We start from the raw sequence: 71,591 nt of genomic DNA on the forward strand, positions 1-71,591 counted from the left end.
CCCAAATATAATAAGAACTTTGTCATTACTATTGTCATTCTTTTGTAATAGCATCTATAGCATTTTCTGTGTTTCCGATTATTAGTGCCTGAATTGCTGCTTTCTCCTGTTTCTCTTTGCTCTAGATATTAACTTGCTTTGTGCAGATTTGTCCTACGAAACGTGCACCTGGTGCAGCCATGCCAGCTAAACCTCCTTGCACTGAGGACATACTCTTTCTTCCCTTCTTTCCTGATAGTTTAGGTCAGTGGTGTCAGCTCCTTTTCCAATGGTCTGAGATACATGTAAAACAGGCTACTTGCATTTATTCAAGTAGCCTGAAATAACACATTATCAGGAAAATAACTGGATTTAATATAATAAAACATGTCCTATTCTTCATTGCCCTTCTTCGAGGGTTGGACTTTATGGCCACAAGTAATAATTTGGGTTTAATAATGAGTGTCATTAGGAATCAGATAGGAATAAGATCTCCACCTGCCTTATCCATCCCTGCCAATGGTCTCAATAGTTGGTTAATTTTTCCATCTCTAAAATGTCTTTCTTTTACATTTCTTCACTGTGCTTATAACTTGTTTTTCTACCCTCTACTGTCATCTGAATTTTCTTTACAACTAAGGCATTTTCTGATTTATCACCTATAAACTCTACTCATTTTGCATGTCCTTTAATGACCTAGATTATGTGTACAGTGTGTCTTTCATAAGCCCTTATTTAGAGGATATGTTGTGTTTGTACAAAATTCTTCTACTCTACTCCTGTACACAAAGGCAAGGGGCCAAATTCAAAGATGTTTGGATAGGATTAGGGATGCCACTCTGAGCTGGCTTGGGGTATAAGTCAGAAGAGTATCTGAGAAGCACCTGTATGATTTTGCTTGTAACAACTCTTTACTATGTATCATAAAGTTACTATCATCAAATATTTATTCAGTTCCAGCTAAGTTCTGGGCATTGCCCAGAAGTTTCTGAGAAAATGGATTATAAGAGGAAATTTACTTCCTGATACCATCAGACTATTGTTATAAGATGAAGCCATTTATATGAGCAAACTGATGAGACCAACAAAAATAACACCCAGCATCATACATCACATAGATGGGGAAATTATCCATGTTGTGTTTGGGACACATCTTTCAGGCTTCTTACATGTATCTTTGGGGCCAGTTGTGTGTCTCAGACATTGCTTTCCATTCTATTTTCTTTATTCATAGTCACTGGGATGACTCCCTGTGGATCTTTGGTTTCAAAATTGACCTTTATGAAGTTACCTCAGTCAACACACAGATTCTTTTGCCCCCTGTCTTTATCAAAGTTCATTATGGCAGTCCACATTTGGGATTATGAAGATAAGATAAATGTTTCTGTTCAGTTGTGTCTGACTCTTTGCGACCACATGGAATGCAGCACACCAGGCTTCTCTGTCCTTCACTATCTCCCAGAGTTTGTTCAAACTCATGTCCATTGAGTACATGGTGTCATCCAACCATCTCATCCTCTGTCTTCCCCTTCTCCTCCTGCTCTCAATCCAGTGAGTCAGCTCTTCACATAAGGTGGCTAAAGCATTGGAGGTTTAGCTTCAGCATCAGTCCTTCCAATGAATAATCAGAGTTGATTTCCTTTAGAATTTACTGATTTGATCACCTTGGTGTCCAAGGGACTCTCAAGAGTCTTCTCTAGCACCACAGTTCAAAAGCATCAATTCTTCAGTGCTCAGCATGCTTTGTGGTCGAGCTCTCCATCTATACATGACTATTGGAAAAACCATGATTTTGACTATATGGACCTTTGTTGGCAAAATGATGTCTCTGCTTTTTAATATGGCATCTAGGTTTTTCATAGCTCTCCTTCCAAGGAACACCTTTTATTTTCATAGCTACAGTCATAAGATAAATTATAAATAGTTTTTGCTCTTCAAGAATGGAATTTCTCAAGACAAGTCTGATGTTCACCCTTTTTATTAAATAGATACCAAAAGAATCAGAAAAATGACAGGCAAAATGTTGTTCTAAAGGACACTGGTAGAATGAATGGATTAAGTTGTCTTAACTCTTTGAAAAATGTTTTCCTTAGTGTGATTATTGTCCTAGCACCTTTTTTTTTTGTCCTAGCACCTTTTAAAATACTTTTCAGTATGCAAAGATATCAGAGAGAGTTATATGTAGCTGTATACAAGGACTTGACTGGAAAAAGCCAAGTAAAGAACATGTTGGCTTGAACCACACAAAATTTTCATTTTTGTCAGTCAAAAATAATTGATAATCTGCAGTTGAATATCTCAGGAGTGACAAGTGTGACCCCTACAGAAGAACATGCCATCACATTCAAATCCCATCAAATTTCCTGGTGGGGGCTAACTTAAAGCATAGCAATTTAATTCAACAAGAGGTTCATGAACTAGGCATTAAATAGGGATGGCACACACCGATAGGGCTTCCCTGGAGAAGAAGCGACCTACCAAGCAGGAGACACAGGTTTGATCCTTGGAAATCCAGTGGACAGCGGAGCCTATCGGGCTACGGTCCATAGGTTGCAAGAGTCAGACATGACTTAGCAACTAAACACACACACACACACACACACACACACACACAAGAAAAATGAAGGAAGCTTCAGATGCTCACAAAGGGAAAAAATAGAAAACACATCGAAATATGTTTTTTATTAAGTGAATATAAACACATTAAGGATGCCCTTAAGCAAGACCAGAGTCTGTTGCTTTGTGTAGTAATCTGGTGTTTGTGCTTGAGATATAGAAATCAACGCTCCTTTTTTACTCTTCTTCCATCTTTCAAATAGAGAAAATAACCAGCCATCTGTAAAATATTAGGGCATAATAAGAATCCCGCGGTCTGAGGAGCTTGGTGGGCTGCAGTCCATGGAGTCGCAAAGTCAGACACGACTGAAGTGACCAAGCATGCAAAATGGAAACCAATAGTCTGTCCCAGGAGAGCAGGATTTTCAGCGAGTTTTGGTGAGCCAAGGCTTTCCGTTTTCTGTTCATACATTTTTTTCTACCTCAAGCACGAGTCTATTTGTTTGTTCGCTTGCCTTTGCCATGCCATGCCCCTTGTGGAATCTCAGTTCTCTGACCAGGGATTGAATCCAGTGCAGAGCAGTGGGTTCAGTCCTAACCACTGAGTCCTAACCACTAGGCAACCAGGGAACTCCTGAGCTATTTTTATAGTAAAATAAAAAATGAAGATTGTAAAATATCCTTCTGAACTAAATGGGGAAATTTGTAACAGTGAGAGGGAGAAAGAAGAGAAAAAAAGAGTTTAACCTTTTTTGATTTAAATAAGGGAATCAAATCTTATTTCAAAATACATTAAGACTCTTAATATGAAGTAAACTTCTCAGTGTGATCCTGAAAAAAATGTTTTACATGCTGCATCTACTCTCACCCCTCACTCGACTCATGATCCATGAGCTGTCAAACATGTCAGCATCTGGCAGTGAAAATCCAGGCTTGTAAAAGGTGTCTGTTCTCCTTAGCTCATGTTGCAATGAGATAAGATCTGAGATCTCCCTGTGGAATGTAGCCAAAGAACATGAAACTTCTGCTAGACAGGCTCTTATTTAGTGTCAGTCTCTTTAGACAGTGGGGGATAATCAAATTGGAAAAATAACTAAACATTTACAAAGGCAAATAAATTTTACAAATGCCAGGATTCTCAAAATAAATCCATGTCATTGTATGTCCTAGAGCACCCAGAGATTTGAAGTAAACCACACACTGATTCTTTTTTTTAAGCAGGAGACGGAAGAATGTATTATTTGCAACAAATAAGGAAAATACTGGGACTCTTTCCCCAAATAATCTTCACAAACATTGATTTTGAGGAATCTCAGAGAGCAAGAGACACTAAAGCTGTTGAGATAAGCAAATGCCACTCCATTTTCAAGTCTCTACAAATCACAGCATGGGTTGTTAAAAAGACCCTTTGTGGACCTCTAGAAAAAAGAACATGGGACCACTTAGACCAAATCTCATCAAATAATTTAACTTATTTTTGCCTTATTAGTTAATCAATGAAATTCAGTAGAAAATGAACCTGAATTTCATCAGGACAATTAAAAAGGACTGTCATAATAGCTTATGAAGAGAATGCAGAAATATAGACAGAATTCAGTAACTGCCAAGACATGTCTCATTTCCAATGATAGCATCTCACATCATTCAATAATAATAAACACTTGACCCCCATCTCAAGCTGAGACTCTGGATAAGCAATACACTGGAAAGGCAGTTAGACAGCGTGGCGCAGACTCACTGGGGTAGTCTTTTCTGCTGATACTCAAAGCACCTGGAGTTTGCTGAGGATGCACTATGGCTAGCTTGGACTCAAATTAAAGAATGGTATGTCTGAAGCTGATGTTAAATCTGAACCTGAAGAAACTCCCTCTTCCAAATGATGACAATAAGGATATTAGCATGACTGGAGTGGGATTATGAACTTCGTATTAGGCATGCAAAGACACGAACAGAGAATATCAACACAAGGACCAGGAAACCATTTGAGAAGTGATGGAAATGACCCCTCAGGAAGTCACATGCCAGTTCACTAAACAGGGATTTAGTCATTCAGATCCCAGCATATTTCCTAATGGGGTTGAGATGACTAACTTAAAGAATAGTACCCAATTATATCACCAGGCAGACATGACCTGGGGGAAATATGGGCTATACTCAAAAAAGGAGGATAATTGTTTTACATCCTGGGCTGTTAAAGAGCAGCTAGATCTTGAATTAGGCTCTAATGATGTACCTTCTAAAAGAATACTGAGTAATTGGAAAGTGCTTTGAGGAGAGCAGATATCCTAGGGATGGTAGCAAAATTCAAATCACATGATGAAAAATGTCAATTCTGAGTGGTGAGTTCAGTTCCAGACCAGCACAATAAAGCAAATATTGCAATAAAGTGAGCCACACAAACTTTTTGGTTTCCCAGTGCACATAAAAGTTATGCTAATGCTATACTGTAGTCTATTAAGTATACAATAGCATTATGTATAAAAATGTAAATATCTTAATTTAAAAATATTTTATTACAAGAAATGTTAACCATCATCTAAGCCTTCAGCTCAGAGTTGTAATCTTTTAGCTGGTGTAGGATTTTTCCTTGGTACTGATGGCTGCTGACTTATCAGTGTAGTGATTGTTCAAAGCTTGGGGTAGCTGCAGTAATTTCTCAAAATAAGGCAACAATGATGTTTGCCATGGGCTTCCCAGGTGGTGCTAATGGTAAAGAACCCTCCTGCCAATATAGGAGACACAGGAGACATGGGTTCGATCCTTTGGTCGGGAAGATCCCCTGGAGGAGGGCCTGGCAACCCACTCCAGTATTCTTGCATGGAGAATCCCATGGACAGAGGAGCCTGGTTGGCTACAGTCCATGGGGTCATGAAGAGTCAGACACAACTGAAGTGACTTAGCAGGCATGCACACACAGTGTTTGCCATATCAATTGACTCTTCCTTTCCTGAACAATTTCTCTACAGCATCCAATGCTATTTACAGCATTTTACCCACCATAGAACTTCTTTCAAAATTGGAGTCAATCTTCTCAAACCTGCTGCTGCTTTATCAACTAAGTTTATGTAATATTTTAAATCCTTTGTTGTCTTGTCAACAATCTTCACAGCATCTTCATTAGGAATAGTTTCCATCTCAAGAAACCACTTTCCTCCCTCATCAATAAGAAGCAACTCTACATCTATTGACGTTTTATCATGAGATTGCACCAATTCAGTCCAATCTTTAGGCTCCACTTCTAATTTTAGTACTCTTGCTATTTCCAACACATCTGCAGTTATTTCCTATAATGAAATTTTGAACCCCTCAGTCATCCATGAACATTGGAATCAATTTCTTCCAAAGTCCTGCTCATGTTGATAATTTGACCTCATCCAATGAATTACAAATGTTCTTTTTTTTTTTTTGCTGTTGATTTTACTTCTTTATTTTTTTTAATTTTTTAAAATATAAATTTATTTATTTTAATTGGAGGCTAATTACCTTACAATATTGTATTGGTTTTGCCATACAATGGCATCCAGAATAAGGAATCCTTTCCAGATGGTTTTCCGTTTACTTTGCCCAGGTCCCTCAGAGGAATCACTATCCATGACAACTATAGCCTTACAAAATATATTTCTTAAATTATCAGACTTGAAAGTCAAAATTAGTCCTTGATTCATGGGCTGCAGAATGAATGTTATGTTAGCGGGCATGAAAACATCATTAATCTTGTATACCTCCATCAGAGCTTTGGGGTGACCAGGTGCATTGCCAATGAGCAATAACATTTTGAAAGGAATCTTTTTTATTCTGAGCAGTAAGTCTCAACAGTGGGCTTGAAATCTTCAGTTAAACCATGTTGTACACAGAGATGCTGTACTCCAGACTTTGTTGTTCCATTTATACATAGCAAACAGAGTAGATTTAGCATAGTTCTTAAGGGCTCTAGGATTCTCAGAATAGTCAATGAGCACTGACTCCAGTTTAAAGTCACCAGCTGAAGTGAAGTCGCTCAGTCGTGTCCAACTGTTTGCGACCCCATGGACTGTAGCCTACCAGGCTCCTCTGTCCATGGCATTTTCCAGGCAAGAACACTGGAGTGGGTTGCCATTTCCTTCTCCAGGGGATCTTCCCAACCCAGGAATCAAACCCAGGTCTCCTGCATTGTAGGCAAACACTTTTACCATCTGAGCCACCAGGGAAGCACTGACTCCAATTTAAAGTCACCAGCTGAAGTAGCCCCTAAAAAGAGTCACCCGGTCTTCTGAAGCTTTAAAGTCAGCATTGATTTTTCCCTAGTCATGAAAGTCCCAGGTGGAATCTTCTTCCAATAGAAGGCTGCTTCATCGACATTTAAAAGCTGATGTTTAGTGCGCCTACCTTTGTTAATTGTCTTAGCTAGATCTTCTGGATAACTTGCTGTAGGTCCTACATCAGCACTTGCTGCTTTACCTCATTCTCTCGTGTTACAGAAATTGCTTCTTTCCTAAACTTCATAAACAAACTTCTGCTGGCTTCAAACTTTTCTCTGTAGTTTCCTCACCTCTCTCAGCCTTCACAGAACTGAAGAGATTTAGGGCCTTGCTCTCGATTAGGCTTTGGCATCAGGGATTATTGTCGCTGGTTTAATCTTCTTTCCAGACCAGTAAAACTCTCTCCGTATCACCAACAAGTCTGTTTCACCTTCTTGTCATTCATGTGTTCACTAGAGTGGCATTTTTCATTTTTTCAAGAAGTTTCCTTCAGATTCACCAGTTAGCTAACTTTTTGGTGCAAGAGGCCTAGTATTTGACCTCTCAGCTTTTGACATGCCTTCCTCATTAAGCTTAATCATTTCTAGCTTTTGATTTAAAGTGAGAAACTTAGAGAATCTCCATTTCACTTGAACACTTATACTAGAGAGGTGGGTTTGATCTCTGGGTCAGGGAGATCCCCTAGAGGAGGGTGTGGCAACCCACTTCAGGATTCTTTTTGCCTGGAGAATCCCATGGACAGAGGAGCCTTGCAGGCTGCAGTCCATGGGGTCTCAAAGAGTTAGACACAACTGAAGCAACTTGTCATGGGTCAGGGAATAGGGAAGTCTATGAAGAAGGAGAGAGATGGGGAAATGACTGGTTGGTGGCAGTCAAAACAACCACATTTTTTAAATTGAAATATAGCTGATTTAACAATATTGTGTTAGTTATTGGCATACAACAAACTGACATATATATTTTTTCATATTCTTTTTCATTATAATTTATTATAGGATATTGAATAGTTCCCTGTGCTTTACAGTACGACCTTGTTTTTTATGTTTCTTTTTAACTTTCATTTCTTTTATTTATTTATTTACTTTACAATATTGTATTGGTTTTGCCATACATTAACATGAATCCGCCATGGGTGTACATGTGTTCACCATCCTGAACCCCCCTCCCACGTCCCTCCCCATCCCACCACTCTGGGTCATCCCAGTGCACCAGCCCCGAGTACCCTGTATCATGCATTGAACCTCGACTAGCGATTCGTTTCACACGTGATAATTTACATGTTTCACTGCCATTCTCCCATATCATCCCGCCCTCGCCCTCTCCCTCTGAGTCCAAAAGGCTGTTCTATACATCTGTGTCTCTTTTGCTGTCTCACATACAAGGTTATCGTTACCATCTTTTTAAATTCCATATATATGTGTTAGTATACTGTATTGGTGTTTTTCTTTCTGGATTATTTCACTCTGTATAATAGGCTCCAGTTTCATCCACCTCATTAGAACTGATTCAAATGTATTCTTTTTAATGGCTGAGTAACACTCCATGGTGTATATGTACCACAGATTTCTTATCCATTCGTCTGCTGATGGACATCTAGGTTGCTTCCATGTCTTGGCTATTATAAACAGTGCTGTGATGAACATTGGGGTACACATGTCTCTTTCAATTCTGGTTTCCTCGGTGTATATGCCCAGTACTGGGATTGCTGGGTCATAAGGCAGTTCTATTTCCAGTTTTTTAAGGAATCTCCACACTGTTCTCCATAGTGGCTGTACTAGTTTGCATTCCCACCAACAGTGTAAGAGGGTTCCCTTTTCTCCATGCCCTCTCCAGCATTTATTGCTTGTAGACTTTTGGATCGCAGCCGTTCTGACTGGCGTGAAATGGTACCTCATTGTGGTTTTGATTTGCATTTCTCTGATAATGAGTGATGTTGAGCATCTTTTCATGTGTTTGTTAGCCATCTGTATGTCTTCTTTGGAGAAATGTCTGTTTAGTTCTTTGGCCCACTTTTTGATTGGGTCATTTATTTTTCTGGAATTGAGCTGCAGGAGTTGCTTGTATATTTTTGAGATTAATTCTTTGTCTGTTGCTTCATTTGCTATTATTTTCTCCCATTCTGAAGGCTGTCTTTTCACCTTGTTTACAGTTTCCTTTGTTGTGCAGAAGCTTTTAATTTTAATTAGGTCCCCTTTGTTTATTTTCCCTTTTATTTCCATTACTCTAGGAGGTGGGTCACCGAGGATCCTGCTATGATTTATGTCAGAGAGTGTTTTGCCTATGTTTTCCTCTAGGAGTTTTGCAGTTTCTGGTCTTATGTTTAGATCTTTAATCCATTTTGAGTTCATTTTTGTGTGCGGTGTTAGAAAGTGTTCTAGTTTCACTCTTTTACAAGCGGTTGATCAGTTTTCCCAGCACCACTTGTTAAAGAGATAGTCTTTTCTCCGTTATATATTCTTGCCTCCTTTGTCAAAGATAAGGTGTCCATAGATGAGTGGATTTATCTCTGGGCTTTCTGTTTTGTTCCGTTGATCTATATTTCTGTCTTTGTGCCAGTACCATACTGTCTTGATGACTGTGGCTTTGTAGCAGAGACGGAAGTCAGGCAGGTTGATTCCTCCAGTTCCATTCTTCTTTCTCAAGATTGCTTTGGCCATTTGAGGTTTTTGTGAAATTATTTGTTCTAGTTCTCTGAAAAATACCATTGGCAGCTTGATAGGTATGTATTTTATAATTAGTAGTTTTTGTCTGCTAATCCGACACTCCTAATGATCCCTCCCCTCTCTCTCTCCCTTGGTAAGCATATATTTGTTTTCTATGCCCCTGAGTCTGTTTCTGTTTTGTAAGTTCATTTGTGTCATATTCTAGGTTCCATATACAAGAGATATCACAAGATATCTAGCTTTCTTTTCCTGACTTACTTCACTTAGTATGACAATCTCTAGCTCTATCTATGTTGCTACAAAAGTCATTGCTTCATTTCTTTTTATCATTGAGTGGTATTCTATTGCCTATGTATACATATCACATCTTCTTTATCCATTCATTAGAACACACACGTCTTAAGTTCACCATCTTATATGGGAGAGGTTGATGGTGCACTGAAACAATTACAATAGTATCAAAAATCACTGATCACAGATCACCACAACAAATACAATATTAATGAAAAAGTTTGAAATAGTGCAAGAATTACAGAATATGACACAGAGACACAAAGTGAGCAAATGCCGTTGGCAAAATGGCACCTTTTTGACTTGCTCGACACAGGGTTGCCACAAAACTTCAGCTTTTACAAACAATATATTTGCAAAGCACAATAAAAAAACAAGGTATGCCTGTCTTTCTCAAAATGTCCCTGTGTTTTTAAAATTGCTCCCCTACCCAGGACATAAATGTAAATAAAGATTTAGTTGTAAGCATGGCTCAACAGGCTCAGTAAGACAATATTTATAATTGGAGGTTTGTATGTTTCAGGAACAAGTTCCAGCAAACCTAAAAGGAGCTAATAAATGCTTGGATATTTAAACTGTTGCCAACCACAGGAGATATAAGGCTTCCCAACACACCTTTTACCCTTGACATGTTTAAAACATGCAGTTTTGTATGTTGGCAAGTGGCCAGCGAAAAACACTTACTAGTACAACAGAAATTCATAACAGGAAAGTCTTAGAATAAGATAGACTTAGATGGGTCAAAAAACCATTGCAAGATAAAATCTGAAATTTCTGATATGTCAAGGATTCTGGTATTAATGCCCAAATTATTTAAGGAGATGGGATTCCTTAAATTTACAATGTAAGAAGCATTGTTGAAAATTCTGTTCAGGACTGAGCTAAGATGCATTCCACTTACCTCATCCCTCCTCCAGCATGACCGAGGAATTTACATGGACGATGTGGGAGAGAGGCTTTAGATAGAGCATCCATCAATATTTCATTTCTAGAAGACATTCCATCCATGGTAATTCTTTTGCTCTATCAAGGTTCCTCTCACCTGTTTTTTCTTCTTTTTTAATTTTCTGTTTGAACTTCAGTTGCAAATAATTGAATTAGTTATATTCCTTATGAGGCATGTTCTCACTTTTGTCCTTGCAAGTTCCTTCTTAATTTTTTCTTTATATACTTATATATCAGTTAATTTAATTCCTGCTTTCCTTAGGCCTCATTCTCTTCCAATAGACAGCTATTTTATTCTGTTTAGGTGGCTCAGACGGTAAAGCATCTGTCTACAATGCGGGAGACCCGGGTTCGATCCCTGGGTTGGGAAGATCCCCTGGAGAAGGAAATGGCAATCCACTCCAGGACTATTGCCTGGAAAATCCCATGGACAGAGGAGCCTGGCAGGCTACAGTCCATGGGGTCGCAAAGAGTCGGACATGACTGAGCGACTTCACTTCACTAATGCATATTCCCCAGCAGACAGCCTTTAGACTTCATCTTCACCATGAGCTCTCCTTGATCTCTGCCTGTCAGTCCACATTTCAGGCTCACGCTTCAGATTTGGGCTTGCCAGCCTCCTTAATTGTATGAGTTAATTCCTTTTAATAAGTGTATGTATGTGTGTGTGTATATAGATAAAGATAGAGATAGAGATAGAGATATCTTCTATTGGGTCTGTTTTTCTGGAGAACGAGCCTAACACAATACCGCATGGAAGGAGTCACCACATGTTGCCTACCCACTCTTTGTTCTCCTTTAAAATTTATGTCATCACGGAAATGCCATAGTGAACATCTTCCTATATGTCCCTATGTCCCTTTATGATCCTGTGTAAGAGTTTTGGGGGGTTGGTTCTTAATATGCTTTGCACACCCAGAGCCCCTTGTTTAAAGGGGAGGTCAGATCCCCTTCAAGAAAGACTCTGTGCCATTGCTACAAGTACACACTATGAATCTTCCTTTAAACTTACCCCAAAGAAAACCAATCCAAAGAACGAGTGTTTGAATTCAATAATTACATGCTAGAAATAACAAAACTCAGTCAAAATTTCCCTTATACTAATTGTCTTTAAAACTGTCTCTTAAAATGTCAAAAACATAACAAATACCTGCTAAAATTTTCTAAACACTTTAAAATTTCATTTAAATTTGCCAGTAGGTGCACTGATCACTAAAACCAGTTTTAAGTGACTTAACCCTTAATTATTTTCCATGGCCGAAACCTCAAATTTATTTTAATCTATGGCTTCCTTAGACCATTTCTGTCTTTGCCTTCCCCAATCTATTCACCGTGGGGAAACTGAGGTGACCCAACTCCAAAGAGCTCTTGGTGGTGTCAAGGTTGTTTATCCTTGCTCTTTTCCAGTTTGAGCATCTAAAATCCTAGACACAAACAACCCTTGCAGACCGAGGCAGACACAGTGATTTGGAGGCCCCAAAGTCACTGTGTTCAAATGGGACCTGAAGAAAAATCTACATGTAATATATTGAAAGGAATAAAAGCATATGAGAGTCTTACTCATTATGCTTAACCAGACACATTTTTATTAGCAGTTGTCAGCAAAAGAGTCTCCTTAAAGACTTGGCAGCATCCAAAGGAGTGGGTGGGGGGGGACGGGAGGAAAGGCTTTGCTGAAGTGAAATGAAATGATAACATCAGGAAAGGCAAGCTACAGCATGAGCTGTGCTTGCTGAAAGGTTATCCTCGATGAGAAAGGACCTCAGGATAAATTTCCTCACCAGGACCAGCACCTGCACGGAATGTGGGACTGGACTCAGAGAAAAGGCAGCAAGCAGGCAGCATTTGTGCTCACCCGGAGTCAGGCACCACGGCTATGCACTTGTAGAAAGCAGCAGACGTCAGAGGAGGTGCTCCCTCAATGAAATGTTGCCTTGCAGAAGCTGGACTCATAACTGGGTTGGCAGGAAGTCGGCAAGTAGATGCCAGATTTACAGAGACTTGGGGTAGTTGGTCAGAAGCAACTGGAGCCACCACTGGCTGGCTTGCCGAAACCCGTCACACAGCAAGCTGGCTGGCAGGAAGGGGATTTGCAGCCACTTTGATTGCAGAAAGTGGGTTCACCACTAGTTGGTTGGCCAGAAATCACGGTGCCACAGGAAGCTGGTTTGCAAGAGTTGTTTACAGAACAAGGGGGCTGTCTGTTAGCCGCTGGCTGGCAGATGAAGGATGTGCATGGTGCTGGTTGGTAGTGAAGTGTCTGGCAAGGGAAGGTCACACAGCATGCAGGACTGCAAGACCTGAACACACAAGCAGACAGCTGGCAGGGAACTGGTATACAGGGAATCGTTTGGCAAGGCTTCAAAATGTAGCAGATCGGTTGGTAATAAAATGATTTGCAGGGCTGATCTTCACCACGAATGGGCTGACATGAACCCGCATGGCAGCAAGTTGGCTGGCACAGACTAGCCGCACAGACATTTGGTAGGCAAGAAGTTTCAGGACAGGAAGTGACTTCAGGGCAGGCTGGCTGACAGGACCCAGCACCACAGCAGACTGATTGGTCACAAGCTGCCTGGCACGACTCAGATGTGTAGACACATTCCTGGCAGGAGCTTTGTTGGCAGGGTCCGGGTTCACAGCACTTTACTGAACTGCCAGTAGATTCCAAACAGGAGGGCTGGCATGAGCTAACTGGACCAGGAGACCAACTGGTGCCAGTTTCACAGCAGGCCGTGTAGGAGCAAATGGGTTGGCAAACAAAACCCACATGAGAAGTTGCTGGAAGGCAGGTTGGTTGGCAAGAAGCAGGTTCACAGCCATTTGGGGCACTGCCACATGGCTGACAGTTTTCTTGGCATGTAACCAGTTGCCATGTTCTGCTCCGACAGGAACTAGGCAAACAGATACCATGTTGGAAACTGCCACCACTGGAGCATATGGAGGTGGTGGGCACAGCTGGGATGGCAGTGGCATTTCCAAGGCAACAGCTGTCCCCCATGGTGCCAGTGCTAACCTTCTCAGGAGGCTGCAACCTCAGTATACCTGAGTTTGAAAAACATCTAATACATAAGGGCTTTTATAGTCCTTTGCTAGGGGTGTTGGCACAATAGAGCATCTTTCCTTGTTATTGTTTCTACCCATTTGCATATAGATATCTGATTAGCAGGCTTCAGGAGCCTGGGAGACATCATTCCCCGTTTAAGAATTCGTCTGTTCAGAGAAAAACCTCATAATCCAGAAAGAAACATGGACCCCAGTGTTCACTGCAGCACCATTTACAATAGCCAGGTCATGGAAGCAGCCTAAATGTTCATCAATAGAGGAATGGATAGAGAAGATGTACATATATGCAGTGGAATATTGCTCAGCCATGAAAGGAATGAAATTGTGCCACTTGCAGAGACGTAGATGAATTTAGAGACTGTCATTATACAGTGAAGTAAGTCACAAAGAGAAAAACAAATATTGTGTATTAACACATATATGTTGAATCTAGAAAATGGTATGTACTTAGTCGTTCAGTCGTGTCCGACACTGTGACTCCATGGACTGTAGCCTGCCAGGCTCCTCTGTCCATAGAGATTCTCCAGGCAAGAATACTGGAGTGGGTTGCCATGCCCTCCTCCAGGGAATCTTCCCAACCCAGGGATCAAACCCAAGTCTCCCGCATTGCAGGCAGATTCTTTACCACCTGAGCCACCAGGGAAGGCCAGAAAATGGTATAGGTGAACTTATTTGCAAAGCAGAAATAGAGACACAGACATAGAGAATAACTATATGGATACCAGAGGAGAAAGGAATAGGTGGGATGCATTGAGAGATTGGGATGGATATATACACACTGCTACATATAAAATAGATAACTAATGAGAACCTAACTATATAGCACTGGGAACTGTACTCAATGCTCTGTGGTGACCAAATGGGAAAGAAATCCAAGGAAGAGGGGATATATATATATATAGGTATATATATATATATATATATACACCTATGGCTGATTTACTTTGCTGTATAGCAGAAACTAACACACCATTGTAAAGCAACTATACTATAATTAAAAAACAAAACAAAACTCATCTGTTGACTTGGGGAGTTTTCATAGCCGAGTTTGGGTTCCTTGCTGCTGTGTCTGCTCTGAGCTAAGCCTGTCTCTTTTATAGCTTGTTCTCCAGCCTCCTTGAAGCAGGACTCTCCCCAGGTTAACCTCTCATCAAGAGGCCACAGCCCACTCTTCCACCAGGAATGCAGTTCCACACCATTTAGATGATCAGGAAGTGAAGCCCTGACCCAGTTGAGGGATGATAGTGGAGACGGCAAACAGAAAATCAAGGAGTGCCTCCCAAGCGATACTTCAGTGTCTCCACCTCTTTCTAGAATCTTCCTGTTTGGTTTCCTGAAACTTGACTTTACTAGTACCACTAATAATAAGAACACTAGTAATGGCTTCCATTCATAGTGTTGACTGAAAAAAATAAATGCACAACCTAAAAGTTAAGAGTTATGTTTTATTTGGTGAGCATTCTGAAGACTTCAAACCTGGGACACAGCATCTCAGATAATGCTGAGCAACTATTCCAAAGAGGTGAGGGAGGAGTCGGGATATATAGCAGCTTTTGCAACGAAAGGCCAGATAGTCGGAATGTGAAATCATTATTGTTAATTTAAAAAAAATCAGACATATCAAATTAATGAAATTAGAGCTTTTCTGTATATGGGAAGATGCAAAGTCTGGGCTCGTTGAAATCATTCCTCTGAAATGCACCCCAGCTGTCTGGGGCCAGTATCCTGTGTTTTCCTTATCCCGTATCTCCTCAGGATGCACTGTTAGGGCTGGCCGCAGCGTATCAGGGCAGCTGTAATATGGTGGTCTGATGGCTTCACCATCATTTGTTTATTGACATAGCGGGCAATATTTTTCTTTCATAATAGCATGCTTACTATGTACCAAGCTCTTGATTGCATTTTTCATTGAATCTTTGCAGTGATCCTACTTAGCAGATACAATTGTCACCATTATGTTAGAGGTAGCAAAACTAAATCAGAGAGTTTAAATCATGTTCCCAAACTTATGCCAGTAATAAGGGGCAGAAACCCCTAGATTCAAACCTAGGTTGGGCTGATTCCCAACCTTTTCTCTTAACCACCTGTTTAGACCTCCCAACTTTGGAGGTGGAGAGGAAGACTCTAAAACAATGACTGAAGGCTGACCAGCCGCGCTGGTTCAAGCACAGGTGGTCTAGGTCCCATGCTGGGGATCCTCTGCCCACTCCAGTGACTGTAATCATCAGCTAGATCAAACAGGTTTCAATACACCCAAAGACAATCTTTTAATCTGTAAATTTAAAACTAAAAAATGTTTCATTAAGAAAGATTAAACTCATACTATGGAGTCAACAGCATGTCAATTCTGTAAATATGAAACACAATAACTAGAAGTTATATAAGGACATCTCTGCAAAGAGGGTTTTGTGTTAAATCGACCTCATCCAAAAGAGATTCATGAGTGACTTTCCCCTCCTCCTTTGGGCTGGTCCAGGCACTGCATCACTGACCAACTTCAGTATCCCACACTCATCCATGTCCTGCCCTGGTTCACACTGAAGATACAAGATGGAATAGAGATCGTGGGTTTGGGGTGCAGATGGGGTTTGTCTTGATTTCTGGCTCTGCTGCAAACTCAGTCTGCTGGACATGTTAGCTCATTACCCATGAGTTCAAAGTACTGAGAGTTAATCAACGGCATGGTTACTGCTCAGGTTATTTTTATTATTATAGTCTGCCTCACAATTTTCAAAGTACCCATTAAAAATGGCTTCTCTTCATTCTTGCTTGTTTGGGAACGCATATACACCCGTGGTGGGTTCATGTCAATGTATGGCAAAACCAATACAGTATTGTAAAGTAAAATAAAGTAAAAATAAAAATTTAAAATAAAATAAAATAAATAATAAAAAATTTAAAAATAAAAATAAATTAAAAGAAAAAACATAAAAATAAAACAATGAAAAATTTTTTTGAAAAATCCTCACTCTTGTCATAAAAATGCGTTTTTTCAACAATTACTTTTCATGCTATGGTATCAGTCACTTCTTTTGCCCTCCATCTCATTGCTACTCATTTTAGCATCTTGCAGACTTCAGAGATCCCTGGCCTATGTTTTATTCCTGAAAGTCTACATCCCAAAACTCTCATCTGTCAAGGGGAACTACTTTTGGTCTTACCAATAGGTCAATCAAAATGAAAACATGAACATATTTGAGAAAGCATGAAATTTTCAACCTGAAAAAGTGTTATACCCTATACCCATATATACCATGTTTACTATTTCAAAGTAATCCATTTTTCCATCAATTTTTCTCTAATTCTGCTCTTGCCTCCCTTCTTCATAAAGAAACATCTCAATAGGTTCAAAAAAGGGCACAAACTTTCAACCCTAAGATGAATAAGCTCTGAACACCTAATGGAAAGCATGAAGACTATAGTTGATAACTCTGCATCATATAATAGAAATTAGCCAAAAGAACATAAGTGTTCTCACCAAAAAAAAAAAAAAGGTAAATATGTAAGATGATGAATGTGTTAGCTAGATGGGAGGAATCCTTCCACAATATATATGCATATCAAATCACCACAGTGTACACTTTAAATTATCTCAAAATTTTGTCAGTTCTTTCTGAATAAACTGAAGAAAAAAAAAAAAGCTCTTGATAGAAACAACTTTGATTTTGCTATGGTCCAAGGCACTAAAGACATCTATCACAAAGGACTGTTGTGGTCACATCAAGAAATATGCTGATGTATTAAAAACACAAGCTTGCACAGAACTGGATTTTAATCATTATGTTACTTACCAGCTGTGAATATCCTGAATTTTGTGTTTGTCATTTCCTTGTGAATAGATAGATTGAGATAAAATCATATATAGAGATATGTAATATATTTTACAATATATATATGTGTAAATAAATGTATATATATGTGTGTATACATATATCAGAGAAGGCAATGGCATCCCACTCCAGTACTCTTGCCTGGAAAATCTCATGGACAGAGGAGCCTGGTAGGCTGCAGTCCATGGGGTCGCGAAGAGTCGGACACGACTGAGCGAATTCACTTTCACTTCTCATTTTCATGCATTGGAGAAGGAAATGGCAACCCACTCCATTTTTCTTGCCTGGAGAATCCCAGGGACGGAGGAGCCTGGTGGGCTGCCATCTATGGGGTCGCACAAAGTTGGACACGACTGAAGCGACTTAGCAGCAGCAGCAGAAGTATACATATATGCATTTGTGGGTATATTGTTATTGAACTTTAAATATACATATGGCCTCTGCAGGGGCTTCCCAAGTAGCTCAGGTGGTAAAGAATCCACCTGCAATTCAGAAGACCCTGATTTGATTCCTGGGTTGGGAAGTTCCCCTGGAGAAGGGATAGGCTACCCACTCCAGTATTCTTGGGCTTCACTGGTGGCTCAGACAGTAAAGGGTCTGCCTGTGATGTGGGAGACCTGGGTTTGATCCCTGGGTTGGGAAGATCCCTTGGAAGAGGGCATGGCAACCCACTCCAGTACTCTTTCCTGGAGAATCCCCATGGACAGAGGAGCCTGGTGAGCTACAGTCCATGGGGTCACAAAGAGTTGGACATGACCGAGTGATGAAGCACAGCACACAGCATGGCCTCTGGAGCTTTTTCTGTCAATCAACATGGCAGTGCTAAGGTTCACTCATTTTGTTGCCTGCAGCCTTTGTCCAGCTGTTCTCACTACAGCATGATATTCTATTGTGTGAATGAATGTGCCACAATTTTCTTACCTGCGTTAACAGGCATTTGAATTGCTTGCCCTTCATATTCTTCGCCTATAAAATAGGGGAAAGAAATCTTACCTCACAGAATTTCCATGATTTACATGAAACACTGGGTCTGTGTTAGGCAGAGAGATTTAAATATCTGGCCAACTCATCTCTTGACTCTGGAAGGAGATAAAGATAGATTCCAGTGGCTGAATGAGACAGTAACTTGAATACCAAAGTGCAGGATAAGTTTCACTTTTGAGTTTCTCTCTCTGTCCTTGTCTAACCCAATGGCTCTCAAACAGGGGTGATTTTTGCCCCTCCCCTCTGGAGGTGGGCAGTTTTTGCCAATGCCTGGAGCCATTTTCGGTCATCACACTCAGGGGATGCTACTAGCATCTCGTTGGTGAAGCTGGGGATACTGCTTAATATCTTACAATACGAAGAACAGTCCCCACAACAAAGAATTATCCAGCCCAAAATGTAAATGGTACCAAAGTTAGAAGCCCTGAGCTATTTCCTCTTGTAATTAGGATAGCCCAAGCTGCACCTTGAGGACAAGGGATAGACCTTCGACCCATGTACTAAGTACAAGGGGTTTAAAGAGACTACTTTAAATAGACTCTGTCCTTGCAGATTGAAAGACATATATGGAGTCTACATAAAGAGTGTGTCCTATAGAGACTGAGATAACATATCAAAGCTCCTGCACAAGAAATCTAGGTTACTTTCTTTATTGTAAGTATGACCTCCCCACTTGTTTCCATCCTATTGTGGACCCCAAAGCCCTTGGTTTCCCCCTCATTTTCCCTATATCCAAGTCCATGTTTCAGCATTCAGGTCTCCACACCGAGACCAGAGGGACATTCCGAAACCCAGTATTCTTCATGTCACTGCCCTGCATATGATCCCTCAATATCTTCTCATCAGCCCTGCACCAAACTCAGATAACTCTGTTTAGCACACAAGGCTGATGAGGGCAGGCCACTGTTTACTTGTCTGACCTCAGAGTTCGCTACTCTTCTAAGCACATCTCTGCCCACACTTTGCTTAATGAGCAGTGTGCTTACAAGCTCCATTCATTTGCATATGTTTCCTCTGCCTAGGAAGCTCTTCCTTCCTAGTTTCTAACTGGTTAATTCCTACTTGTGCTAAAAGATTCAGCTTCAGCATTATCTCTCCCAAGAGTAATTCCCTGTTTCTCCCCATGCCCTGCTGAGTTCACAGTACTGTTTGCTTGCCTCTACCCCAAGATTTAGCACAGTGGAACGAAGTAATTGCCTCTCTGCCTATCTCCCCATCAGAGAATAAGCTTCTTGAGAGTGGGCTGAAGCTTCTATCTTTTCATTCCCGGAACTCATCTCAGTCCCTGGCACCTAACAGCTTATCTAGCAAAGCTTCTTGGATGGCGAGAGGGTAGGATGGATGGATGGACGGATGGATGGACAGACAGATGAATAGATGAATAAAGCTTCTCTCAAAGATGAAGCAAGTCAGCTGATGAGAATATGACATGAACAAGACATAAATGAGAAGAGTCTGTTACTTCAACTTTAACCATGTTTATTGGACAGTTAAATATATTTACGTCATGGAAGAGGTCTCCAAGGAAGAGGAGCCCACACAGCAAGGGAGCACATGCATGAGGACAGAAAAATATTTATTCCAGGAAAGAGACTTGAGATGATACAGCAAAGCAGATTTTCTCCACTCAATGGCAGTAGCAGAAAGGGACCCAGAATGTCCCCATCTCATGACCAGGAGATCGCCATTTGGGCCATTAGGAGACTGACATTTCTGATGAGTTCTTTGAAACATAAGCAAATGGCAAGTGATGATGCAGAAAGAAAAAGATTTTAAGTCAGAATGAGCTTTGGGGAAAGCAGACAAATTTTCTATCTAGCTGGAGGCATGCGTTGCAGGATTTGGTTGGCCAGGGCCGGTTCAGCAGTTGGTAGGCTTGGCGGCAGCAGGCTGGCTGACTGCAGCCTCGCGGGTGGTGGGGCTGGTGGGCTTGGCCTCAGTGGGCTGGCAGGGACTGGCCTCTGAGACCTCCGTCTTGCAAGGAGTTGAGTCAGCACAATCCGGTTGGCTGGAAGTGGACTTTTTGCAATCCCGTTTGCAGGAGTCAGCACAAGGCAAGCGGGAGCAGACCGAGCGGTAAGGGACAGAAGTGACGCAGGCTGGACGGCGCAGGATGGAGTAATATGGGCGGTAGCAGGCCGGGCGGTAGGAGATGGATGTCAAATATGGCTGCCTATAGGTGATGGGTCCAGAGCAGATTGGGCGGCAAATCGGGCGGTAAGAGGTTGAAGTAGTACAGGGTTGTTTGCAAGAGCTGGGTATGTAGAAAGTTCGCGAGCAAGTTGGCTGGCAGACAGCAGATGCAGAAGACCCCGGGCGACCCGAGAGAGGTCGGCAGGACAGAGGCTCACAGGAGATGGACCGACTGCGCTTGACTACATAGCAGGTAGGTTGACATGGCCTGGGCACACAGATACTTGGTAAGCAGGGGCTGGGCTCAGAGCAGATGGGTTGGCAGATGCTGGAGACACAGCAAGAGGGCTCTTGGCAAGTGCTGGAGACACAAGGTGGCTCACAAGGGCTTGAAACACAACAGACCGGACGGACACAGATGGGCTCACAGACCAGAGAAACACGTGTGGCTGACTGGCAGATGCTGGGCTCTGAGCAAGATGGCTCACAAGGACTGGAGTCGCAGCAAGCAGACTGGCAGCTATTGGCCACAGAGCAGACAGATGGACAGCATCTGACACCGGAGGACACGGGCTGATAGCAACTGGGCTCACAGATCACTGGCTGGCAGTAGCTGGGTTTGCAGAGGATGGGCTGGCAGGAAGAGGGTACGCAGAAGACTCGTTGGCCAGGAGGGACCTCACAGCACACAGGCTGGGCACAGCTGCTCACAGGACAGGCAGGCTCACAGATGGTGGCCTTGTAGCTCACAGGCTGGGCACAGCTGCTCACAGAGCAAGAGGGCTCACAGATGGTAGCCTCACAGCTCACAGGCTGGGCACAGCTGCTCACAGGACAGGCAGGCTCACAGATGGTGGCCTTGTAGCTCACAGGCTGGGCACAGCTGCTCACAGAGCAAGAAGGCTCACAGATGGTGGCCTCACAGCTCACAGGCTGGGCACAGCTGCTCACAGGACAGGCAGGCTCACAGATGGTGGCCTTGTAGCTCACAGGCTGGGCACAGCTGCTCACAGAGCAAGAGGGCTCACAGATGGTAGCCTCACAGCTCACAGGCTGGGCACAGCTGCTCACAGGACAGGCAGGCTCACAGATGGTGGCCTTGTAGCTCACAGGCTGGGCACAGCTGCTCACAGAGCAAGAGGGCTCACAGATGGTAGCCTCACAGCTCACAGGCTGGGCACAGCTGCTCACGGGGCAAGAGGGTTCACAGATGGTCGCCTTGTAGTACACAGGCTGGGCACAGCTGCTTACAGGACAGGCAGACTCACAGATGGTGGCCTTGTAGCTCACAGGCTGGGCATAGCTGCTCACAGAGCAAGAGGGTTCACAGATGGTGGCCTCACAGCACACAGGCTGGGCACAGCTGCTTATGGGACAGGCAGGCTCACAGATGGTGGCCTTGTAGCACACAGGCTGGGCACAGCTGCTCACAGGACAGGCAGGCTCACAGATGGTGGCCTCACAGTACACAGGCTGGGCACAGCTGCTTACAGGACAGGCAGGCTCACAGATGGTGGTCTCATAGCATACAGTCTGGGCACAGCTGATTACGGGACAGGCAGGCTCACAGATGGTGGCCTTGTAGCACACAGGCTGGGCACAGTTGCTCACGGGACAGGCAGGCTCACAGATGGTAGCCTCACAGCTCACAGGCTGGGCATGGCTGCTTACGGGACAGGCAGGCTCACAGATGGTGGTCTCACAGCACACAGGCTGAGCACAGCTGCTCGCAGAACAGGAGGGCTCACAGCATTGTGGGTCACAGCTGGATGATCCGCAGCTATCTTGACAAGTCACCAGTTGCCATGTCTGGCTCCGGCAGGAACTGGGCAAGCAAACAGGACCTCTGCAGCTCACCTCAGTGGAGCAAAGGGAGATGGCTGGCACCGAGGGGCATTTCCTAGAACAGCAGTTTCCAGACATGGTGAAGGTGCCTCTGCTCCCTTGCCAGTGCTGAGAGGTTGCTGCCTGACTGGGGCAGCTCTCCAGAGCCCTCACTTTTATATCCCCAACGCTGGCACGTGCTGTTTTGAGCCCCCGCATCTTTTCCTCATTGCTGTTTGGGCCAGTTTTCAGAGAAACATCTTATTATGCCACAGTTTGTTGACCTGGAAGCTGCTTACCTACCCATAAAGAAGCTGTTTGTTTATTGACTTGCTAACTTTGGAATCCTTGGAGCTACAGGTCATGTTGGAATAAGCATCATCGCCTCCAAGCTGAATGATCTGCATTTCTGAGCATCATGAACAAAGGAAGAAGAAAGAAACTTATAATTTAACCATCTTCTAGTCCTTTGCACAGGCCCTGGGCAGAACACAGAGGGTGTCCACATGAATAAGACCTCCTCTCCCACTCTCATGGATCTCACTGTCTGATGGGCAAGCATGCAAGTAAACTCTACAATGCAACAATAAACTCAACAACAGACATAAAGGGATTAGCAGAGAGGAGCAGCGGTGAGCTCTGTGGGAGAGGGAGTATCTGAGCTGCATTTTAAATGCTGCGCTTCACGGTGAAAATCTCACTTAAAACCATCAGAAATCCCATGAGGCAAGGATTCATCTCCATCCCTATCCCCCTGATTATAGGTGAAGGAAAAGAAAGGGAGTTAGAATCAGAAGGTTTGTCACTTGCTAAAGATCACACACCGCTTGCCCTCTTCTTCCTCTTCACCATCCTGTCCGGACAGACCTTTCTCGGGAGCCTCAGCCCACAACGCTGTCCTCCATCCTGTTTTGTGAGCAGCTCTCTCCTAGAACACTGGCTCTCCCTACCCCTGGAAAGCACTTGACCTAGCCTCTCGGCTTCTCCTCCCTCCTTTCCTTCCACCCGCCCCTATCTCAAGCATTCGGTAGACCTCCAGAATCCTTCTTGCCTTTGGTGATTTTAGCAGCTACTAAAACAACTCCTCTGAGATATAAAGAGGAAAGACAAGAGCTCTTTTGAGAAGACATTGTGAACAAAAACAAAGAACACAAATGCTTTCTCAAAGCGTTTTGTCAGTGCTACCACTTGAGACAGACGCAAGGTAAAAAATGAAGCCTAGGCTTCTAAACACCAAGGCCTGACACCCTTGCTGAATGAAGGACCTGCATTGTTTCCACCACATGCTTTCAATATCAGTGCATAAGGCAGGCTCTCCTTTGGAAAAGTTGGACTGTTACGGCAACTATTCATCATCCCTTCCTTCATTCGTTAATTAATGTAGCCATGCAGACTACAACTTTCTCTTTTATTCATCCATTCAACTCAGTCACCATTGGGTTCTGTATGAGGGATACAAAAAAAAAAAGAATGACTTTCAATTCCTCCACAAGGAGTCCAAGTTTAGAAGAAAGACAGATATATACATAAGTAATTATGGGACAATATATGTATAAGTGCAACAGTACATGGATGCACTAAGAGTTACAGGGGGCACCCAGGAGAAATACAAACATGCTTTCGGGGAGAAGTGAGGGAAGATTTCTCAAGTAATAGGATGACCAAATTGAATCCTCAAGGAATAAGGCTAAAAAGGGGATGGTAAAAAGAATCTGCTATGGAAAAAAAGGCAAGAGCATGATACATTTGGGGAGCCATAGATGGTTCTATAGCCAGGATGAAAAGTCCAAGGGGACGGAATAGGACAGTGGCCAGACTAGAGTGGATACTAGGCATTCATGAGAGGCCTTGTGGACCATAATCAGAACTTGGGTTTTATACCAACACCTGGGAATTTTAAGCAATGGAGTAACTTGACCAGGTTTGACCTTCAGAAGGTCTCTCTGTCCCTGGAGAAAGGATTGGTGAAGGAAGGCAAGTCTGAAGGTAAGGAGATCATTATGGATGGGTCTGGAGTGTTTTAGTCACTAAGTCGTGTCCAGCTCTTGCGACCCCATGGACTGTAGCCCACCAGGCTCCTCTGTCCATGGGATTTTCCAGACAAGAATACTGAAATGGGTTTCCATTTCCTTCTCCAGGGGATCTTCCCAACCCAGGGATCAAACCCAGGTCTCCTGCATTGCAGGCAGATTCTTTACTAGATCTAGGGCAATTACCCAAAAGTTTCATGTTATCAACCCGAACTGAGTAGTGCCTTGGGACTACAGCAATAAGGGGAAGAAAACAGAACTTAGCGGTTGAAAATGGAAGATTAGAAATAGGAAGTGATATCCTTTGAGATGTGGGTCTCAGGCAGTAAGGAAAGAAGACTTTGGGACAGCTTTGCAGAAGGTAAGGCAGAAGAGACATTCCCAAGATGCTGGTCCCCACCTTTCCAGTTCTCTCCATTCACCTTCTCCTCAGCTAAGTCATCAATGAAATTCCAGATGGAGACAGCCCTGCTCCCAACAAATCCTTTATTGACTCTCTTAGCAGAGAAATATACAGCATCATCTGTTTAGCCAGAATATCATCTCTCTAAGGAATTTTTCCTTGCTAAATGATATAAACCACTCTTTTAACCATGTAGCACATTTCTATTTTGTCCTTTTTAATAGATCTTTTCCCCTTTGATGTTATCCAAGCACGAGAATGTCAAGGATTCTGTTTATTTGCTAATGTGATAGATAGAGTGCCTGATGAACTATGGACAGAGGTTCGTGGCATTGTACGGGAGACAGGGATCAAGACCATCCCCATGGAAAACAAACACAAAAAAGCAAAATGGCTGTCTGGGGAGGCCTTACAAATAGCTGTGAAAAGAAGAGAAGCGAAAAGTCAAGGAGAAAAGGAAAGATATAAGCATCTGAATGCAGAGTTCCAAAGAATAGCAAGGAGAGATAAGAAAGCCTTCCTCAGTGATCAATGCAAAGAAATAGAGGAAAACAACAGAATGGGAAAGACTACAGATCTCTTCAAGAAAATTAGAGATACCAAGGGAACACTTCATGCAAAGATGGGCTCAATAAAGGACAGAAATGGTATGGACCTAACAGAAGCAGAAGATATTAAGAAGAGGTGGCAAGAATACATGGAAGAACTGTACAAAAAAAGATCTTTGTGACCAAGATAATCACGATGGTGTGCTCACTTACCTAAAGCCAGACATCCTGGAATGTGAAGTCAAGTGGGCCTTAGGAAGCATCACTAAGAACAAAGCTAGTGGAGGTTATGGAATTCCAGTTGAGCTATTCAAATCCTGAAAGATGATGCTGTGAAAGTGCTGCACTCAATATGCCAGCAAATTTGGAAAACTCAGCAGTGGCCACAGGACTGGAAAAGGTCAGTTTTCATTCCAATCCCAAAGAAAGGCAATGCCAAAGAATGCTCAAACTACCGCACAATTGCACTCATCTCACATGCTAGTAAAGTAATGCTCAAAATTCTCCAAGCCAGGCTTCAGCAATGCGTGAACCGTGAACTTCCAGATGTTCAAGCTGGTTTTAGAAAAGGCAGAGGAACCAGAGATTAAATTGCCAACATCCGTTGGATCATGGAAAAAGCAAGAGAGTTCCAGAAAAACATCTATTTCTGCTTTATTGACTATGCCAAAGCCTTTGACTGTGTGGATCACAATAAACTGTGGAAAATTCTGAAAGAGATGGGAATACCAGACCACCTGACCTGCCTCTTGAGAAACCTATATGCAGGTCAGGAAGCAACAGTTAGAACTGGACATGGAACAACAGACTGGTTCCAAATAGGAAAAGGAGTGTGTCAAGGCTGTATATTGTCACCCTGCTTATTTAACTTACATACAGAGTACATCATGAGAAATGCTGGGCTGGAAGAAGCACAAGCTGGAATCAAGATTGCCGGGAGAAATATCAAGAATCTCAGATATGCAAATGACACCACCCTTATGGCAGAAAGTGAAGAGGAACTAAAAAGCCTCTTGATGAAAGTGAAAGTAGAGAATGAAAAAGTTGGCTTGAAGCTCAACATTCGGAAAACAAAGATCATGGCATCTGGTCCCATCACTTCATGGGAAACAGATGGGAAAACAGTGGAAACAGTGTCAGGCTTTATTTTGGGGGGCTCCAAAATCACTGCAGATGGTAACTGCAGCCATGAAATTAAAAGACACTTACTCCTTGGAAGAAAAGTTATGACCAACCTAGATAGCATATTTAAAAGCAGAGACATTGCTTTGCCAACAAAGGTCTGTCTAGTCAAGGCTATGGTTTTTCCTGTGGTCATGTATGGATGTGAGAGTTGGACTATGAAGAAGGCTGAGTGCTGAAGAATTGATGCTTTTGAACTGTGGTGTTGGAGAAGACTCTTGAGAGTCCCTTGGACTGTAAGGAGATCCAACCAGTCCATTCTGATGGAGATCAGCCCTGGGTGTTCTTTGGAAGGAATGATGCTAAAGCTGAAACTCCAGTACTTTGGCCACCTCATGCAAAGAGTTGACTCGTTGGAAGACTCTGATGCTTGGAGGGTTTGGGGGCAGGAGGAGAAGGGGACGACAGAGGATGAGATGGCTGGATGGCATCACGGACTTGATGGACGTGAGTCTGAGTGAACTCCGGGAGATGGTGATGGACAGGGAGGCCTGCCGTGCTGCAATTCATGGGGTCGCAAGAGTCGGACACGTCTAAACTACTGAACTGACTGAACTGACTGTGGTCATATCCCAATAAACATAATGGAATTTACCACTTTGTTCTGTTACAGAGATAATTAGCATATTCTTTTAGGCAACGGAGAGTCCAAGCACAAGTCCTGAGGCTCTTTTATCCGGGGATCTGGTTTTCCATTATATGCCGTTTCTATGGACACCGGGCACAAAGTTCAGAGTCCATTGGGAGGGTGACCATGTAGCTTAATGTTCGAAGCCTGGCCTAAGATGGAGTCCAGCTCTGTCTGTTTCCTCCTTCACAAGAGCTGAATTAGTTTTATTCCACATGTAGTTTAAGATCACGTTCAGCAGAAAAGAGTTGAATTAACTATCCTCTGAAATTTAATCTTCCAACTGGACTCTCACACACCTGAGTGTGACTCTGCCTAGCAGATGTACTCTCACCTTTCTCATCCCTGGGACTGGAGCAGAAGAATTATAGCACTCTCTGGTGCATGGAAAGCTAACCGAGAAAAGGGAGACTTCGCCAAATCATGTGGCTGGAGGAAGAAACTGAACTTTCCAGAACATCCTTAGAAATTGTGCTCATAAGGTTTTGCCACAGGAATCCCTTCCACTCAGAACCAAGCTTGTTTTACTAAAGCCTCCTCCCCCGACTTTGTGAGAAAGTTCTAACCAACCCAGAAGCCTACCTGCAGAATTACATTGCAGAAGGAAGACGTGCCCTCACTCAAGATTAAACTTGACCAGTATCAGCATTTACCTGCAAGCTTTTAAAATGCAGGTCCCAGGACCCCCACTCTAGAGCTAAAGGATCAAATGTCTGGCCCAGATTTTTAAATCCTTCCCAGGTGAGTCTCACGCAGTACCTAGAAGCTTTAATATATATCTGGGGTTTTGTTAAAAGCAGATTGCCAGACCACACCCCTGTGGATTCTAATCCTGCTTGTCTCAAAGAGCTCCAGAATCTCCATTTTAAACTAGCCCCCAGGTGATTCTGATGCAGGTGGTCTAGAAGCCACATTTCAAAACACCGATTGTGGATGCCAGAGTAAATTTTCCTGGCCCAGTGCCCAAGAGGCAGCCAAGGAAGAGGCGGGAGAACTACTTTGGTTATGCCAGAGATCTTGAATTTATTAAGTTAACTGAAGAGAAATTTTCACACCTCAAAGCGGCAGAAAAGCCAGCCGAGGAGGAGGGGTCAGTCCCAAAGCCACCTTGAATAAGATGCTCTTTCAACTTCATGAAAAAAAAGTCATAGATAGGGCTTCACCCTTTGAGCTTCAGGTACCACTGTGGGTGGGACCCAGGTTTCTCATCAGCATGTGGCTCTTGTTCTCAGCGCCTTGAAAAGCCAGGGCAGGCTTGGAAAACAAGCCTTCAGCTTCAGGTTAACACGAGAGGCAGGACACCGTCTTAGGGGGCGGGGAAGGTCCTGGACACGAGTGGGTCTCCACCTGGAGCAGGTGGAGGTTCTCCATTGGGCTGCCTCAGTGGCGGGAGGAAAGGTCTTCATTTGGTGTCGCAGACAGGCGTGGGCTGGCAGCACACGGGGCCGCAGCACCCAGAGGAGCCGCAGCAACTGGATCCGCAGCAGCTCCCGCAGCAGCCCCCGCAGCCTCCGCAGCCCCCGCTGCCCCCGCAGCCCCCGCTGCCCCCGCAGCCAGATCCGCAGCAGGAGGACCCGCAGCAGCTGCCCCCGCAGCCTCCGCAGCCCGAGCCACAGCCACAGCAGGAGCCGCAGCAGGAACCACAGCAGCCGCAGCAGGAGGGCTGGCAGCAGCACACTTCACAGCAGTCTTGCTCTTCAGCGCAGCAGGCGAAGCAGTCCCCTGGGCAGCACCCCATGGTCCCCGCCGGTCAGGCCGCAGGACAAGAACGCGACCAGAGTTCCCCAAGTCTGATGGTCACCAACCCGACAGCAGCTTTTATATCCCCTCCTGGAGGGTGTTGGCAGGAGGGACAGGATGTTGTCTTTGTTATTATTTATGCCAGTTCTCATAAGAACGTCTCATTAGCTGCCTGTTTATTTTCCAGCCCCGAGTGCCTCAACTCATAAAATAGCCCCACTCGTCCCAACTGCTGTTTGTCCGAAGGGTAAAAATACATCTTGGAAAAGACCTGTGATCATGCCAAGCAGGGGCCAGCTGTCATTAGCCCAGGTTGGAGAGAGGAGGAGAAGCTGGCTCCAGACTCTGGTTCTGGAACGGGTGCTACCCTTCCACATCGGCTCTAGAGGCAAGTTGGCAGTGAACCTTCTTGTCATGGATGCTGGTCCTGGAAAACCAGAACTAAAAGTTGTATGTCCTCTGCCTTCTGCTGTAGGCAGAGACTGATAGGGTGGTCTGTCATGTGGCTCCTCCCAGGTACAAAGGGCATCCTCATCCTGGTCCATGTGACCAAGGCAAATATTTGTGTCTGTGTGGTATGTGGTGTGTGCCACAGATTTGTTTGGGCTTGGTGAGTGAGCATCAGTCACCAGTCATGACTTCCCTATGAAATGGAGAGACACTCATCATAAAACTATAAGAGGTTGGGAGCCACATTCGCTCTGAACTGAACATTCACACTTCTTCTCTAAATGGGCAGGAAGAGCAGTGGTCAGAGCCTGCAGCCCTCCTGCCCCAGCCCTTTCCTTGATAGAAGCAGGTGGTGGTGGTGAAGATGGAGAAGGAGGAAGAGGTGGGGAGAAAGAGGAAGGGAGGAAGGAAGGAAAAGAAGGAGGGAGGGAGGCAGGGAAACAGGAAGAAGGGGAAAAGGAAGCAGATCACTGAATATCCAGAACATTGCATTAAAATGCAAGTGTTGCACTCTTAAGTGCTCCAACTTTATCGACCATCTGGCAGAATGAGGGATTAGCACACAAAACATTAAGAGTATCATCCCAAGCAATACAATTCCTTTAGAAAGTGACTAGAATCCACAGAGGATTCTGGTCCATGTGTTAAATTCTGAGATGAGTCAAAATTCCTGTCTCCACCTTGGGCTTTGGTACCTTATCATCCTCTGGGAATGATAAAGGCAGTCTGGTGCCTGAAGATTCTGTGTGGCAACTGGTTCATGGTGGGCATCCTCAGAAAGGCACGTGGTCCTCTCTTATTCTCAGCCACAATCCTCCCTCTGATGGCATAGCTGAAATATTTGAGTTCTCCCTGTTCTGCATGAATTCTGCACCCACCACCCCTTTCAGGAGGTCCAAGATCTTCTCTATCTGACCACCCAGTTTACTCCACCTCCAGAAGTCTATTTTGAATTGCATAAGCTAAGCATTGACTTGAGTCCTTCTCTCTGCCTTCACACAGTAAGAACCCTGCTCCACTGATGCCCAAGTGAAGAGGAATGAGTGGTGTTGACAGAAATTGCAGAAGATAAGACCAGTGAATACCTCAAGGTTTCCTCCTAACACATATTTTTTAAAAATTAAACTCATACTGTGTAAACTGATTTTTACACTGAATATTGTGCTTAACCTGTGAAGATGTTCATGAATATGTAGATTATTGAGTATTATGAAAATTTGAAAACTTACATCTTCATGCTGATGTAAACCTTCCCTATTGTTGAACATCTAAACTATTTACAACTTTCCAATGTTAAAAGCAAAACACTGAGGTGAATTTCCTTAAATGTGAGTCTTTATGCATTTTCCTATTATCTTTCTATAGTAAATTACTAGAAAAAAAATTACTAAATCTTCAGCATGTTAATGGAGAAAGCAATGGCAACTCACTCCAGTACTCTTGCCTGGAAAATCCCATGGATGGAGGAGACTGGTAGGCTACAGTCGATGGGGTTGCTGGGAGTTGGACACGACTGAGCGACTTCACTTTCACTTTTCACTTTCATGCATTGGAGAAGGAAATGGCAACCCACTCCAGTATTCTTGCCTGGAGGATCCCAGGGACAGGGGAGCCTGGTGGGCTGCCTTCTATGGGGTCGCACAGAGTCGGACATGACTGAAGCGACTTAGCAGTAGCAGCAAGTTAATAATATGAAGGCTATTGATATATATTAAAAACACTCTCCGATACAAATCACAGCAGGATCCTCTATGACCCACCTCCCAGAATATTGGAAATAAAAGGAAAAATAAACAAAAGGGACCTAATTAAAATTAAAAGCTTCTGCACAACAAAGGAAACTGTAAGCAAGGTGAAAAGACAGCCTTCAGAATGGGAGAAGATAATAGCAAATGAAGCAACTGACAAAGAACTAACCTCAAAAATAAACAAGCAACTCCGGCAGCTCAATTCCAGAAAAATAAATGACCCAATCAAAAAGTGGGCCAAAGAACTAAACAGACATTTCTCCAAAGAAGACATACAGATGGCTAACAAACACATGAAAAGATGCTCAACATCACTCATTCTCAGAGAAATGCAAATCAAAACCACAATGAGGTACCATTTCACGCCAGTCAGAATGGCTGCGATCCAAAAGTCTGCAAGCAATAAATGCTGGAGAGGGCATGGAGAAAAGGGAACCCTCTTACACTGTTGGTGGGAATGCAAACTAGTACAGCCACTATGAAGAACAGTGTGGAGATTCCTTAAAAAAAAACTGGAAATAGAACTGGCTTATGACCCAGCAATCCCACTGCTGGGCATACACACCGAGGAAACCAAAATTGAAAGAGACACGTGTACCCCAATGTTCATCGCAGCACTGTTTATAATAGCTAGGACATGGACGCAACCTAGATGTCCACCAGCAGACGAATGGATAAGAAATCCGTGGTACATATACACCATGGAGTATTACTCAGCCATTAAAAAGAATACATTTGAATCAGTTCTAATGAGGTGGATGAAACTGGAGCCTATTATACAGAGTGAAATAATCCAGAAAGAAAAACACCAATACAGTATACTAATGCATATATATTGAATTTAGGAAAATGGTAACGATAACCCTGTATGTGAGACAGCAAGAGACACAGATGTATAGAACAGTCTTTTGGACTCTGTGGGAGAGGGAGAGGGAGAGGGCGGGACGATTGGGGGAACAGCACTGAAACATGTATAATATCATATAAGAAACAAATCGCCAGGCCAGGTTCGATGCATGATACTGGATGCTTGGGGCTAGTGCACTGGGATGACCCGGAGGGATGGTACAGGGAGGGAGGTGGGAGGGAGGTTCAGGATGGGGAACACGTGTACGCCCATGGTGGATTCATGTTGATATGTGGCAGAACCAATACAATATTGTAAAGTAATTAGCCTCCAATTAAAATAAATAAATTTTTTTAAAAGGAAAAATTTTTTCTGAAAAATTGTCTCCATTTGCACCCATTTCACAGTGCATTCACCAATGCCAGCTATTTTTTTAGTCTCTGTCAATTTGATAGACCAATCATGAAATCTCATTGCTATGTTTTTGTACTTATTTGTCACTGAGTTTATTTAATAGAACACTCTTTCTTCTTTAAGAAATTATCTGCTCATGCCAATTTTCCAATTAAGCTACTCATCTTTCCTAACATACTTATAAGAGCTTATTTTATGCTAAGTATACAACTTTCCTTTCTGTCACTCACACATGTTGTAAAATCAGCCCAAGGCCATCATTGCCTTTTAATTCTATGGTTCTTTTGTGCATCATATTTTCTTTTTACATAGGCACACCGTCAATCTTTTCTTTTCTACTGCTTTTATGGCTTTGAAAGTTCTTCCTTATCTCCAAAGTATACAATTATTAACATTATTTTCTCCTAGTTTTCATAGTTTTTTTTTTAATATATGTGTATATGTTTTCCACTCAGTCATGTCTGATCCTTTGCGACCCCGTGGACTACCCCCAGGTTTCCCTGTCCTTCATTATCTCCTTGAGTTTGCTCAAATCATGTCCGTTGGATCAGTGATGCTATCTAACCATCTCATCCTCTGCCACCCCCTTCTCCTTTTGCCTTCAATCTCTTCCGGCATCAGGGTCTTTTCCAATGAGTCGGCTCTTCGCACCAGGCAGCCTAAGTATGGAGTTTCAGCTTCAGCATCAGTCCTCCCAATGATCGGGCCTTTCTTTTTCTTTGGGATAGTTTTGGTCGCTGCCTACTGTACAATGTTATGAATCTCTGTCCATAGTTCTTCAGGCACTCTGTCTGCCAGATCGAATCCCTTGAATCTATTCATCACCTCCACTGTATAATCATAAGGGATTTTATTTAGGTCATACCTGAATTGCCTAGTGGTTTTCTCTATGTTCTTCAATTTGAGCCTGAATTTTGCAATAAGGAGCTCATGATCTGAGCCACAGTCAGTTCCAGGTCTTGTTTTCGCTGACTATATAGAGCTTCTCCATCTTTGGCTGCAAAGAACATAATCAATCTGATTTGGGTACTGACCAACCATCACATTGGTGATGTCTGTGTGTAGAGTCATCTCTTGGGTTGTTGGAAAAGCATACTTGCTATGACCAGCATGTTCTCTTGACAAAACCCTTTGCCCTTCTTCATTTTATACTCCAAGGCCAAACTTGCTTGTTATTCTGGGTATCTCTGGACTTCCTACTTTTGCATTTCAGTCCTCTATGACGAAAACGATTTTTTTTTTTTTTTTTTGGTGTTAGTTCTAGAAGGTGTTATAGGTCTTCATAGAACCAGTCGACTTCAACTTCTTAGGCATCAGTGGCTGGGGCATATACTTGGTTTACTATGATGTTGAATGGTTTGCCTTGGAAATAAACTGAGATCATTCTATTGCTTTTTTTTTTTTTTGTCATATATATCTTTTATTTTTTTTTATTTTTTTGTCTTGCAATAAAATTTTATTTTATTTTTTTGATTTTAAAATCTTTAATTCTTACATGTGTTCCCGAACATGAACCCCCCTCCCACCTCCCTCCCCATAACATCTCTGTAGGTCATCCCCATGCACCAGCCCTAAGCATACTGTATCCTGCGTCAGACATAGACTGGTGATTCAATTCTTACATGATAGTATACATGATAGAATGCCATTCTCCCAAATCATCCCACCCTCTCCCTCTCCCTCTGAGTCCAAAAGTCCGTTATACACAGCTGTGTCTTTTTTCCTGTCTTGCATACAGGGTCATCATTGCCATCTTTCTAAATTCCATATATATGTGTTAGCATACTGTATTGGTGCTTTTCTTTCTGACTTACTTCACTCTGTATAATCGGCTCCAGTTTCATCCATCTCATCAGAACTGATTCAAATGAATTCTTTTTAATGGCTGAGTAATACTCCATTGTGTATATGTACCACTGATTTCTTATCCATTCATCTGCTGATGGACATCTAGGTTGTTTCCATGTCCTGGCTATTATAAACAGTGCTGCGATGAACATTGGGGTACATGTGTCTCTTTCAGTTCTGGTTTCCTCGGTGTGTATGCCCAGCAGTGGGATTGCTGGGTCATAAGGTAGTTCTATTTGCAATTTTTTAAGGAATCTCCACACTGTTCTCCATAGTGGCTGTACTAGTTTGCATTCCCACCAACAGTGTAGGAGGGTTCCCTTTTCTCCACACCTTCTCCAGCATTTATTGCTTGTAGATTTTTGGATCGCAGCCATTCTGACTGGTGTGAAGTGGTACCTCATTGTGGTTTTGATTTGCATTTCTCTGAGAATGAGTGATGTTGAGCATCTTTTCATGTGTTTGTTAGCCATCCGTATGTCTTCTTTGGAGAAATGTCTATTTAGTTCTTTGGGCCATTTTTTGATTGGGTCGTTTATTTTTCTGGAATTGAGCTGCATAAGTTGCTTGTATATTTTTGAGATTAGTTCTTTGTCAGTTGCTTCATTTGCTATTATTTTCTCCCATTCAGAAGGCTGTTTTTTCACCTTGCTTATATTTTCCTTTGTTGTGCAGAAGCTTTTAATTTTAATTAGATCCCATTTGTTTATTTTTGCTTTTATTTCCAGAATTCTGGGAGGTGGATCATAGAGGATCCTGCTGTGATTTATCTCTGAGAGTGTTTTGCCTATGTTCTCCTCTAGGAGTTTTATAGTTTCTGGTCTTACATTTAGATCTTTAATCCATTTTGAGTTTATTTTTGTGTGCGGTGTTAGAAAGTGATCTAGTTTCATTCTTTTACAAGTGGTTGACCAGTTTTCCCAGCACCACTTGTTAAAGAGATTTTCTTTACTCCATTGTATATTCTTGCCTCCTTTGTCAAAGATAAGGTGACCATATGTGTGTGGATTTATCTCTGGGTTTTCTATTTTGTTCCATTGATCTATATGTCTGTCTTTGTGCCAGTACCATACTGTTTTGATGACTGTGGCTTTGTAGTAGAGCCTGAAGTCAGGCAAGTTGATTCCTCCAGTTCCATTCTTCTTTCTCAAGATTGCTTTGGCAATTCGAGGTTTTTTTATATCCATACAAATCTTGAAATTATTTGTTCTAGTTCTGTGAAAAATATGGCTGGTAGCTTGATAGGGATTGCATTCAATTTGTAAATTGCTTTGGGTAGTATACTCATTTTCACGATATTGATTCTTCTGATCCATGAACATGGTATATTTCTCCATCTATTAGTGTCCTCTTTGATTTCTTTCATCAGTGTTTTATAGTTTTCTATATATAGGTCTTTAGCTTCTTTAGGTAGATATATTCCTAAGTATTTTATTCTTTTCGTTGCAATGGTGAATGGAATTGTTTCCTTAATTTCTTTTTCTACTTTCTCATTATTAGTGTATAGGAATGCAAGGGATTTCTGTGTGTTGATTTTATATCCTGCAACTTTACTATATTCGTTGATGAGCTCTAGTAATTTTCTGGTGGAGTCTTTAGGGTTTTCCATGTAGAGGATCATATCATCTGCAAACAGTGAGAGTTTTACTTCTTCTTTTCCAATTTGGATTCCTTTTATTTCTTTTTCTGCTCTGATTGCTGTGGCCAAAACTTCCAGAACTATGTTGAATAGTAGCGGTGAAAGTGGACACCCTTGTCTTGTTCCTGACTTTAGGGGAAATGCTTTCAATTTTTCACCATTGAGGATAATGTTTGCTGTGGGTTTGTCATATATAGCTTTTATTATGTTAAGGTATGTTCCTTCTATTCCTGCTTTCTGGAGAGTTTTTGTCATAAATGGCTGTTGAATTTTGTCAAAGGCCTTCTCTGCATCTATTGAGATAATCATATGGTTTTTATTTTTCAATTTGTTAATGTGGTGAATTACATTGATTGATTTGCGGATATTGAAGAATCCTTGCATCCCTGGGATAAAGCCCACTTGGTCATGGTGTATGATCTTTTTAATGTGTTGTTGGATTCTGATTGCTAGAATTCTGTTGAGGATTTTTGCATCTATGTTCATCAGTGATATTGGCCTGTAGTTTTATTTTTTGTGTGTGACATCTTTGTCAGGTTTTGGTATTAGGGTGATGGTGGCCTCATAGAATGAGTTTGGAAGTTTACCTTCCTCTGCAATTTTCTGCAAGAGTTTGAGTAGGATAGGTGTTAGCTCTTCTCGAAATTTTTGGTAGAATTCAGCTGTGAAGCCGTCTGGAACTGGGCTTTTGTTTGCTGGAAGATTTCTGATTACAGTTTCAATTTCCGTGCTTGTGATGGGTCTGTTAAGATTTTCTATTTCTTCCTGGTTCGGTTTTGGAAAATTGTACTTTTCTAAGAATTTGTCCATTTCTTCCACGTTGTCCATTTTATTGGCATACAACTGCTGATAGTAGTCTCTTATGATCCTTTGTATTTCTGTGTTGTCTGTTGTGATCTCTCCATTTTCATTTCTAATTTTATTGATTTGATTTTTCTCTCTTTGCTTCTTGATGAGTCTGGCTAATGGTTTGTCAATTTTATTTATCCTTTCAAAGAACCAGCTTTTGGCTTTGTTGATTTTTGCTATGGTCTCTTTTGTTTCTTTTGCAGTTATTTCTGCCCTAATTTTTAAGATTTCTTTCCTTCCTACTAACTCTGGGGTTCTCCAATTCTTCCTTTTCTAGTTGCTTTAGTTGTAGAGTTAGGTTATTTATTTGACTTTTTTCTTGTTTCTTGAGGTATGCCTGTATTGCTATGAACTTTCCTCTTAGCACTGCTTTTATAGTGTCCCACAGGTTTTGGGTTGTTGTGTTTTCATTTTCATTAGTTTCTATGCATATTTTGATTTCTTTTTTGATTTCTTCTGTGATTTGTTGGTTGTTCAGAAGTGTGTTGTTCAACCTCCATATGTTGGAATTTTTAGTAGTTTTTCTCCTGTAATTGAGATCTAATCTTAGTGCATTATGGTCAGAAAAGATGCTTGGAATGATTTCGATTTTTTTGAATTTATCAAGTTTAGATTTATGGCCCAGGATGTGATCTATCCTGGAGAAGGTTCCATGAGCACTTGAAAAAAAGGTGAAATTCATTGTTTTGGGGTGAAATGTCGTATAGATATCACTTAGGTCTAATTGATCTAATGTATCATTTAAAGTTTGCGTTTCTTTGTTAATTTTCTGTTTAGTTGATCTGTCCATAGGTGTGAGTGGGGTATTAAAGTCTCCCACTATTATTGTGTTATTGTTGATTTCCCCTTTCATACTTGTTAGCATTTGTCTTACATATTGCGGTGCTCCTATATTGGGTGCATATATATTTATAATTGTTATATCTTCTTCTTGGATTGATCCTTTGATCATGTAGTGGCCTTCTTTGTCTCTTTTCACAGCCTTTGTTTTAAAGTCTATTTTATCAGATATGAGTATTGCCACTCCTGCTTTCTTTTGGTCTCTATTTGCGTGGTATATCTTTTTCCAGCCCTTCACTTTCAGTCTGTATGTGTCCCTTGTTTTGAGGTGGGTCTCTTGTAAGCAGCATATAGAGGGGTCTTGTTTTTGTATCCATTCAGCCAGTCTTTGCCTTTTGGTTGGGGCGTTCAACCCATTTACGTTTAAGGTAATTATTGATAAGTATGATCCAGTTACCATTTACTTTATTGTTTTGGGTTCGGGTTTATACACCCTTTTCGTGTTTCCTGTCTAGAGAATATCCTTTAGAATTTGTTGGAGAGCTGGTTTGGTGGTGCTGAATTCTCTCAGCTTTTGCTTGTCTGTAAAGCTTTTGATTTCTCCTTCGTATTTGAATGAGATCCTTGCTGGGTACAGTAATCTGGGCTGTAGGTTATTGTCTTTCATCACTTTAAGTATGTCTTGCCATTCCCTCCTGGCCTGAAGAGTTTCTATTGAAAGATCAGCTGTTATCCTTATGGGAATCCCCTTGTGTGTTATTTGTTGTTTTTCCCTTGCTGCTTTTAATATTTGTTCTTTGTGTTTGATCTTTGTTAATTTAATTAATATGTGTCTTGGGGTGTTTTGCCTTGGGTTTATCCTATTTGGAACTCTCTGTGTTTCTTGGACTTGGGTGGTTATTTCCTTCCCCATTTTAGGGAAGTTTTCAACTATTATCTCCTCAAGGATTTTCTCATGATCTTTCTTTCTGTCTTCTTCTTCTGGGACTCCTATAATTCGAATGTTGGAGCGTTTCATATTGTCCTGGAGGTCTCTGAGATTGTCCCCGTTTCTTTTAATTCGTTTTTCTTGTTTCCTCTCTGAATCATTTATTTCTACCATTCTATCTTCTATTTCACTAATCCTATCTTCTGCCTCCATTATTCTACTATTTGTTGCCTCCAGAGTGTTTCTGATCTCATTTATTGCGTTATTCATTATATTTTGACTCTTTTTTATTTCTTCTAGGTCCTTGTTAACCCTTTCTTGCATCTTCTCAATCCTTGTCTCTAGGCTATTTATCTGTGATTCCATTTTGATTTCAAGATTTTGGATCATTTTCACTATCAATATTCGGAATTCCTTCTCAGGTAGATTCCCTACTTCTTCCTCTTTTGTTTGGTTTGGTGGGCAACTCTCCTGTTCCTTTACCTGCTGAGTATTCCTCTGTCTCTTCATCTTGGTTATATTGCTGCCTTTGGGGTGGTCTTTTTATATTCTGGTATTTGTGGAGTTCTCTTTATTATGGAGCTTCCTCACTGTGGGTGGGGTTCTGTCAGTGGCTTGTCAAGGTTTCCTGGTTAGGGAGGCTTGTGTTGGAGTTCTGGTGGGTGGAGCTGGGTTTCTTCTCTCTGGAGTGCAGTGGAGTGACCAGTAATGGGTTATGAGACATCAAAGGTTTTGGAATAATTTTGAGCTGCCTGTATATTGAAGCTCAGGGGAGTGTTCCTGTGTTGCTAGAGAATTTGAGTGGTATGTCTTGTTTTGGAACTTGTTGGCCCTTGGGTTGTGCTTGGTTTCAGTGTAGGTATGAAGGCATTTGATGAGCTCCTATTGCTTAATGTTCCCTGAATTCAAGAATTCTCTAATGTTTTCAGGCTTTGGATTTAAGCCTCATGCTTCTGGTCTTCAGTTTTATTTTTACAGTAGCCTCTAGACTTCTCCATCTATACAGCACTGATGATAAAACATCTAGGTTAAAGATGAAAAGTTTCTCCACATTGAGGGACACTCAGAGAGGTTCACTGAGTTACAAGAAGAGAAGATGGAGGGGGTAGTTAGAGGTAACTGGAATGAGATGCTGTGAGATCAAAAGAGGAGAGAGCAAGCTAGCCAGTAGTCACTTCCTTATGTGCATTCCATAGTCTGGACCGCTCAGAGGTATTTACGGAGTTATACGGGGAAGAGGAGAGGGAGGAAGTAGACAGAGGTGACCAGGAGGATAAGAGAGAGGAATGAGAAGGAGAGAGACAAATCCTGCCAGTAACCAGTTCCTTAGGTGTTCTCCACCGTCTGGAACACACAGAGATTCACAGAGTTGGATAGAGAAGAGATGGGGGAGAAAAGAGACAGAGGCCACCTGGTGGAGAAAAAGGAGAGTCCAAAGGAGAAGAGAGTGGTCAAGCCAGTAATCTCGCTCTCAGGTAAACTTGGGTAGTGAAGTTTGGGTTTTTAAATGTACAAAATTGACAACAAAAACCTAAGAGCAAAGATTAAAAATCTAGAGTAGAGGTTGGATTTTCAAAAATACAATATTAAAGAAAAGAAGCAGAAGGAAAAAGGAGGAAAGACAGAAAGAAAAAAAAAAAACAAGAATTATTAAAAAAAAAACAAAACAAAACAAAAAACAAAAAACCACCAACAACCATCCAAAGGCTATATATGGTGTTTGCCTTAAAAAAAAAAAAAAAGTCTTTTTTTTTTTAAAATAGTAATAATAGGTTATAGTAATAAAAATTAGAGGAGAAATAGAAGACTTAACAATTAAAAAAAAGTTAGAAAAAAAAAAGGAATGATTTTAAAAATAGTAAAAATATATCTGGCCTTTCTCTGATGTTTTGGGCCGTGTGGGATCACTTCCAAGGTGGTTCCCTCTGTTTAACTTCTTCCGTTTGCTGGTTTTTTAGGCTCACTAGTTCAGTCGCGCTGTGGAGAGGGGGGATGCTGCAAACAAATAGCACTGTCGTGTGCACACAGTGTCTCAGCCCCGCTTGACCTGTCCCTTCTCGCAGCGCACAAACCACTCCGGCTCTACGATGCTCAGCCGGGAACCGTCTGGGGCCGGCCCTCGGCTGCGTGCACTTCCCCGGTCCAAGCCGCTCAGGTTCGGCGCTCAGGCAGCCCTCAGAGGCATAGATTCGGCTGGGACTGCGCTTTGTGCCCTTCCCAGGTCCGAGTAGCTCAGGAGTTTGGTGAGCGCGATCGCCGCGGCTTGTCACCTTTTCTGCTGCTGCTGCTCAGCTTTCTGGGTGGACCGCTGGCGTCGCCCGTGAGGCAGATTGTGACTGTCCAGCACCCCCAGAAGTCTTAGCAAAGAAGCCTGCTTGCAGTTAGGTAAGTAAAGTCTCTCCAGGTCTGCAATTGCCCCTTTCCAGTCCTTACGGCTCTGGCTGCCTGTCCCCAGCGGGGGATGGTCTGCAGCCGGCTTTTTCTGTTCCGTCCTTTGTTCTGTGCTCGGGCCTGGCGGTGTCTTATGTTCGAGCTTTTCGTGCGGTAGCTATCCCACAGTCTGGTTAGCTAGCCCCAGTTAGATCGTTCTGGTTGCGCGTGGGGTGTTCCTGCCGGATTCTTACAAAGCACTGCAGCCCGCGCCTCCCGCGCGTCCCTGCCCTGCCCCCACTTCCCAATGGAGGATGCAGGCGTCTGTGCTGCTTTTCCACTGGGGGAGTTACTGTTAGGCTTGTAATCTCTTGGTTTTAATTATTTCTTTATTTTTCCTTCCTGTTATGTTGCCCTCTGTGTTTCCAAGACTCGCCACAGACTCGGCAGGGAGAGTGTTTCCTGGTGTTTGGAAACCTCTCTTCTTAAAATTCCCTTCCCGGGACGGGCTTCCCTTCCCAGGACGGAGCTCCCTTCCCACCTCCTTTGTCTCCTTTTTCATCTTTTATATTTTTTCCTACCTGTTTTTGAAGACAATGGTCTGCTTTTCTGGTTGCCTGATGTCCTCTGCCAGCCTACAGAAGTTGTTTTGTGGAGTTTGCTCAGCGTTGAAATGTTCTTTTGAGGAATTTGTGAGGGAGAAAGTGGTCTTCCTGTCCTATTCCTCCACCATCTTTATGCTCAGTCCCATTCTATTGCTTTTGAGATTGCATCCAAGTACTGCATTTCAGACTCTTTTGTTGATTATGAGGGCTACTCCATTTCTTATAAGGGATTCTTGCCCACATTAGTAGATATAATGGTCATCTGAATTAAATTCATCCATTCCCATCCATTTTAGTTTACTGATTCCCAAGATGTTGATGTTCAATCTTGCAATTTCTCGTTTGACCATGTCCAATTTACTTTGATCCATGGACCTAACATTCCATGTTCCTATGCAACATTGTTCTTTGTAGCACTGGGCTTTACTTTCATCACTAGACACATCCACAACTGAGTATCATTTCCACTTTGGCCCAGCTGCTTCATTTTTTTCTGGAGGTGTTAGTAATTGCCCTCCACCCTTCCCCAGTAGCATACAGGACACCTTCCAACCTGGGGGGTCTCATCATCCAGTGTCATATCTTTTTGCCTTTTCATGCTGTCCATGGGGTTCTCCAGGCAAGAATACTGGAATGGGTTGCCATTTCCTCTTCCAGTGGACCACATTTTGTCAGAACTCTTCATTTTGACCCTGTCCATCTTGGGTGGCCCTGCACAGCATGGCTCATAGCTTCACTGAGTTACACAAGCCCCTTGCATAATCACCACAAGGCTGTGATCCAAGGGAGAATTGCAGCAGGAGTTATTAAAAACCTGTGCATGGTGTCTCTTCTGCTGGCCTCTAGTGTTTGCCAAGTGACATTACACATGCAGCTTCTGGTGTTTCTTTCACAGCCAAACACAAGCTATGCCCCAGTTCTGACCTCACCGGTAGCAACTCAACAGAAACATGGTTTGATATAGAAGCTGATTATATCTACATAGCACTTATTTAAATCATGTGCCCAGTCAGCCATCAGGGGCACATTATCAGCCCTTCCCCTGTGTGCCATGTACTGCACTACACACTTTATATGTGTTTCCTTGGTTAATTCAAGATGTGTGCTCAGTCACTTCAGTCGTGTCTGACTCTTTGTGACCCCACGGACTGTAGCCCACCAGGCTCCTCTGCCCATGGGATTTTCCTGACAAGAATACTGGAGTAGGTTGCCATGCCCTCCTCCAGGAAATCTTCCTAACCCAGGGATCAGATTGCATCTCCTGCGTCTGTTGCATTGCAAGCGATTCTTTACCAACTGAGCCACGGGAGATGCCCCTTAACTCAAGATAACCATATACAATAAGTAGTATTATCTTTATTTTGTACATGAGGAAACTGAGGCTTGTAAAAGTCAAAAACTTTCACTGGAAGATGCAGTGCTTCTGAAGTCCATCCCCTCTTCTATGTCAGGCTTTCTTATAGATACCACAGAAAATTGCCTCTTTGTCTTAAGGCAAGTCTCAAGTAAGAATATCTTAAAGTAACTGTAAGCTTCGCAACCACAGAGATTATAGCTGCTTTATTCACCAGTTTACATCCAGTGGCTACTCTATGGTGAGCATGTACAATATTCCTTAAAGAATTAAATAAGATCATAAATGAATTGTGAGATCACTCCCTGCAGTGCGATACAATCAATGCATTCAACTAGAAGAGAATGAGGTCTCTGTCACGTTTCCTCACTCACCTTTTCTTTAACTGAAGTATAAGTGACTTACAATATTGTATTAGTTTCTAGTGTACAATGTGATTCAATATTTTATAGATTATACATTATACAAAATTATTATAAAATATTGACTAATCCCTTGTTCAGTTGCTCAGTCGTGTCCAACTCTTTGAGACCCTACATATGCCAGGCCTGTACATTATACACCTGTGACTTATTTATTTTATAACTGCTAGTTTGTACCTCTTAATCTCCTTCATCTATTTTGCCCCTCTCCCAACCCTCTCTGCTGTTGTAAGCACTAGTTTGTTCTTTGTATCTGTGAATCTGTTTCTGTTTTGTTATGTTTGTTCATTTGCTTTTTTTTTAAGATTCCACATATAAGTGAAATATACACAGTATTTGTCTTTGTCTGACTCAGTTCATTGAGCTTACCCTCCAGGTCTATTCATGTTGCTGCAAAAGGCAAAAGTTCATTCTCCTTTAAGTCTGACTGATATTCTATTGTGTTTGTGTATACATAGATATATTACATTTTCTTTATGTATTAATTCATCTGTTGATGGACACAGGTTACTTCCATATCTTGGCTATTGTAATTACTGCTGCAATGAATATTGGGGTGCATATATCTTTTGAATTCATGTTTTTATTTTCTTTGAATAAATGCTCAGGAGTGGTATGGCTGGATCATATAGCAGTTCTACTTTTTATTTTTGGAGGAACCTCCATTCTATTTTCCATGAAGGCTGCATAAATTTACATTTCCACCAACGGTATACTAGGGTTCCATTTCCTCCACATCTCACCAACACTTGCTATTTGTTATCTTTTTGATGATAGCCATTCTGACAGGTGTGAGATGATACCACATTGTGGTTTTTGACTTGCTTTTCCCTGATGAATAGTGGTGTAGAGTGTCTTTCCACATGCTTCTTGGCCACCTGCATGTCTTTTTTTGGGAAAATGCCTATTTAGGTCCTCTACCTGTTTTGAAATCTGGTCGTTTATTTTTTTTTATATTGCGTTGTATACTTTCCTTGTATGTTTTGGATATTAACTTCTTATTGGGCATTCTGTTTGCAAATATCTTCTCCCGTTCAGTGGGTCATCTGCCTTTTGTCTTGTTGGTTTCCTTCACTGTGCAAAAACTTCCTAGCCATGGCAATCAGACAAATAAAAGACTTGTAAAAGGCCAAATTGGAAGGGAAGCAGTAAAATTCTCACTATTTGCAGACGCTATGACACTACATATAGAAAAGCTTAAAGACTCCACCAAACAGCTATTAGAACTAATGAATGAATTCAGGTGCAGAATACAGAAATATATACATAAATCTGTTGTTTTTCTATATATAATAATGAATGATTACAAATAGAAATCAAGAAAACAATTCCATTTACAGTCAAATGAAAAAGAATAAAATACCAGGGAATAAATTTAACCAAGAAGGGGAAAGACTGGTACTCTGAAAATAAGATGTTGATGAAAAATTGAAAACACAAAAAATGAAAACATATCCTGTGTTAATAGGTTGGAAGAATTAATATTGTTAAAATGTCCATACTACCCTAAGATATCTACATATTCAATGCAATCTCTATCAAAATACTCATGGCATTTTTCACAGAACTAGAACAAATAACCTAAAATTTTCATGGAGCTACAAAAGACCCCAAAGAGTTAGAGCAATCTTGAGAAAGAAGAGCAAAGCTGGAGGTATCACACTCTCTGACTTCAGAGTATACTACAAAGCTATAGTAGTCAAAACAGTATGGTACTGGCACAAGACTGGAGACATAGATGTGTAGAACAGAATAGAGAGCCCAGAAATAAAATCAAACACATAAAGTCAGTTAATCTACAACAAAGTTAGCAGGAGTATCCAATGGAGAGAAAGACTGTCTCTTCAATAAGTGGTATTGGAAAAGTTGGATGGATAAATGTAAAAGTGAAAAGACTGGCTTAAAACTCAACATTCAAAAAACTAAGATCATGGCATCTGGTCTCATCTTGTCATGGCAAATAGATGAGGAAACAATGGAAACAGTGACAGGCTTTATTTTCTTGGGCTCTAGAATCACTGCAGATGGGTTAGGGTTAAGTTAGGGTTAGGGTTAAGGTTTAATTTCAAATATTATAAAATGTGTCTTATATACTACCTTGATGATTATAAAGACAGCCATGAAATTAAAAGATGCTTGCTCCTTGGAAGAAAACCTTTGGAATACCTAGTAGTATATTAAAAAGCAGAAACATTACCTTGCCAACAATGGTCTATATAGTCAAAGCTATGGTTTTTCCAGTAGTCATGTACGGATATGAGAGTTGGACCATAAAGAAAGCTGAAGAGTTGACACTTTTGAACTGTGACATTGGGGAAGACTCTTGAGAGTCCCTTGGACTGCAAAGAGATCAAACCAGTCAATCCTAAAGGAAATCAATCCTGAATATGCTTTGGAAGGACTGATGCCGAAACTGAAGCTCCAGTACTTTGGCCACCTGGTGTGAAAAGCCAACTCATTGGAAAAGACTCTGATGCTGGAAAAGATTGAAAGCTGGAGAAGAAGGAGATGACAGAGGATGAGATGGTTGGATGGCATCACTGACTCAATGCTCTGAGAGATGATAAGGGCAGGGAAGCCTGGTGTGCTACAGTCCATGTGGTCACAGAGAGTCAGACACAACTGAGCAACTGAACAACAACAAGAAAATGTAAAAGAAACAAACTAGAACATTTTCCCACATAATACATAAAAATAAATTCAAAATAGATTAAAGACCTAAATGTAGGACCTGAAACCATAAAATTGCTAAGAAAAAAACATAAGCAATAAACTCTTTGACATCAGTCTTTGGAATACTTTTTTGAATCTGTCTCTAAGGCAAGAGCAACAGCAGTGGAAATAAACAAATGGGATCTCACTCACCTTTCATCATTTTCAATCAATGCTTCACTCAATCCTGGATCCAGAAACAGTACTGAACTCGCTGTAATAATAGAAATGTCCATCTCCTTTGTCCAATATGGAACACCACTGGACACTTACAGCCATTGAGCACTTGAACTGTGGCTTTTGTGATGGAGAAACTGAATTTTTAATATTATCTATTGCTAATAGATTTATATCGAAATAATTGCATGTGCCAGTGGCTTCTGTATTACACAGTAAAGCCCCGAAGGGTCTGTTTCAGATGGTATGTCAGGTTAGGTTACTTGGATTAACCTGCATCATGAAAACAACTAAAAATCCCATATTTTTTTAGGTTTGAGTCTTCTTAAAAGCATCAAGTTCTGACAAGATAGTACAAAGTGCCAAGTGATTATCAAAGAACAAGTGAAGCAGGTACTCAGAGAGGTGAACTGAACACTAAAAATGCTTCTCTCTCAAAAACTTCGCTAAAGTTGGAAAACTTTAACTGCAATTTTCATGACCTCTCAGACAGAAACAGAAGATCCAGAATCTACCCAAGGTGGAGATGCCTCTAGAAGACCCTCTCCTCCATAAAGCTGGGACCCCCCCAGAGGGCCACACCCTTGGTGCAATGGTGACCTAGACGCAGGCTCAACCCACACACTCCTACCACCAAGGCGCTTCAGAAAATTTGTCTTATATATTACCTGGATGATTATAAAAACTTCAGGCCGTGAACTGAAAGAAGCCTTTGACTGCTAGTGTCCCAGTCCACTGGCAGAAACAAAAGCAAATCTTTTCTGGAGGAACATATCATCATCCCACCTCAACAAAGTCCCACAAATGATGTTCCAAAGAAAATTAGTGTGGCAATCATTAGTTCCATCACCAAATATTTTTCTCTCTCTCTGCCTTTCAGGATCATTGCAGTAATGCACTTCTCTGTCTCCTTGGAAGTTAGGCATGACTAAAGGACTTGCTTTGTGTAACGTAAATGTGTTTATGACGCAGTATGCAATTTGCCACTTTTTCTTCACCCTCTCAGGCTGATCTGTGGAACCATATCTAGAACTGGAGCTACTGTCAGTCTGAGTTCTTGAGTAAGTAGAGCCTCCTAATCACTTGTGTTGGACATGGAGCATGAGCAAGAAATAAACTCTCATTGTGATAAGATTTGGGAAATTTGAGAGTTGTTTATTACTGCACTAACTGCAATGTAGCCTACCCTCACAGATACAATGACCAACTCCCAGTCATACATACAACTAAGCACAGCGTGAGTGAGAACGAGTAGCAATGATAGATCATAAATAGACTACAGTTCAGACACTGAGATGATCAAACACAAGTTATAATCGAGTACAGTGCTATCTTTAAAGAAATAAAAGACAAGCTAGAAAATATCTACAGGTATGGTCTTTGGAAATACAACTGGCAAAAGAAAGCCAGCCCCTAGAATTTCTTGGGAAGTCATGATGTAACTGACGCTTTCTTTTGGTTCCCACTTAAAGTGAAGACAGACCAGAGGCTCTAGATAAAGTCCTTGTTCCAATCTCTACCACTGCAAAATACACAATTCAAATAGAGTGATATGAATCAACAAACATTTGATCATGCTCTTGGATTCTATGGGCCAGGAATTCTGAAAAGCCACAGTAGGATGGCTTGTCTCTGCTCTGTGATGTCTGGAGCCTCACTTGGAAAGATTTGAAGCTGGGGATTACTTGAATACTGCTTGGGCCTCCTCATAGTGGTCCAGGAGAACCAGGTGGAAGCTGTATTGCCCTTTTGGGAGGGAAGTGGGAGGGGGTTCAGGAGAAAGAGGACACATGTATGCCTATAGCTGATTAATGCTGATGTATGGCAGAGGCTGTCACAATATTGTAGAGTAATTATCCTCCAATTAAAATAAATACTTTTTTTAAAAATGTGCTTGCTGACTACATAGTAGAATGTCTTCCTGAAATAGCAGAGGTACTCATTATTGTAGACACTGAAATTAATATTTAACCTAATGACTTGCATTTTTAAAAAATTTTATTGAAGTAGCATTTTATTTCTTTACCTTTAACAAATAAATGGTTCATGTTTTATCCAAAAAAAATCACATAGTGTCACTTCCCCTACAGTCAGAAACTCACCTTGATTGAAAGAGAGGGTTTATGTCAACAGGAAAACCAGCAAAGTCTGTTGTAAGAAGACAGGGGATAAGAGACATTATTGCAGTTCTCTTCTCCAACAGTCTCTCTCTCCTCCCAAGCAATCCTCTCCCCAACCACCTGTCGAATGCTAATGACCTATTGTCATTATTCTTTTCTTCTTCTCCCTTATTTCTCCCCAACAATAAAACCAAAGCCAAAGGTGTCTGATACTAGCCATTTCTTCAGCTTAGCTAATAACTCTTTAACAGAACCATATTTTGCATCTCAGTCTATTTCTTCTCTCTCTCTCTCTCCATTAGTAAGAAATTAGGGAAATTATGGGCAGGATGTCGAGGGGAAAAAAAGGGAAGAGAAGCCCTTTCATCCAGCTCTGAAGGCAAATTCAATATCTCTGTGCTCACCAATGTCAGAGAACTCTGAGGACCACAAAAGATGGTTGATGTTGAATGCACATGCATCTCCATTCCCAGTCTCCTATCTCCTATTCCCGGGAAAAGCTTCCCAATCTTGTGCTTTATGTTTGGGGCATATTCACGCCACCACAAACTTTAGTACCTTCCATCTTGGAACCCTGCCTCCATATATTAGAGAAACAGAATTAATAGGATAGATTTAAATATAAGTGGAGATTTATTATGGAAATTAGCTCACATGATTATGGAAGCTGAGTCCCATGATCTGTGATCTGCAAACCAGAGACCCAGGAGAGCTGGGGGTGTAACTTCAGTCTGAGTCCGAAATTCTAAGAATCAGGAGTGCCAGTGTCCAAGGGCGAGAGGGGATGGATCTCCCAGCGGAAGCAGTGAGAGCAAATTCACTCATCCTCTACCTTTTTGTTCTATTCAAACCCTTAATGGATTAGCTAATGCTCACCTGCATTGGGGAGGGTGATCTTTACTCAGACTACTGACTGAAATGCTAATCTCTTCCAGAAACATCCTCACAGACACACCCAGAAATGATGTATACCAGCTATCTGGTCACCCCTTTGCCCAATCAAGTTGACACATAACATTAACCATCACACTCCACAATCCTCATTTTTCTGTCTACTTCTGTTGTAAAAGTTCTCACAAAGAAGGATACTATTGGAAGATATTTTTAGTAAAAATCAGGGAATTGTATTTGAAAAAGGAAACTCCATTCTGAACAAAAAATGTTTCTCTGCTCTGAACAAGAAGGATAATGAGTCCACAAGACAGATGTCTTAGAGAAACTTGCTTGCCCACATGTAGTCGTATATTTATTTATTGATGCTTCTCTGCTTGAGAACATTTCCGTATTCATCTTGAATATGGTGTTTTCCAGTCTATCATGGAACGAGGGATGCTCATTATGTACAAACTTGTACGGTGCTTGCAGGAGAACCCCAGACTTCTTGAGAATGGAGATTCGACAATTCACCATGGACTATCTTTTCTGCTCCTCACATTTCTCTAATTTCAATAAACTTGGAGATATTAAATTAAATACTTCAGATATTGCACATAAAGAAAAAGCGGTTAGACTAAAAGCATAAAACAGCTAGATCTTTTATAACGTGCCCTTTATCTCACTTACCCTCCTTTACCCTTATTATAATAAGAATGAAAATCATAAATATCTTTACAGAACTACCTAATTGCAAGGATCTGGCCAAATCTCATTTGCCATTACTTTGTGGCTGTTGGTAGTCCAGGACCTAGCACAAGAATGTGTATCCCTTGGTTACTCAGCTTATTCTACCAAAAGTTTCCGTCAGGTAAACAATTGCACCATTAAGATTTGAAGGTCTAATGCCCAGGATTACCACAGCCAGCACTGGCTGAAATAAAGAGACTGGCTCGCTTTTCTATTCAGTTCTGTGTCTGGTTTGTTTTGACAAGAATTTTAAAAAGCTCATTGGAAAAGACCCTGATGCTGGGAAAGATCGAGGGCAGAAAGAAAGAGATGACAGAGGATGAGATAGTTGGATAGTATCACCGACTCAATGGTCATGAGTTTGAGCAAACTCCAGAAGATAGTGAAGGACAGGGAAGCCTGGCATGCTGCAGTCCATGGGATCACAATGAGTTGGACATGACTTAGTTACTGAACAACAACAACAACAAAAACTTAAAGACCTTGACATTAAAAAAAGGAAGAAGAAGAAAAGAGCAGAGGAAATATATTTTAAGGTCTGTGCTTCTCTACTTAGGATACTAATCCTAAGGTGTCAATATTTTTTTTCTTATTTGCTCTATGTTAAGAATTCAAGTAAATACAGCATCAGAGATAACAGAGAGAACTTCTTTGACTTTCATAGCCATTCGAATTCCAATCCTTTTTCCCAGAGACAAACACAATCATGAATTTAATATATATGTCCTTCTACCCACTCCAGCGTTCTTGCCTGGAGAATCCCAGGGACAGGGGAGCCTGGTGGGCTGCCATCTATGGGGTCAAACAGAGTTGGACACGACTGAAGCGACTTAACAGCAGCAGCATTTCATGCTTTTATAAAGACATATACAAGTCCAAGATTTTTAAATTACAGACATAAACATTAACTAGCATTTTTCAGTCAACTTATTTAATTGAATGTGCAATTAGTATGAGTTTGAAAGAACTCTTTGTTTCAATCAAAAGGTTCATTTTTCACCGGGTCTTCGTTTATTATCAGTCACAGCTTAACTGAAGAAGAAGCAAGTTTCTTTAGACACACCCTGTCCCTCTCAACTAGAATTCAAACCTTTCTAGAATGTGTACCTTTCTTTGTCACTTTTGATCAGCTTTTTGTTTAGCAGAAGGTGCCCTGCCCTCTGTAAAGAGAAAAGCAACAGGGAGAGACCAAAGCTTTTAAGTCTTGGCTCACCAGGCAGCACTGTGTTATGTGCATCACAGACAACTTTCTGGGTCTCCTTAAGCACCTCCAAGAAGGATAGAAAAACCCTTGGCATTAGTCCCACCTTTGTTTAGTCAAACTACTTTAGTTCTTTACTTAATGTCTCTTTTATATTGGGCTTATTTCAAAAATTACTCTCTGTACCCTGTTCTTGTCACCAAAATTCTTTCACAATGAAGTTTCATGCCTAATCCTGTAAGTGCTGTGTTTGTTAATGTAGAAATGACATACTGCCTTCAAAGAACACAGTGCCAAGGTTAAAAGAAAGGGGAGTTACTCCCTTCTCATTAGAAAAAAAAATAACCGTGTACCTGCATGTTTCTTGTTCTTCTCAGAGATACCCAAGAGCATCTCCTCTTAATGAGTAAAAAGTATTTTCTTGCTGTGTGACATTGCTCAGCCAACCTCTCTGCGCTCATTGCCTCATCTGCCCTAAATGAGTTAGTAATTTCAGGCAGGCAAGCTGTTATTTACTGAGTACCTGTTGTGTGTCTTCTATGTGTCTGCCATACAAAGCACCATGAGGATCAGCTAGGAAATGTGAAAATTCTTCAAAGTTTTTAAGCTATCTGACTCAAGTGCCTATTTAGACACAAATGCTTGTATGGAGTCCAGGGGTCAGACTTGGAGCAGGCTGTATCTCATGGTTGCCACACACAGTTGTAAGAGTCATGCCAGGCACCACAGCACCCAGCTGTGGTATTGCATAGAACCTGAAGGCCGGCTTATGTCTTGTTTGCCAAACCAGGCACCTGTGGAGTGTGTCCAGCCAGAAAGAGAGCCTTTATCCACTTCACCAGTGGCACACGTGGGTTATTATAGACCTGGCTGGGGAGAACAAGAGCAGCATGAGCTGGAGGATGGGGGCAGATAGTGTCCCTGGGCACCAAAGTTGAGGATTAGCAAAACTGGATTTCCCATTAAATATAAAGGGCAAAGAGGCGAAGGAGACAGCAGGAGTTTCAGCAAACTCCAGGAGATAGTGAAGGACAGGGAAGCCTGGTGTGCTGCAGTTCATGGGGGCACAAAGAGACGGAATGACTTAGTGACTACATGACAGCAAATAAGGGGCAAACCTGAGCCTAGAACTGGGAGATTAGGCCAAGATAGTAGAAGAAACAGGGTCACAAAGACCGAAGTGATAAAGTACACGGAGAGGGGCTAAGACGCTTGCAGTAGAGTCAGTCGGGTTGCCTGGCCCTTTGCTTGCTTCCTTTCCTCCTCCTTCTCCTCCTCCTCCTCTTTCCTCTTCCTCTTCATCTTCTTCTCTCTCTTTCTAACTCTGTCTTCTTCTCTCTGTCTCTCTGTCTTTCTCTGTCTCTTTCTCTCTCTGTACCAGCCTCAGAGCAGAAAGGTGAACCCTCAGTTAAACACGAGGAACAAAACAGACATTCTCTTTTCTAAAGTCCTTGAAGTCCAAATGTCAAGCCTCAGGAGCCAGTCCTGCCGGCACGGGGCTCACCATATCTCAGTTGTGTGATTCTGGAGACTTCCCCACCCATCCTCGCACCAGCCCACCTATGCTTCTGCATCTCAGGACAAGGCAGGCTGCCTTGGAGAACCGACCTCATCAAGACTTTAACAAGAACAGACATGAAACTCTCCCACCAACGCCCTCTCCCTGCCCCCAGAGCACACCCTCCTCAGACCCAATCTCCGTGGTGGTGTGTACTTGCACATTACTGCACATGGCCCAAGTGTGCCCTTGCAGGATGGACCACACATGGCTCCATCCCCCAGTGTCCAAGTTGCTGCTAATCAATATTTCTGCACAAGCTTGTCCCCATGATCAACAGCCAGCCAGGCTCCACAAACAATGATAAAGGTAGCATGTGCTGGTATGAAATTGTTATTAAAATGAGATACATGTTAAATGTTATCCAGGTCTTTCACAATAAACTTAAACGTTGCTTCCCTGTGTAGAAGATAGATATAAGTGGAAACCAATTCCCATGCGTGACTTAAATGACCATGACCTTGACACCAGTTCAGTTCAGTTCAGTTCAGTCACTCAGTCATGTCTGACTCTTTGCGACCCCATGAATCACAGCATGCCAGGCCTCCCTGTCCATCGCCATATCCCAGAGTTCACTCAGACTCATGTCCATCGAGTCAGTGATGCCATCCAGCCATCTCATCCTCTGTCATCCCCTTTTCCTCTTGCCTCCAATCCCTCCCAGCATCAGAGTCTTTTCCAATGAGTCAACTCTTCGCATGAGGTGGCCAAAGTATTGGAGTTTCAGCTTTAGCATCATTCCTTCCAAAGAACACCCAGGGCTGATCTCCTTCAGAATGGACTGGTTGGATCTCCTTGCAGTCCAAGGGACTCTCAAGAGTCTTCTCCAACACCACAGTTCAAAAGCATCAATTCTTCAGTGCTCAGCTTTCTTCACAGTCCAGCTCTCACATCCATACATGACCACAGGAAAAACCATAGCCTTGACTAGACAGACCTTTGTTGGCAAAGTAATATCTCTGCTTTTTAATATGCTATCTAGGTTGTTCATAACTTTCCTTCCAAGGAGTAAGCGTCTTTTAATTTCTTGGCTGCAGTTACCATCTGCAGTGATTTTGGAGCCCAAAATAATAAAGTCTGACACTGTTTCCCCATCTATTTCTCATGAAGTGATGGGACCGGATGCCATGACCTTAGTTTTCTGAATGTTGAGCTTTAAGCCAACTTTTTCACTCTCCTCTTTCACTTTCATCAGGAGGCTTTTTAGTTCCTCTTCACTTTGCATATCTGCATATCTGAGGTTATTGATATTTCTCCCAGAAATCTTGATTCCAGTTTGTGCTTCTTCTAGCCCAGCGTTTTTCATAATGTACTCTGCATAGAAGTTAAATAAGCAGGGTGATAATATCCATCTTTGATGTACTCCTTTTCCTATTTGGAACCAGTCTGTTGTTCCATGTCCAGTTCTAACTGTTGCTTCCTGACCTGCATATAGGTTTCTCAAGAGGCAGGTCAGGTGGTCTGGTATTCCCCTCTCTTGAAGAATTTTCCACAGTTTATTGTGATCCACACAGTCAAAGGCTTTGGCTTTATTTTTATCTTTCAGTTTGGAAATTCTGATTGCCGCAATTGGTGAAAGTTCCACTAGCTTGATATTCTTAATCTTCCTCTTCCCTCCCAACACTACACACACACACACACACACACACACACACACACACACACACACATTTGAGTTCACTTATTTCTCAGTCCCCGCTCTCCAGCTCAGATTCCTCAGCCTATTACCCTCATCTTGTCAGTTTCCTACATCCCTGAACTTGAGCGAACTTAAAGCAAGCTTCCTAACCTGGGCATCAAAGGATCTAAGTCAGCAAAACCTTTGAATCTCAAGGCTGTGCCTCCCAGGCCTGGTCAATAGAACTGGGGATCACAGCACAGGGATAGGACCCTAAGGACATGAATGTTTACTAGGAATTACTCCCTTCCAGGGGCTTCCTAAGTGGCATTAGTTGTAAAAGACCTGCCAATGCAGGAGACATAAAAGAGGTTTGATCCCTGGGCCAGGAAGATCCCCTGGAGGAGGGCATGGCAGTCCACTCCAGTATTCTTGCCTGGAGAATTCTGTGGACAAAGAAGCCTGATGGGCTACAGTCCAAAGGGTTGCAAAGAGTTGGACAAGACTGAAGCAACTGAGCACATACTGTGTATCAGGCATTGGGTTAGGCACCTTATTATTCTCCCCACTTTAAGAGTCTGAAGCTCAGACAGGTCAAGTCACACACTGAGGGCTGAGGTTCAGATAGAGGCTGCCATTCAGATAGAGAACTGCTGTTGTTGTTGTCCAGTCACTAAGTTGTGTCTGACCCTTTGCAACCCCATGGACAGCAGTACACCAGGCTTCCCTGTCCTTCACCATCTCCCAGTATTTGCTCAAACTCATTTCCATTGTGTCAATGATGGCATCCAACCATCTTATCCTCAGTCATCCCCTTCTCCTCCTGCCTTCAATCTTTCCCAACATCAGAGTCTTTTCCAATGAGTTAACTCTCTGCATAAGGTGGCCAAAGTATTGGAGCTTCAGCTTTGGCATCAGTTCTTCCAATGAATATTCAGGGTTGATTTCCTTTAGGATTGGCTGGTTTGATGTCCTTGCTGTCCAAAGGACTCTCAAGAGTCTTCTCCAGCACCACAGTTCTGAAACATCAATTCTTTGACACTCAGCCTTCTTTATGGTCCAACTCTCACATCTATATATGACTACTGGAAAAATCATAGCTTTGATTACATGGACTTTTGTCAGCAAAGTGATGGCTCTGCTCTTTAATATGCTGTCTAAGTTTGTCATAGCTTTCCTTCCAAGGACCAAGCATCTTTTAAAATTTTATGGCTGTAGTCATCATCCACAGTGATTTTGGAGTCCAAGAAACTAAAATCTGTCACTGCTTCCACTTTTCCCCCATCTATTTTCCATGAAGTGATAGGACTGGATGCCATGATCTTAATTTTTCGAATGTTGAATTTTAAAACAGCTTTTTCACTCTCCTCTTTCACCCTCATCAAGAGGCTCTTTAGTTCCTCTTCACTTTCTGCCATTAGAGTAGTATCATCTGCATATCTCAGGTTGTTGACATTTCTCCCAGCAATCCTGACTCCAGACTGGGATTCATCCAGCAGCCTCTGTCTGAACCTCAGTCCTCAATGTGTGATGGTAAACAGAAGCAAACTTTTTCAAAGCCAATATTTTTCTGGGACTTTCTTCATATTCTCTCTCTTTGGGTCTTTGAACCATTTTAAAAACTTTAAATACATGCACCCTCCAGCGTGTCATGTTCCAAGCTTTAGTTCATCAGGGCCACCACAAATTTCATTTCTGCTGCTACATGAAATCATCTCATGTAGATGCCAACATTTCTTGCCGCTGCTGAACACATGGTTTAATGTCTTATAACTCTGTCTTTGACCAAGAGAGTGGCGAATCTTTCCTGACTTCCCTTAAATTTCAGACCCATGCTTGTCCCTGCACGTCAAAAAGTGAAAGCAAGAGAGCAATACCAAGCAGCACACTGGCCGTGGGCTCAGGTAAGAGCCCATCTATCTGCCTGGGACACACCCTCCTCAAGGTGTCTGTGAGTTTCACAATAACAGAGGACAGGTCTCATCACGATCACATCTTCTTTTTGTTTTATCAGTTCTTTTAACTTGGGGCACTTCTTATCTGACTTTCCTGGTTTGGATGAGGACCGTGAGATGTTGTTAGCTCTTTGAAACAAAACAAAACAGAACAAAACATTTGACTAGACCTGCCATCCACTGTGCTAGTGGTAAAGAATCTACCTGCCAGTGCAGGAGACATGAGACGTGGCTTGGATCCCTAGGTTAGGAAGATCCCCGGGAGGAGGGCCTGGCAACCCACTCCAGTATTATTGCCTGGAGAATCCCATAGAGGAGCCTGGTGGGCCACAGTTCATAGGATCACAAAGAGATGGACACAACTGAAGCAACTTACACACACACACATAGACACACGGACATCATCCGCTGTGCTCTGTGCTCAGTCATGTCCAACTCTCTGCAGCCCCAGGAACTGTAGCCTGCCAGGCTCCTCTGTCCATGAAATTTTCCAGGCAAGAATACTGGAGTGGGTTGTCATTTCCTACTTTGGGAAATCTTCCCGACCCAGGGATTCAACCCACGTTTCTTGAGTCTCCTGCATTGGCAGGTGGATTCTTTTTTTTTCTTTAAACTTGTTACTTTTATTTATTTTTTAATATAAATTTATTTATTTTAATTGGAGGTTAATTACGGATAGGGAGAGGGTGGGATGATTTGGGAGAATGGCATTGAAACATGTATAATATCATATATGAAATGAATCGCCAGTCTAGGTTAGATGCATGATACTGGATGCTTGGGACTGGTGCACTCGGACAACCCAGAGGGATGGCAGGTGGATTCTTAACCACCAGCGCCACCTGGGAAGTCATCCACTACCCTCTAGTTTTAAATGTTAGTGTCAGCTGATCTATTTCCCACTTAGCCACTAATTGCTCCTTTTAACATCAATGTCAATCAAATTTGTCAGTTTAGCCTGTTTTTTCCCCCAGATTTCCAAGTGTTCTTGTGAAATCACTTGCCAAACATGGGACTGTATTTGAAAGATTATTGTCTTATTTTTACAGGGGAAGGAGGTGGAAATTTGAACATTATTTGGTCGGTTCCTATCCTGTGCTCTGTGTGAAAGATCAGAGATATGTAATATCTATATGTAATATCATTTTCCTGGCTGATGACTTAGTGATTAGCCCCCAGAAGCCTCCTTGAGACAACCCCAAAATAAACATTTTTCAGTGTTACAATTTTACCGTTTTATTTCTTTTCCATTTGGTCAGATACACCTTTAGCCTCTACTAGAGATATTGGATATTGCTCTGAAAAATTATTATTTGGGCTCTAAACTCTTTTCAGATAAGGTAAACGCCACCTCATGCGAAGAGTTGACTCATTGGAAAAGACTCTGATGCTGGGATGGATTGGGGGCAGGAGGAGAAGAGGACGACAGAGGATGAGATGGCTGGATGGCATCACTGACTCGATGGACGTGAGTCTGAGTGAACTCCGGGAGTTGGTGATGGACAGGGAGGCCTGGCGAGCTGCAATTCATGGGGTCGCAAAGAGTTGGACACGACTGAGTGACTGAACTGAACTGAACTGAACTGAAACTCTTTTCAAATAAGGTAAATGCTTTATAAAGAGCTGAAATGGGAAGAAAGTCCAAACTAGATATATGCCCTCAAGATGCCAATTGAGTAAATACTGGGAATCGATCTCTAAATGGTAATACAGTTCTCAATGTTAAATTCAGCCAAGAATCATCTCTATGTTTGATTTAAGCAGAATCTTCTTGCCTAACCGAGTATTTTAAAATAGCATTGTATTGCCAAGTCTTTAGCTTAGAAAGGCTAAAATGGTGCTAGGGGCACCATTTTAGCCTTTCTAAGGCTTTCCTCTTCACTTATAAATGAATAAGATGTTCCCGGAGCTGGGGAGGCTACTGCTGGCCCAGGTCCTATGGCTCCTCCCTGGCTTGTCACTCCATTACTGGCCCTCATTCCTCCTTCAAAGGCACCAGCCTCAGTCCCTCCCTTGATGTCCTTCTGTCTGGAATGCCCTTTTCCTCTGGTCTGCTTCTTCTCACTTTCCAGGGTCAGCTCAGATACCACGTCTTGGAAAGACCAGCCCTGACCATGGTAACTACTATTGCCCAGACCCCATCCATCACCTTGGTTTCCTTTCTTCTTGGTGCTTTCCATTGTTTAAAAGCCTCTTCTTAAATAAACAAAGAAACTAAACTCCTCTTCCTGCTGGACTGGTTTACTCAGTGCATCTTATTTAATGCCTGTCTCCTCCACTGTTCTGTGAACTCTCAGTGAGCATGATCCTTCCTCTCTTCTCCGCTGATACACTCTGGTGCTGAGAACAAGAACAGGCCCAGTGTAAGTGCTTAATAAGTATTCACTGAACAAACAAATGAATCCAAACATCCCCAGTGCTCCCATTGATTGAACTTCTAAGTAATGTTGTTGATGTTGTTTGGTCTCTAAGTTGTGTCTGACTCTTTTGCAATCCCATGGACTGTAGCCCACTAGGCTCCTCTGTCCATGGGGATTTCCCAGGCAAGAATACTGGAGTGGGTAGAGAGATCAAACCCGAATCTCCTGCATTAGCAAGCGTATTCCTTACCACTCAGGCACCAGGGAAGCCCAAGTAATGTTGTAAATATGTCTCTTCTATGAACCTGGCCTAGAAGAAGTCCATTTCCCACTTCATTCATCTCTAAGTTCCAGAATCTCCTGACCATCTCCAAAGTGTCATCTGGCATTCTGTTTCAAAGGGAGGAAGACTCAGGTTGCAAGGGTATTTTAAATGCATGTACCTGGGAGGCCTGGCACAGTGGGACAGGTGTCAGTCTAGGAAAAATCATGATTTCAGCTCCCCTGTGAATGGAGGGAGAAGGTCAAAGCACCATTGGAGGGATTTCCCTAGTGGTCCAGTAGTTAAGAATCTGCCTTGCAATGCTGGAGGTGCGGGTTCAATCCCTGGTCAGGGAACTAACAGCCCACATGCCTTGGAGCAACTAAGCCCACTCTCTACAACTGCTGAGCTCATGCACCACAACTAGAGAGTCCATGTACTGCAACAAAATACCCTCATGATGCAATGAGGATCCTGTGTGCTGCCACTAAGACCCAACACAGTCAAACAAATAAATAATTTTTTAAAAACAGCTCCACTGAATGGATGGAGGTGAAGGCAACCATACCAGATCCAAGCTGGAATGGGGAGAAAATCCAGATTCCAAGGGTAGGAAGATGAGAACCTGGTTCCACCGCTGACCTGCAGGTTTTGGCCAAGTTTCCTTAATTTACTCTCAGCTTTCCATCTATGGAGTGACCATAATTCACTGTTCCCCCTGGTTTAAAGCAAAAAGTAGGCAGTAAATAAATGTAAGCTCCTCTCTTATCAAGCTTTGGATGCCCTACACTGCTGCTACTGGCCACCTTGCTAACCTTATGAGCCAAAATATGCAGAAAGAAGGGAAGAGCCAGGCGGTCTATGTTCTTGCTCCAGATGTTCAGAAAACTCAACTTGCCTGTTTGTAAAATGGAGAAGGGGCCGGTGAAGGAGTGGGAGTGGGAGGACTGTAAAGCAGCACAAGGAAACTTTGGGGGATGGTGGATATGTGTGGTGATGCTTCTCTGGTGTGTACAGTTGTCAAAAGTTACCAAGCTGAATGCTTTGCATACATGCAATTTATTGTATGTCAGTTATCCATCAATGAAGCTTTATTTTAATGGAGATAGTGATGCCTGTGTATCCCCATCTGGCACATAGAACAAGCCCAGATGTGGCTGTGGGTAAGAGGACATTTGAGAAGGAAGTACCAATACCCACAGCGGTTCTGCTGTTCTGGGCCCTCACCAGCACAAGACCCACAGGCTGGGAGTGCAGCTGGGAGCAGGTGTTCTGGAACCAGACCACCCCACCCATGAGCAGGTTCCTCTTCCACAAGTAGGATAATCAAGGTTGTCCCACCCACCAGGCATGGACGTGGGGTAAATCCTCAAAACGGGCAGATGAGGACAAACAGTAGCCTGAGGCAGGGGTTGGGATTGCGTCTTTTTCAACACCAACAGTATTTTGTATTCTAGGACTTCATGGAGTAGATCCCACCTTGGGTGCAGCCAAAACCATGCAAAATGGGCTTCTTGAAATTGACCTGACTATTCTAGAAATAGTCAAGGACTTGGATGAAAAGTGAAGGCTCCTGAGAGGAAATGAAGGCTCCTGACAGACTTTATTTTCTTGGGCTTCAAAATCACTGCAGATGGTGACTGCAGCCATGAAATTAAAAGACACTTGCTTCTTGTAAAAAAAAGCTATGACAAACCTAGACAGCATATTAAAAAGCAGAGACATTACTTTGCTGACAAAAGTCTGTCTAGTTGAAGCTATGGTTTTTCCAGTAGTCATGTATGGCTGTGAGAGTTGGACCATAAAGAAAGCTGAGCACTGAAGAATGATGCTTTTGAACTGTGGTGTTGAAGAAGACTCTTGAGAGTCCCTTTGACTGCAAGGAGATCCAACCAGTCCATCCTAAAGGAAATCAGTCCTGAGTATTCCTTGGAAGGACTGATGCTGAAGCTGAAGCTCCAATACTTTGGCCACCTGGTGCAAAGAGCTAACTCATTGGAAAAGACCCTGATGCTGGGAAAGATTGAAAGCAGGAGAAGGGGATGACAGAGGATGGGATGGTTGGATGGCATTACCGACTCAATGGACATGAGTTTGAGCAAGCTCCAGGAATTGGTGATGGACAGGGAAGCCTGGTGCACTGCTGTCCATGGGGTCACAAAGAGTTGAACATGACTGAGTGACTGAACTGACTGAGAACAATTCTGTTAATTTCTTCAACAGAACAATGGAACAAGACTTCTGGACCTTAGCAGCTATAGGATTTTCCAGAGCAAACAGCAATCCTCACAGGTGGATATTCCACATTTTCTTGGCCAAGTGGTGGTCCTAGGTGTTTCCAGGTTGCTTCTGCTCAAGGTCCTGCCTTGAGCCTCTTGAAAATCCAGCCTGTGAGTGACTCCTTGTCAGAGCCACCCATATATATCTACCCTCAAAAGGGAACTAATGCAGGTGCCTGTAAGGACAAGAGGTTAAAGCAGGCATCCAGGAGAGACGTGGCAGACCATCCCACATTCCTTGCCCCACATCTTCCCACATTTCCCCACAGACAATATTCTTTTCATTGCTCACCACAAGGCTCCCCATCACATTCCAGTCTCTATGATTCCTCCTTTCATGTCAAACTCATGCTACTCTGGGTCCTAGAATTCCATGAGCAAGCAGGGAAGAGGGACACCAGGAATAATGGAAGAGATTAGTCATCTCTACAGAAGGGGAAGTTAGTCTTGAATGACCCCCAGCTTCACATTGAAAAACAGGAGTCCAGGTTACACCAGTCAAAGGGAGGAAAAGACGGACCTAAGAGGAAGCTAGGAATATACAATCTTAAAATTAAACTCAGAGCCCAAGAATTAGTATTCAAGGTTAAAAGAGTCAATGGCAATAATACTAAGGCTTGTTACATGTATGGGGCTTCCCTGGTGACTTTTTTTTTTCTTTTATTTTGTGTATGTAATGCCATGCCTCCAAGTACAGGGACCATCACAGCATGAGACACCAGCCCCAGGTGCTCTCTCAAAGGAACAGTCTGAAAGTTAGGGAAGTAAACAACATCTGACGCTGTCATCTGGTGAGTAAGACTCTGCCCAGCCTTATGTTGCATGTTTCACATGGAGGGAAGAGAAGGGTTGAGAGGCAGTTCCCAGGTTCTGGTACTCTTGCTTCTGGGCTATGACAGCACTGTGTCTAGGAACTGATGACCTTGGTGATGGTGGGCTGAGGCCCCCATGGAAGAAAGAAATTAATCTTAAGCCTGGAGAGCCCAGAGTTGAATGGAAGGACCTTATCTGTAAGAGAGCTCTCTTTTTCTCTTCCTGCCTCTTTGTTGCTGCTGAAAGACAATTTAAAAAACTAGAGAGTTTTTTAACTAGAACTAGAGAGTTCCAGACCCATTTATTTCTCTTCTTATTCTAAGCAAGCAACAGACATTTATTAATAATGATGATGCGACTTTCTATGTGGATTTGAGACCTATCTTGTATCCATGTTAATCATTTTTGAAGTTGATTTTTAAAATATTTTCTACTGATTCTTCTCTGCTGCTGCTGCTAAGTCACTTCAGTCGTGTCTGACTCTGTGTGACCCCAGAGATGGCAGCCCACCAGGTTCCCCCGTCCCTGGGATTCTCCAGGCAAGAACACTGGAGTGGGTTGCCATTTCCTTCTCCAATGCATGAAAGTGAAAAGTGAAAGTGAAGTCGCTCAGTCGTGTCCGACCCTCAGCGACCCCATGGACTGCAGCCTACCAGGCTCCTCCGTCCATGGGATTTTCCAGACAAGAGTACTGGAGTGGGGTGCCATTGCCTTCTCCGGATTCTTCTCTACCAAACTCCAAATAATTGTTTTGTGCATGTGGTCCTCTGTCGATATTTCAGCCAATGATCCTCTCTGCCGAAAAGGGCACTGATTCGCAAATCTTGGAATACATTAAAAGGGCACTGACTCGCAAATCTTGGAATAGATTAGAAACATCTGTTCTCCCTCCTACAGGACTCTGCTCCCTGAGAGCAGAGTAGTACATGATGTGATTGCTCCCTTCCTGTGATTCTCTCAGATTCTCTTTGAAGAACTTGACAGAAAATGCTTGCAGATACTCTCTGGTGGATTTGTCATCCTTTTCCTATCATCTTCCTCCAAAACACAAAATCCATGGCAGAGGGAGATATCGTTGAGGGTAGTTTGGACAGCAAGGAGATGAAACTAGTCAATCCTAAAGGAAACTAACCCTGAATATTCATTGGAAGGGCTTATGCTGAAGCTGAAGCCCCAATACTTTGGCCATCTGATGTGAAGAGCTGACTCATTGGAAAAGACCCTGATGCTGGGAAAGATTGAAGGCAGGAGAAGGGGATCACAGAGGATGAGATGGTTGGATGGCATCACGGACTCAATGGACATGAGTTTGAACAACCTCCAAGAGATAGTGAAGGACAGGGAAACCTGGCGTGCTGCAGTCCATGGGGTCGCAAAGAGTCAGACATAACTTAGCGACTGAACAATAGACCATCTATTGGGGGGATGACTCCTTCATCTGATGGGAAGAACACTGATTCTGTTTTATCTATAGAAGACACCCAATTGTGAAATGAATGAATGAAAAGACCAATTACCATTTTTGTGCCAGAATAAGAATTTATTAAGAGATTAACAAGGGATATTTATCACTTCTCCAAAGACCAAAAGAGTGACAAGGAAGATTTCTTCCAATTATGTTCAGTTTCACAGCTTGCCTACCAGCTCAATCATACTTAATGTAATTATTTAAAATCACAGGTAAGTATTTGCTAGGGCATAACACATTAAGCAAATATATCATTGTGAGCATAGACATTACTTGATCCTGCTGTAGATTTCTTCATGGGACTCAGAAGACAGACTGGGCCATTGGTGGACTTTGCAGCCTCTTATGTTAAGGAATCTAGCTGGGAATTCAGTGGAAGCTGATGCTGGTGGAAGGCTGGTCCCAGAAGTGGAACTGAGATGTGACTTTGGAGCCCTTGACCTCCTGCTGGCACTGAGGCCTCTAGTGCACAAAGGTGTTGCAAGGTCCACACCGAGTACGTGAGACACAAGGATTGGAGATGCAGGGCCCAATGGGCCTTTCGCAAGCATTGGTTGTGGCACATGGGTTGCAGGGGAGCCTGGAGGCAGAACACAAATACAGCATGTTACAGGAAAGTGAAATGAAGAGTTAGAAAGATATGAAACACACTTTGTATAAGAGTATTGTATTGCTACTTCCTCTGAGTGCCTCCAGTCAAAAGCTTGAAACTATAAGTTAATTTCCATCAAGAAGATCTTTCATCCTCATAGCAACCTCATGAGCCCCCAAGGAGAACACTACTAGCCTCCTACTCACTTGCAGTCCTCGCTGTCCAGCAGCCCCCGATACGTGTTGATCTCACACTCCAACCGAGCCCGCACATCCAGCAGCACCTGGTACTCCTGGTTCTGCCGCTCCAGGTCACTCCTGATCTCTGCCAGCTGTGACTCCACGTTGACGATCAGGCTCTGCACCTGGTTCAGCTGGGAGCTGTAGCGGGCCTCCGTCTCCGTCAGGGTGTTCTCCAGGGAGTCTCTCTGTCAGGGGGCAGGGGAGGAAGGTCACAGAGCTGCTCCTTCAGGGGCTTCTCCATTGCTTTCAAACAAGCCACCAACTCCAAGAGTTCAGGAGAGGGTGGTCTGGAGGGCATCCCAGGGCCCTTGACTCCCCAACCTCACCTCTTCACCAGGAGTCTCATCAATACCCACCAGGTTGTGCTGGGCCTGAAGCTCCACCTCCAGGGCATTGACCGTGCGTCTCAGCTCGATGATCTCCGCCTGGCAGGACTGCAGCTGCTCTGAGCTGGACACCACCTGCTTGTTCAGCTCCTCAGTCTGAAACACCAAAGGGCAGAAGGCGGGATCAGACCCCGCCTGAAGGGCCCCAAGGGGCTGAGGGTCCTGAAAGGCCATGTGCCGAGATGCTCACCTGCCTGATGTACCATTCCTCCACATCCCTGCGGTTGGTCTCCACCAAGGCCTCGTACTGAGCCCTGGTCTCATTGAGCACACGGTTGAGGTCCACAGTGGGGGCGGCATCCACCTCCACGTTGAGGCGGTCTCCCAGCTGGCTCCGCAGGGTGTTGACTTCCTGGTGGAGGAAGGGGACAATTCAAAGTATCTCAGAAGATCCTGATGCTCTCTTCTGGGAGAGTGCAATTCCACTGGTGATTATTCTTAAGCTTTCAGAAGCCCCATTCCCTCTGATCCTCTCATTAACTGGGTTCTATATTCAGTGAATAACCTGTGTCTTCTACTTTACAGAGTGCTTTGAAGTCTGTGGCCTCTTTCCACCCTTGTACTCAGTATACCACTCCTTACTTGGAGGTGCAGTGGTTTGGACTGAGTTGAGATGTACTAGACCATAATTTTAAAAGCCCAAACACCCAGTCCAGTGTTCTTGCCAGTATACAATATAGCCTATGGTTTGAATCTTAGCCATGAGTTAAAAAAAAAGGATAGAGTCCAGCTAAAGAGGAAGCAAAGAATGCGTACTTCATAATCTGCCATCCTGGGAGAGAATAGACCTAACTAGTCATTTCTTGATTTCACCAGTTTAGCTTTTGATAAAGGAAATAGTTTTCTGCTCATTTCAAGGCTAATCTCTTCACAGACTCAACAAAGCTTAGAGCTTGGGCTTGAGTGGATGTCAGACAGATATGAATTGGATCTCATGCCTACCACTTTCTAGACTAGAAGCCTTTAGAAATCTCAAGTGCTTCATGTGTAAGATGAGAACTATCTCTGGAATTCTAAAGTGCTTAGCACAGTGTTTGGCACACAACAAGCACTCAATTAATATTAACTATCACCATTTACATTGTTTTGGATTTTAAAATTTGCACAAATTATCTGTCTTCTTTATCATGCAACTAATAAAGCAATGATGTGAGTGCTTTTCTGCGAATAACAGAAGGAAGCTCTGAATGAGAAAAGAGTGGGGTCGTGTTTCCAGCTCTGCAGGGTGGTCTTGCTGGTGTCCCCAGTGACCAACTGAAGAATTGGGGTAAAAGATTTCTGTGGCCCCATGTGCTCCACCCTGGGAATGGAAGAGGCTGTGGGTGCTGCCTGGCTATTGACCTTTCCTTATTACTGAGCTTGCCAACTTCGTTCACCCTCATTCTTGCCGCCAGCAGAAAAATCCTTGCTTCCTATCAAATGACTCATTCTCTACAAATCCCTTTTTGTTTGGAAAACAGATTCTTTGACTAGTTGAGCCTCTCCCGCACCCCACGGTGGTTGGAAACAGGCCTCAGCAAGTTTGGTCCTGTTGGGGAGCTTCACCTGCTCGTGGTTCTGCTTGAGGCAGATCAGCTCCTCCTTCAGGGACTCCACCTGGGCCTCCAGGTCAGACTTGCACAGGGTCAGCTCATCCAGGATCCTACGCAGGCCATTCAGGTCTGCCTCCACCAGCTGCCTCAAGGACACCTCTGTCTCGTACCTGTGATGCAGAGAATCAGGGTCAGGCCTGGCCTTGACTCTAGTTTGGTTTGATTTGTCAGATATCTGAGAGTTGGGGCTTGTGGTTTTTACAGCCATCTAGTTGACTCAAGTTTTCAACATGGAGCCAAAGCTCCTGGAGGAAAAGGCACTGGTAAAAATGGATGCCTTTGAACTGTGGTGCTGGAGAAGACTCCTGAGAGTCCCTTGGACAGCAAGGAGATCAAACCAGTCAGTCCTGAAGGAAATCAACCCTGAATACTCATTGGAAGGACTGATGCTGAAGCTGAAGCTCCAGTATTTAGGTCACCTGATGCAAACAGCCAACTCATTGGAAAAGTCCCTAATGCTAGGAAAGATTGACGGCAGAAGGAGAAGAGGGTGTCAGAGGATGAGATGACTGGATGGCATCACCAACTCAGTAGACATGAGTTTGAACAAGCTCTGGGAGTTGGTGATAGAAAGGGAAGCCTGGTATGCTGCAGTCCATGAGATCGCAAAGAGTCAGACATAACTGAGCAACTGAACTGACTCATTGGAAGGACTGATGCTGAAGCTAAAGCTCCAGTATTCTGGTCACCTGATTCACTGGAAGGACTGATGGCTGAATGGCATCACCAATGCAATGGACATGAACTTGGGCAAACTCCAGGAGATGGTGGGGGACAGGGAGGCCTGGCGTGCTGCAGTCCCTGGGGTCACAAAGAGTTGGACATGACTGCGTGACTGAACAACTACAAGTATTTTCTAATAAATGAAGAGACCGTGGATTTAATGTGAAAAAAGCCCATAAATCATGAGATTTCCAAAATTAATACACTTCCTCCAGTCTCCTAATTGGATTCTGTGTTTAACAGAGCATCAGGGGACCATGACTTCTACACTGGACGGGATTCAAAGATGTCCTCTGAAAAAAATAGCAGGCAAGGAGTCTGACTCCGGAGAAGGGTTGTCCAAGTTCTGGTTAGCAAAACTTTGTCAATGTTTGTTGTTATAGAAGACAGACTAAGAGGAAGGAGAGCAAAGAGGCAAGACAACAGCCCCCTTGCCCACTCACTTGGTCCTGAAGTCATCTGAGGCCAGCTTGGCATTGTCAATCTGTACCACCAACCTGGCGTTCTCAGACTTGCCACACAGGATCTAGAAGACCCGAACATTCTAGAATGAGCTTGGTTATCTTTAGTTAACAGCATCCCTACTAATTCACTTACATGGAAGAAACAGACTGAGAAATCACAATGGATCTTATATTAAGATTATTGCCCATGTGCAATAGTTGCTCAATATTAGAGAACTCAGACTTGAGGGGAGGAAGACTACAGACATATGCCAGAAAAGTATCAGTACATACACAGTTTTTCCTTTTTTTCCTTGATAAGAAATACTGAGAAGCTGATAATAATAATAACTAACATTATTTCTCTTCAAAAACCTACTCTATGTCTGGCATGGTTGCAGGAGCTAAAGATACAAAAATGAGTAATCACTAACTCCTGCCCTCAAAAAACTTTCAATTCAGTGGAGAAGATAAATGTGTCGGCTAGCAATTGGAGGGGGTTGAGTCAGAGACAGAGCCACGTGCGCCCAGCCATCCTGGATAGCTGGGTCCTCCTAGGGAGCTTACACTTTTTCTTGTTCTTAATCAACTATTCTATGCCCTCACTGGGCACTGTGCACCAGAAGCCCAGAGGCTTCTAGGTCAAGATGAGGGAGTTAGGATAATTAAGTACCCAGAAGAGGTCAACAAGAGGTCAGAACATCAATAAGAGGTCAGAGCAGCCAAAAGCCCAGATAAGGGAGAAAGAAATTGGCCCAGTTCTTACAAAAAGTCTTGCTTTCTCAGCTTCCTTCTTGGGCTCAGTCTTTTCTCTCACCTCAGGGTAATAATTCCAGAGTCGGCAAATACACGGAAGCATTCAAAGGCAGCTTTTAATTACAGCTTATTTATGCAAAGTGCTGCTACCTCCACAAAGACTAACACTATGCAAATACTCAGATCTAACAGTCCTGGTCCTAAAACGGACCCTCAGGAAAACAAAATGAAAAAGCAAAACGGCAATCGAATAGCTTATATCGTTTCTTAACCATATCTCGGATTCCCTCCCTACAACTTTCTGCTGGAGGCAATAGAGTGCCCAGCCCCTCACCTTCTGCTGGAGCTCCTCGATGGTCCGGAAGTAGGACTGGTAGTTGGGACACACGAGGGGCTCCTGCTGCTGGCTGCGCTCCAGGATGCGGCTCTCCAGCTCCGCGTTCTCCCGCTCCAGCTGCCGCACCTTCTCCAGGTAGCTGGCCAGCCGGTCGTTCAGGAACTGCATGGTCTCCTTCTCGTTGCCGTTGAAGGAGCCCTCGCAGAACCAGTTGCAGCTGCCCACGCTGGCGGGGATGTTGCAGGCCCCGGGCAGGGTGGTGCCACAGCAGCTGGAGGGCACGCAGAGCCGGGAGGAGCAGCTGGAGCGGAAGCTCAGGTTGGGCAGGCAGAAGTTGAAAGACATGGTGCTGGAGGGAGCGAGGTGCCCAGCTGAACACAGAGTCCAAGTTCACCAAGCCAGAGTTGTGGGTCTCCTTCCTCTTGGGAGCATTTATACCCCCTCTGTAGAGGGTGTGGATGTGGAAGACAGCCTTTCTTTTCTTACTCATTTGGTTGTCAAAAGCCCTTCCCCTTGGTTTGCTATGTTTCCTCAGAAGAGTCCCTCAACTCATAAAAGACTTTAGTTGGGCTTCTTGCTAAGTCAGAACTCCTCTTCCACACTGGGCATCAGTGAAATAAGAGCTTCATGGTGTGGCTTCAAAGGGCTGGACTCGTGAAAGCGCTGACCTTCATTACTGGGGTGTGGTCAGTCCAGGGACACTATTGCTTCTTCTCTTTCTGACTTGACACCCCTGACCCTGTGGCAAGTCTCTGGCTCATCTTGCAGAGGTGGACACACATAACCCTTGCCCATATATTGTTTGCTAAGTAAAATTCCAAAGTCATGGTTTTAGAAAGAGGAATAGATTCTTTCTGTGCTGTGCTGTGCTTAGTCACTCAGTTGTGTCCGACTTTGCAACCCCATGGACTGTAGCCCACCAGGCTCCCCTGGCCATGGGGATTCTCCAGGCAAGAATACTGGAGTGGGTTGCCATGCCCTCCTCCAGGGGATCTTCCCAACCTAGGGATCAAATCCAGGTCTGCATTGCAGGTGGATTCTTTACCATCTGAGCCACCAGGGAAGATCCTCTCGGACCATTAAACTAGTTCCCAGTGGTTTTGTTTCCTAATATGATAGGCATATCAGGAAATATAGCCATAATCATGGCAATCAATAAAATAGCAGATGGTCACCAGGATCAAAGTTCATACAGGGCACTGTAAGAAACAGAAGACAGGACCAGGGCTGTGGTCAGAAGGCGCTCATACTTGTTGAACACCTGTACTAGCCCAAAGTGGTACTAGACACTCTTCACAATCGTGCTGTTATTCACATCTCACCACGACCTTTCAAGGTACCTGATGATATCCCCATTTCACAGATGGGCAAATGGAGACATACAGGACAGGGATTAAAATGTTGTGAAGCCAGGATTCCAACACAGATCTCTGTTCTTTCCATCATACCATGCTGCTTAAATAAATGAACTACCTCTTTCCCTAAGTTATCTCTGCCTCTCCTCTTAGCTTTCATTTCACTTTGAGCATAACACTGCATGACTTATATGCTTATCTCTCCATGTATTTCAGTCCACAAAAGCAGTTGTCATTCAGTTGTGAAGTTGTATCCAACTCTGCAATCTCATGGACTGCAGCATGCCAGGCTCTTCTATCCTCTACTATCTCCCAAATTTTGCTCAAATTAATGTCCATTGAGTTGGTGATGCTATTCAACCATCTCATCCTCTGCTGCCCCCTTCTCCTCTTGGCTTCAATCTTTCCTGGCATCAGAGTCTTTTCCAATGAGTCAGCTCTTCACATCAGGGGGCCAAAGTATTGGAGCTTCAACTTAAGCATCAGTCCTTCCAATGAAAATTCAGGACTGATTTCCTTTAGGGTTGACTGGCTGATCAATCCCAAAGGAACTGATCACTCCTTGGCTCAATGGGGGACTTCCCTAATGATCTAGTGGTTAAAAATCTGCCTGCCAATGCAAGGGACAAGTGTTCAATCCCTGATCTGGGAAGACTTTACCTGCCACACAGCAATTAAGCCCATGCACAACAACTAATGAGCCTGTACTCTAGAGCCTGTGCTCCTCAAGAGAATCCACTGCAGCGAGAAGCCTGAGCCCTGAGCACCACTATTAGAGAGTAGTACCAGCTCACTGCATCTAAAGAAAGCCTGCCTGCAGCAACAAAGATCCAGGACAACCAATAAATAAATAATTATTTTACATGTAGCTGAATGGGTTTAAAAAAAAAAAAATCTTGCTGTCTACAAGAGATCCACTTCAGATCTAAAGACACACACAGAGGGGATGGGAAAAGGTATTCTGCACAAATGGAAATAAAAAGAAAGCTGGGGTAGCAATACTTAACATCAGACGAAGTAGACTTTACAATGAAGACTGTAACAAGAGACAAAGGACATTACAAAACAATAAAGAGATGAATCCAACAAGGAGATGTAGTACCTGCTTCCAACTTAGCAACACCTAAATACATAAAGCAAGTATTAACAGACATAAAGAGAGAAATAGACAACAATACAATAACGGTAGGACACTTCGGTACCCCACTTATATAATAGATAAATCACCTAAACAAAATATTAATAAGGAAATATTGGTATTGAATGATGTGTTAGATTATATAGACTTGATAGATGTATACAGGACATTCCACCCCAAAACATCAGATTCATATTCTTTTCACATCAACATGGAGCATTTTCCAAAATAGATTATATATTAGGCAACAAAACCAGTCTCAATAAATTAAAGAAAACTGAAATCACAGAAAACATCTTTTCTCACCATAATGATATGAGACTACAAATCAGTTATAAGAACACTGAAAAAAAATAGATATGTGGAGTCTAAACAACATGCTACTCAACAATCAATGTATTACTGAGGAAGTAAAAGAGGAAATCAAAAAGTACTCTATGACAAGTGAAAATAGAAACACAACAATCCAAAATTTATGGGACACAGCAAACAGTTCTAAGAGGGTAGTGTATTGTAATATAGACCTACCTCAGGAAATAGGAAAAATCTCAATAAACAGCATAACCTTCTACATAAAGGGACTAGAA

The 71,591-nt window shown here is 42.7% G+C and overlaps 4 protein-coding genes across 4 annotated transcripts; all 4 read right to left on the reverse strand.

Annotated features, from left to right (window-relative positions):
* Positions 1 to 12,686: 12,686 nt before the first annotated feature.
* Positions 12,687 to 13,673, reverse strand: KRTAP29-1 (keratin associated like protein 29-1). The gene has a single exon (XM_068977476.1). The coding sequence runs from the start codon at positions 13,671 to 13,673 to the stop codon at positions 12,687 to 12,689; it is 987 nt and encodes a 328-aa protein (XP_068833577.1).
* A 6,739-nt stretch (positions 13,674 to 20,412) lies between these two features.
* KRTAP16-1 (keratin associated protein 16-1) lies at positions 20,413 to 22,608 on the reverse strand. The gene is made up of 2 exons (XM_068975826.1): positions 22,264 to 22,608; positions 20,413 to 21,603 (listed from the first exon to the last, which is right to left on the reverse strand). Exons 1-2 carry the CDS (start codon positions 22,606 to 22,608, stop codon positions 20,413 to 20,415), a joined length of 1,536 nt encoding a protein of 511 aa, XP_068831927.1.
* Positions 22,609 to 28,702: 6,094 nt separating this feature from the next.
* Positions 28,703 to 29,038, reverse strand: KRTAP17-1 (keratin associated protein 17-1). The gene has a single exon (XM_068976053.1). The coding sequence runs from the start codon at positions 29,036 to 29,038 to the stop codon at positions 28,703 to 28,705; it is 336 nt and encodes a 111-aa protein (XP_068832154.1).
* Positions 29,039 to 63,902: 34,864 nt separating this feature from the next.
* On the reverse strand, positions 63,903 to 68,856 carry LOC138083347 (keratin, type I microfibrillar, 47.6 kDa). Its single transcript, XM_068977180.1, has 7 exons — positions 68,509 to 68,856; positions 67,419 to 67,501; positions 66,206 to 66,362; positions 64,851 to 65,012; positions 64,631 to 64,756; positions 64,239 to 64,459; positions 63,903 to 64,020 (listed from the first exon to the last, which is right to left on the reverse strand). The coding sequence occupies exons 1-7, from the start codon at positions 68,854 to 68,856 to the stop codon at positions 63,903 to 63,905; spliced, it is 1,215 nt and encodes a 404-aa protein (XP_068833281.1).
* Positions 68,857 to 71,591: the final 2,735 nt, after the last annotated feature.

This window comes from Capricornis sumatraensis, chromosome 8 (genome assembly GCF_032405125.1).
Source record: "Capricornis sumatraensis isolate serow.1 chromosome 8, serow.2, whole genome shotgun sequence".
Lineage (NCBI taxonomy): Eukaryota > Metazoa > Chordata > Mammalia > Artiodactyla > Bovidae > Capricornis > Capricornis sumatraensis.

Excerpts from the sequence above, each read along its gene's own strand:
- KRTAP29-1 (XM_068977476.1), bottom strand. The coding sequence starts at position 13,673 with ATGGGGGACAGCTGTTGCCTTGGAAATGCCACTGCCATCCCAGCTGTG.
- LOC138083347 (XM_068977180.1), bottom strand. The coding sequence starts at position 68,856 with ATGTCTTTCAACTTCTGCCTGCCCAACCTGAGCTTCCGCTCCAGCTGC. Across the intron at positions 64,460-64,630 it reads TTCAGGCCCAGCACAACCTG|AGAGACTCCCTGGAGAACAC; the intron begins GTGGGTATTGAT and ends GCCCCCTGACAG. Across the intron at positions 64,021-64,238 it reads CTGGACAGCGAGGACTGCAA|GCTCCCCTGCAACCCATGTG; the intron begins GTGAGTAGGAGG and ends TTCTGCCTCCAG.
- KRTAP17-1 (XM_068976053.1), bottom strand. The coding sequence starts at position 29,038 with ATGGGGTGCTGCCCAGGGGACTGCTTCGCCTGCTGCGCTGAAGAGCAA.
- KRTAP16-1 (XM_068975826.1), bottom strand. The coding sequence starts at position 22,608 with ATGTCTGGAAACTGCTGTTCTAGGAAATGCCCCTCGGTGCCAGCCATC. Across the intron at positions 21,604-22,263 it reads CCCAGCCTGTGTGCTACAAG|GCCACCATCTGTGAGCCTTC; the intron begins GCCACCATCTGT and ends GTGAGCTGTGAG.